Here is a 72,089-nt window from a genome sequence, read left to right on the forward strand (position 1 = left end):
TCTTAAAAGGCTAAATGATTCTAACTACATGACGTCATAGAAAAGGAAAACTCTGGAGACAGTAAAAATATCAGTTTGGGGCGACTGGGTGGCTCAGTCAGTTAAGTGTCTGCCTTCAGCTCAGGTCATGATCTCAGGGTCCTGGGATGGAGCCTCAGGTCAAGCTCCCTGCTCAGTGGGGAGCCTGCTTCTCCCTCTCCCCCTGCTTGCTCCTCTCCCTGCTCATGCTCATGCTCTTTTTGTCTCAAATAAATAAAATCTTAAAAAAAAAAAATAGGTATCAGTTTTGCCAGGGATTGGAGGGATGGAGGAAGAGTGCGGGATGAATAGGTGAAGCACAGGGTATTTTTAGGGCAGTGAAACTATTGTGTATGGTTTACAATTACTATTGTAATGGTGTATATGTGTTATTATACATTTGTCAAAACCCATAAAATGTACAACAGGAAGAGTGAACCTTAATGTAAACTATGGACCCTCAGTTAATAGTACTGTATCAGTGTCGGTTCATCAATTGTAAGAGATGTACCACACTAATATAAGATGTAAATAATTGGGGAAACTATGGTAGACTAGAGAGAGGCATGTGAGAACTCTGTATTTTCTGATCAATTTCTCTGTAAGCCTCCAACTGTTCCAAAAGAATAAAGATCTAATTGAAAAAAGCAGGTCACCATTGAAGGATTTTTATGAACTAATTATTTTGAAAACTGTTAGAGAAAGATTTGATGTCTTTCCAATACACACTGGACCCCTAGGGAATCAAATAATAGAGGGGGAAGTGTCTCATTATACAGATATTCCCGCTAATCAGGAAGGCATGATATGTTCATTTTGCAACACCTGATCAACATTCTATCTATAGGAAATGAACATCACAGACTGCTCTATAAATACAAAAGTAAACACAACTAGGTGATCTATACTATCTTGACCAAAAGAAGAGACAAACATGAGTCTAATAAAGCCTCTCTAGATTCATCTATCAATATACAGGAAATACAGAGGGCAGGAAAACATACTAAATGACATTATGAGGATACAGTCAGCAAAAACATAGGTGTAAAACTATAGGTCAAATGACCAATTTCTTTGATAAATAAGCTTCAAGGGGAGTGGGGAGAAGTGGAAGAAAACTCTTCAGATTAAAAGACTTACGAGTCAAATCAACCAATCTCAATGTGTGAACTTTATTTGGATCTTTGATTCATACAAACTCTAAATTTAAAAAAATTATTAGACAGTTGGAAATTTGAACAATGACTGGATATCTGATGATAAACTAAAGAATTTTAAAATTTGTATGTGTGGTGATATTGCGGTCATTTTTTAAAAAAAGAGTTAAAGAGCTTCACACTGTAATATTTACAAACGAAATGAAAAATTATCTGGGATTTAATTCAACATAAAATAGGAGAAAGGGGGAAGGATGAGGGTTTGGGTGAAACAAGACTGGTCATTAGTAGATCACTGTTGTACTGGACATTAGGTACATAGGTCTATTACATTAATCTGTTTACTTTTTCACATGCTTGAAATCTTCCATAGTAAAATTAATTTTATAAACAAGCAATACACACAGTTAAAAAAGAACAAAAAACAAGCAATAGGAAACAGAGTATTACTGTGAAACAAAACCTATATGGGCTTTTTAATGATATAGCTAAGTGTAGAGGAATTATTTTTGAACCCTGCTACTCTGTCTCCATGTCCATGCAATCACCAAACACTGCTGATTCTACTTCTAAATGAACACTTCTTTTTTTTAATTTTAATTTTAATTTTTTTATTCATGAAAGACAGAGAGGCAGAGACACAGGCAGAGGGAGAAGCAGGCTCCATGCAGGGAGTCCGATGTGGGACACAATCCCGGGACTCCAGGGCGGTAGGGCAGGCGCCAAACCACTGAGCCACCCAGGCGTCCCTAAATGAACACTTCTTTCAAACAAGTCCAAAGTAAATTTGCCCTTTACCTAGTGCACTTCTACTTCAATCTACCTCCAAAACCACTGCCAGAGTGGTTTTTTTAAAAACACAAATTTAATCATACCCATCCTTTGCTTAAAATCCACAAATGCTTCTCACTGATCGTAGGAGAATAGCCAGCATTGTCAATACGTATACAGTTTAAGTCCTGCAGAGTCTGTTCCAATCCCATGTACCTCACCAGCTCACCTTGAGGTGTTCTGTAGAAGGGCCTTACCTTTCTACACTCCAGCTACTTCTTAAACTTGCCATACTCATTCCCAACTCAGAGCATCACACTTGCTGCTCCCTCTGCCTGGAATGCTACTTCCCTGTGTACACACTCTTACCTTTCAGATCACACCTTAAATGCTACTTTCTCTTTTGGTCTAGGTGAGGTCAAATTTCTCACAGATTCATAACAACTTGTCACAACTGAGAATTTAAAATTATCGAAGTTATTTATTTAATGTCTTGTCTTTCCTCCTATAATACAATCTCCAAGAGAGAAGGAAATAGGTCTTACTATATCCCCAAAGCCTAGCATTTTGTTCTGCACATAGTATAAAGTCAATAAATCTCCACTGAACTATAAATGACTGGTTTGATGAAGGAATAAATAAATGAATTTAAATATAATGCTGGTCAAATCATGAAAGAGAAATTATATACGCCATAATCACAATATTACCCAGTTAACCTTAATCATGTTAGTCATACTCCTACAAAAGATTTGCAGTGCTTCACTGTATAGGTATCGAAAAAAACAACAGGAAATGAGTGAGAATGGCTACATTTCAAATCCAAGTTACAGTCATTCACTGATACTCCAAAGTACTTAATAAAGAAACAGGGATGTACCTTCATATATCATCCACCTTTCAAAGAAGACAGACAGATATACAAATAAAAGTGCTGATTCAAGTTCCAACTTTGCTATTCAAGCAGAAAACTCAGATTCTCTGGAAGAGTAATAAAGACCATATGTACTAAAATTTTATATTTATATTCAATTATTTAAAACAGTCTACATACAGATTGCACACACTCTTAACTCATAAAATGGGTGAATTTAACTAATCAAGTAAAATCAAAGCTTAAACATTTTAAATATTAGATCTTCACAACTTTTAATTAAATTAATGAGAAAAAAACCTACAAACTCCTGAACCAAAATTTTATTTTAAATTATTCAGCTTTAGGGCATATGAAAATTTTTGTAATATATGACATGTAAAGATGTTAGCACATTGAACAACGATAGAAAATATTTTCATCCAACTTGTGAATCACTAATATGTTTATTTCTCCAATGAAACAAATGCACAGTTCCCTTAAATCAACTTTGTCATGGAATATCAAGTAGGTTTAACATTTTTATATTATTGTTTAATAACTCCCTAATAAGGTTTTGAGTTTCTAGTCGATTTACACATAATATTTTTCTCAATGTATTGTATATTGTAGTTGCTTTTCCTCTCATCTCTGGTGGAACATATCTAATATCTAAATATTCAGGTAATTTAGATCTGGAATTGTACAGCATGTTAATAAAACTTTCAATGTCCTCAATTCCACTACTGCTTTGTCCTAGTGGTAATACCTGGGATCTGTACATTTTTTGTAGTTTATGTTCTGCTGCTTCTGCTAATGCAAGGCTTCGTTTTAGATGCTCTCTAGAGGCTCGAATGTCCTCTCTGTATTCTGGCTTGAGGCTTTCAGCAAGAGGTACCCGTTGTACCTGTGACCTAATATCTGAAATTTTTTTCAAAATGTCATCATTACTCAAAAGCTGTGGCTGTCTTACAAATGTTTGTAACTCAGGCTTGTCCACTTCATATTCACCTGAGAGCTGAGGAACGTCTTCTGGTTCTGTGATGGTACCCAAGTCAGTGTACCTATTTAAAGAGGTGACAGATGGATGGGTTGAGGTGGCAGCTGGACTTATGTAGTCTTTGGTAATAGTAGGCTTTGGTTCCTCAGTTGGTTTTGTTTCTGGCTCTGGCTCTGGCTCTTTTACAATATAAGGTTCATCTGTGCGTAAAACAACAGAAACATTATTTGGTTTAATTGACCAGAATGCTGTAACTTCAGTAGGTTTTCTCTTGCTTACTTCCAGTGTGAAGCCTCCAGTAGGGGAAGCTCTGGTTCCTTCACTGGCAGGATTGATTAAAACATCATTTTCAGTTGAAGAGTCTCCATGTGTGATTATCTCCTTTAATTTTGATACCTTCGGTCCTATAGAATAAACATTATTTGGAGACTTTGATTTTTTCTCATGACCTGGCTCCTTCGTAGGAACACTTAGTATTAGGTTCTGTAAAACTTCTACATAATGATTTAAGTTTTGTTCTTCGTCAGGCGTCACGGTTATGCCTTAAGGGAAAAAAAAATCAAACAGTAAATAACACTTAATATTATATATAACATATTGACAGAATTACTGACCTAAATTGACTTCATATGCTATCGCTTAAAAGTTAAGATTAAAAAAAGAAAGTACCTTGCCTTTGACTCAGTTGATTCCCACTTAAGTAAAAAAAATTTTTTTTCAGATTAACAGATGAACAAGATTAGCGCAAAAGTTGCATGTTAACACAATTCTCTGTATTTTTTTTGCTTTTACTCTTCCATATGATTCAGTAGGCAGATTATTAAAACAAAATTCTTTATTATATCCTTCCCACAGTGGTGTGCTAGAATTGGTTCATACTGGCTCACCAAAACCAGTCATTAAATTTTTAAGGAATTTTGTGAGCCAAATGTTAAACATAGACATTATTTAAAATAATTTTAATTTACAATTAAAATACACTGTATTCAAAATAAAGGTAACAAATATCCAAAATTCATCACTTCTTATTCTTTTGTCATTTTACTATTACCTATGGTCTTGAGGTTATTTATATCTAGTGAGGTTATTTACATCTCTATGGTAGAGATGCTATGTAATACTGTACCACTCTTTATCTCTTTCCATGTCCCGTTCAGTAACACCAAATACATACCCTGAAATCAACTATGGTGGGAGTATTTATGTCATGTGAACAGACAAATGCTATAAATCTGGGCTTACCAGTCCCTCCAAAAAGCCAGTTGTTGATCATTTACCAGTATACTACTGCCTTCAACCCAGCAAAGATCTAACTATGGGGGACGCCCGGGTGGATCAGTGGTTGAGCATGTGCCTTTGGCTCAAGGTATGATCCCAGGATCTGGGGATAAATCCCACATCAGGCTCCCTGCAAGGAGCTTGTTTCTCCCTTTGCCTGTGTCTCTGCCTCTGTGTGTCTCTCAGGAATAAATAAATAAAATCTTAAAAAAAAAAAAAACAAACAGATCTAACTATGGCCTGTGGGTCATATCTGATGTGGAAATGTTAGGGTTCAGAGCAAACAGTCAAGAAAGAATTCTTGAGACATATTTGGTGCAAAAAGGTGGTTTCATTAAAGCACAGGGACAGCACCCATGGGCACAAATTGCTGCACTGGGATTTTGAGGGGTGGTTGATTATATAGTTTCAAGTTGGGAGGGGGTTAGGGATAGTATAAGTCTTTAAGGAATTTGGAAGGAAGGTTTCCAGGACTTTGAAGGGGCTAGCTATTGTTAGGAAAAGGTCATTTATTACTATCTAGTAAAACCTTAGCCATGAGACCCTTCAGATGTATTATCAGTGGGCCATACACATGAAGGATGATGGCTAACATATATCTTGCGGAGGGCGGGGGGAGGGGAGAGAAAAAGTAAGTTTCCAAAGGAACTATTTTTATATGTTAAAGGAGACTTAGAGGAGGCAGGGATAATGTTAAGCTAAGATTGCCTTTTGCCCTAGCAAACTATCAACATCAAGGGAATTGAGTTCCTGGAGGGAAGTCACTCTGCCAGTCTCAAGGACTTGTGAATGGGCTGTAAATTGTAAGGAAATTTAATTTTTTTCTTTTTCCTTTATTTCCCACCTAGTTGTTTTGTAAATAAAGTTTTATTGGAACCCAGCCAGTCTTGCCCATTTGTTCATGTATTATTTATGACTGCTTTGGGTTGTAACAATAGAATTCAGTAGTTGCAACAGAGACCATAGGGTGTACAAGCTGAAAATACTATCTGGCCCTTTACAGAAAAAGTTTGCCAAATTCCTGGTCTAAACCATCAACATTTAACTCTTAAAAACAAAATGGCTGTTCTACTTATACTGGTATTTTGCTGCATCTGAGTGGTTGGTGAAGCCAACATGGAAAACAAAAAAGATTTTTGAATAATATATTCTGAAACTCTGCTTCAACTCCCCTCTCCTAAGATAGTTCTTAATTTAATTTTATTTTTTTAATTTTTTTTTTATTTATTTATGATAGGCACACAGTGAGAGAGAGAGAGAGAGGCAGAGACACAGGCAGAGGGAGAAGCAGGCTCCATGCACCGGGAGCCTGATGTGGGATTCGATCCCGGGTCTCCAGGATCGCGCCCTGGGCCAAAGGCAGGCGCCAAACCGCTGCGCCACCCAGGGATCCCCTATAGTTTTTAATTTTAATTGCTGTTCTTTTGTATTACATGTCATTTTTTAAATTTTATTTAATTTTATTTATTTATTTATTTATTTTTACATGTCATTTTGAAATAATTTTGCCACTATCAAGGATATAAATTGACTTAATTCAAGAAAATAAGTCCCATTTTACCAAACTCTAATGCATAACTCCTACCTAAATCCTCTCTCTCCATGCAAAATTGAAAGTATTTTTTTAATTTAAAAAATTTCTTAATGAGAACTAAACTGTGAGGCAAAGTGATAGTGGAAAGACACCAGACTTGTTTGGAGAGCTAGATTCTAAAAATAGATTCTGGAAAAAAAAAAAAATAGATTCTGCATTTTATGTTGTTATGCTTAGAAAAGCCTTGCATACGTCAAGATCCATACGATGATGATAGGCGAAAAAAGGAGGTAGATTTTGATATATTATTATTATTGTAATAATTTTCTTAAAATCACCTTCACATTATCATGCATTTTGTCTATGAATTGTGGAATTGTAAAAATGGACTAGAAGGCTAACATACCTAACCCTTGTAGGTTATTGCTTATTTTGTGCCAGTCTCTGCCTATCGCTTAGTAAGGCCGAAGGCTAGAAATGCCTGGTGGCACTCACCTGGGCCCTGGAGTGAGCTACCCACAGATATTCCCCCTTTTCAAATCAATGTTACAACTGGGCTGACCCATGTGGTTCTTATTATGATTGCAAGACACCCTTCAGCAACAACTCTCAGGAAACTGAAAAATAAAGGTTTATTACTTATAAGACCTGGAAATTACATAGCACACCTGTGGCCACACAGCGGGAGGTGGAGGGAGATGGAGGAAGAAAAACAGAGAGGAGAGAGAGAGAGGCAGAGAGAGAAGCAGGCTCCATGCAGGGAGCCCATGCAGGACTGGATCCTCAGTCTCTAGGATCACGCCCGGTGCTGAAGGCAGGTGCTAAACCGCTGAGCCACCCAGAGATCCCGTCCATATTGTTCTAATGTTGAATTTATTCTCTCCTCACACACTTCCCACCTCACCTCCTACTTATGTACCTCTACATACTTCATACTGACTTCTCAGTTCCACTAATCAGGACTGTTCTTGCCAATCAATTTGATCTTTATACAAATGTTTGAAGGTAAGGTAGTAAAAGATAGTGAAGCCTCAAATGTCCTGACAAATAGCCTTGGCCAGTATGAAAACCTGCTTTTCCCATTCTTTAGAAGTTACTAGAAAGATGAACAAAATTCAAATTCTTACAAAGACCAGACTACTCTGCTAGAAGTTGAGTTTCTATACTTTGGATATGCATAGTTTACATTGGTGTGCTTTATAATATCCCTATCTTTACCAGCTATTGATCCAACCAAACAGCCAATGTCTCAGAACGTGAGTAAGACAAGAACCCCTTCCGCCTTAAGAAACTGTAATGTTGCTTTTCAGTGCCTCTAGTAAGCCGGATGGCTCCCTCATAAGTAGGTTTAAGGTTTAACAAGAATCACAGATATGGATGTCATAGATGTGTTTGAGACTGTCTGCACTTCTCTTCTTGAAACAATACAGGGAGAATTAGTCACATGACAGGACTAATAAGAAAGTTAACAAATTTGTAAAACAAATGTAGGAAAAAAAAGTGGCATGAAATCTGAAGGGGAAAATTGGAAAGACAGTGATTGAAAAGACCGTAATAGCTCTGAGCAATTACTATGTGCCAGCCACTGCACTACGGGCTTTGAATGTGGAGGGTTTTTATAAAGAGGAAAATGAGGACACTTAGAAAGGATAAGTAATTTGCCTAAGATTATATTTGATTTGTAGGTGGTAATAATGGCATTCAAACAGAGGCTTATTTCAAAGCAGGTACACATAACAATTACACAATATGTCATAAAAAGATGACACAAGGATTGTGGCAAAGTAGAGCCACCACAAAAAAAAATGTCCTGAAGGAATACAACCCTCTTTTAAAATACATGTAAATATTAAAATACAATCAATCAACATGTAAATAAAATGTGAAATTTTGCTCTGCTGTCAACTGGATGAAAATCTCTTTCATATATTAAGATGTATTTAGAATTTTTTTAAAAACTGATCCAAAAACTTTTTTCACTTTTTAAAAATTTTTATTTAAATTCCAGTGTAATATTAGTTTCAGGTATACAATATAGTGATTCAACACTTCCATACAGTACCTGGTGCTCATCATGACAAGTGCACTCCTTAATCCCCAACACCTATATCACCAATCCCCCAACCACCTCCCCTCTGGTAACCATCAGTTTGTTCTCTATGGTCTGTTTCTTGGTTTGCATCTCTCTCTCTTTCCTTTGCTTGTTTATTCCTTAAATTCCACATATGAATGAAATCATATGGTATTTGTCTTTCTGACAAGTTTACTTCATTCAGCATAATGCTCTATAGCTCCATCCATGTCATTGCAAATGGCAAGATTTCATTTTTTTTATAGCTGAGTTATATTCCATTGTATATATAAATACCACCTTTACCCATTCATCTGTTGATGGGACACTTAGGCTGTTTACATAATTTGGCTATTGTAGATAATGCTGCTATAAACATCGGGGTGCATGTACCTCTTTAAATTTGTATTTTTGTATCCCTTGGGTATATACCTAGTAGTGCAATTGCTGGATTGTAGGGTAGTTCTATTTTTAACTTTTTGAGGAAACTCATACTATTTCCCACAGTGGCTACACCAGTTTGCAACCCCACCAACAGTGCAAGAGGATTGCCTTCCCCACATTCTTGCAAACACCTGTTGTTTCTTTGCTGATTTTAATTTTTTTTTAATTTTTTATTTATTTATGATAGTCACAGAGAGAGAGAGAGAGAGAGGCAGAGACACAGGCGGAGGGAGAAGCAGGCTCCATGCACCGGGAGCCTGATGTGGGATTCGATCCCGGGTCTCCAGGATCGCGCCCTGGGCCAAAGGCAGGCGCCAAACCGCTGCGCCACCCAGGGATCCCGTCTTTGCTGATTTTAGTCGTTCTGACAGTTGTGAAGTGGTATCTCATTGTAGTTTTGTTTTTTTTGTTCATTCATTCATTCATTTATGATAGTCACAGAGAGAGAGAGAGAGAGAGAGAGAGGCAGAGACACAGGCAGAGGGAGAAGCAGGTTCCATGCACCGGGAGCCCGATGTGGGATTCGATCCCGGGTCTCCAGGATCGCGCCCTGGGCCAAAGGCAGGCGCTAAACCACTGCGCCACCCAGGGATCCCCTCATTGTAGTTTTGAATTGCATTTTCTTGATGATCAGTGTTGATGAGCATCTTTTCATGTGTCTGTTGGCCATCTTATGTCTTCTTTGGAAAAATATCCAAAACTGATCCAAATCTGATACATTTTTGTTACTACAAAGTGTGGGCAGAAACTGACAGTCAATGATATATAATATATTCACTTCACACAGAAGCAAAAAGTAAGTTAGTTTTGAGTTTATTTTGAGGAAAATAATAAAATCTGATTTAAAATGAGCAATGCAATATAAAACTTCAATCAACAATGCAATACAAAACTTCTGTTCAAAATAAGTATTTCCGGAGGAGGGGCAAGACGGCGGAAGAGTAGGGTCTCCAAATCACCTGTCCCCACCAAATTACCTAGATAACCTTCAAATCATCCTGAAAATCTATGAATTCGTCCTGAGATTTAAAGAGAGAACAGCTGGAATGCTACAGTGAGAAGAGTTCGTGCTTCTATCAAGGTAGGAAGACGGGGAAAAAGAAATAAAGACACAAAAGGCCTCCAAGGTGGAGGGGCCCTGCGAGGAGCCGGGCTGAGGCCGGGGCGAGTGTCCCCAGGACAGGAGAGCCCCGTCCCGGAGGAGCATGAGCTGCACCCGGGCGGAAAGGCTCGCAGGGAGCTGGAGCAGGACCCCAGGAGGGCGGGGACGCCCTCAGGCTCCCTGGGACAGTAACAGAGGAGCTGCGCCCCGGGGAGAGTGCGCCGAGCTCCCTAAGGGCTGCAGCGCGCACGGCGGGGTCGGAGGGGCTCGGGCTCGGGCGGCGGCTCCGCGGAGGGGGGCTGCGCGGCCTAGGAGCAGCTCGGAGGGGCTCGGGCAGAGGAAGAGGCTCCGTGGAGGGGGCTGCGCGGCCGGGAGCAGCTCGGAGGGGCTCGGGCAGAGGAAGAGGCTCCGTGGAGGGGGCTGCGGGGCCCGGGAGCAGCTCGGAGGGGCTTGGGCGGCGGCTCCGCGGAGGGGGCTGCACTGCCGGGAGCGCGAATCCAACAGCACAGGCCCGGGAGCACTGGGCGCCGGGACACAGCCCAGGATCCGACCTCCCCCCGGGGACAGGCAGAGACCCGGAGGGCCCAGGACAGCAAGGACGCTCCTGCCCGGAGCTGAGCAGATCAGCGACCCGCCCCGGAGCCCCCAGGCCCTGCAGATGGAGAGCTCCGGAGTTCCTGCAGGGGCTGACTCCAGGGCTGCAGAGCTGGCCCAGCCACCACGGTTGTTCCTCGTGGGGCCTCACGGGGTGAACAACCCCCACTGAGCCCTGCACCAGGCAGGGGGCAGAGCAGCTCCCCCAAGTGCTAACACCTGAAAATCAGAACAGGCCCCTCCCCCAGAAGACCAGCTAGACGGACAAGTTCCAGGGGAAGTCAAGGGACTTAAAGTATACAGAATCAGAAGATACTCCCCCGTGTTTTTTCTGTTCTTGTTGTTGTTGTTTTTTTTATTTTTTATTGCTTTTTGATTTGTTTGCTTCCCCCACCCATTTTTTTCTTTCTTTTTCTTTCTTTTTTTCTTCTCTTTTTTTCCTTTTTTTCTTTTTCTCTTTTCTTTCCTTTTTTTTTTCTTTCTCTCCTTTTCCCAATACAACTTGTTTTTGGCCACTCTGCACTGAGCAAAATGACTAGAAGGAAAACCTCACCTCAAAAAAAAAAAAAAAGAATCAGAAACAGTCCTCTCTCCCACAGAGTTACAAAATCTGGATTACAATTCAATGTCAGAAAGCCAATTCAGAAGCACTATTATACAGCTACTGGTGGCTCTAGAAAAAAGCATAAAGGACTCAAGAGACTTCATGACTGCAGAATTTACATCCAATCAGGCAGAAATTAAAAATCAATTGAATGAGATGCAATCCAAACTAGAAGTCCTAACGACGAGGGTTAACGAGGTGGAAGAACGAGTGAGTGACATAGAAGACAAGTTGATGGCAAAGAGGGAAACTGAGGAAAAAAGAGACAAACAATTAAAAGACCATGAAGATAGATTAAGGGAAATAAACGACAGCCTGAGGAAGAAAAACCTACGTTTAATTGGGGTTCCCGAGGGCGCCGAAAGGGCCAGAGGGCCAGAATATGTATTTGAACAAATCCTAGCTGAAAACTTTCCTAATCTGGGAAGGGAAACAGCCATTCAGATCCAGGAAATAGAGAGACCCCCCCTAAAATCATTAAAAACCGTTCAACACCTCGACATGTAATAGTGAAGCTTGCAAATTCCAAAGATAAAGAGAAGATCCTTAAAGCAGCAAGAGACAAGAAATCCCTGACTTTTTTTTTTTTTAAAGATTTTATTTATTTATTCATAGAGACAGAGGCACAGGGAGAAGCAGGCATCATACAGAGAGCCTGATGTGGGACTCGATCCAGGGTCTCCAGGATCATGCCCTGGGCTGCAGGCGGCGCTAAACCGCTGTGCCACCGGGGCTGCCCGAAATCCCTGACTTTTATGGGGAGGAGTATTAAGGTAACAGCAGACCTCTCCACAGAGACCTGGCTGGCCAGAAAGGGCTGGCAGGATATATTCAGGGTCCTAAATGAGAAGAACATGCAACCAAGAATACTTTATCCAGCAAGGCTCTCATTCAAAATGGAAGGAGAGATAAAGAGCTTCCAAGACAGGCAGGAACTGAAAGAATATGTGACCTCCAAACCAGCTCTGCAAGAAATTTTAAGGGGGGCTCTTAAAATTCCCCTTTAAGAAGAAGTTCAGTGGAACAATCCACAAAAACAAGGACTGAATAGATATCATGAGGACACTAAACTCATATCTGTCAATAGTAACTCTGAATGTGAACGGGCTTAATGACTCCATCAAAAGGTGCAGGGTTTCAGACTGGATAAAAAAACAGGACCCATCTATTTGCTGTCTACAAGAGACTCATTTTAGACAGAAGGACAACTACATCCTGAAGATAAAAGGTTGGAGAACCATTTACCATTCAAATGGTCCTCAAAAGAAAGCAGGGGTAGCCATCCTTATATCAGATAAACTAAAATTTACCCCGAAGACTGTAGTGAGATGAAGAGGGACACTATATCATATTTAAAAGATCTATCCAACGAGAGGACTTAACAATCCTCAATATATATGCCCCGAATGTGGGAACTGCCAAATATTTAAATCAATTAATAACCAAAGTGAAGAAAGACTTAGATAATAATACACTTATACTTGGTGACTTCAATCTAGCTCTTTCTATACTCGATAGGTCCTCTAAGCACAACATCTCCAAAGAAATGAGAGCTTTAAATGATACACTGGACCAGATGGATTTCACAGATATCTACAGAACTTTACATCCAAACTCAATTGAATACACATTCTTCTCAAGTGCACATGGAACTTTATCCAGAATAGACCACATACTGGGTCACAAATCGGGTCTGAACCGATACCAAAAGATTGGGATCGTCCCCTGCATATTCTCAGACCATAATGCCTTGAAATTAGAACTAAATCACAACAAGAAGTTTGGAAGGACCTCAAACACGTGGAGGTTAAGGACCATCCTGCTAAAAGATGAAAGGGTCAACCAGGAAATTAAGGAAGAATTAAAAAGATTCATGGAAACTAATGAGAATGAAGATACAACCGTTCAAAATATTTGGGATGCAGCAAAAGCAGTCCTAAGGGGGGAATACATCGCAATACAAGCATCCATTCAAAAACTGGAAAGAACTCAAATACAGAAGCTAACCTTGCACATAAAGGAGCTAGAGAAAAAACAGCAAATAGATCCTACACCCAGCAGAAGAAGAGAGTTAATAAAGATTCAAGCAGAACTCAACGAAATCGAGACCAGAAGAACTGTGGAACAGATCAACAAAACCAGGAGTTGGTTCTTTGAAAGAATTAATAAGATAGATAAACCATTAGCCAGCCTTATTAAAAAGAAGAGAGAAGACTCAAATTAATAAAATCATGAATGAAAAAGGAGAGATCACTACCAACACCAAGGAAATACAAACAATTTTAAAAACATATTATGAACAACTATACGCCAATAAATTAGGCAATCTGGAAGAAATGGACGCATTCCTGGAAAGCCACAAACTACCAAAACTGGAACAGGAAGAAATAGAAAACTTGAACAGGCCAACATCCAGGGAGGAAATTCAAGCAGTCATCAAAAACCTCCCAAGACACAAAAGTCCAGGGCCAGATGGCTTCCCAGGGGAATTCTATCAAACGTTTAAAGAAGAAACCATACCTATTCTACTAAAACTGTTTGGAAAGATAGAAAGAGATGGAGTACTTCCAAATTCGTTCTATGAGGCCAGCATCACCTTAATTCCAAAACCAGACAAAGACCCCACCAAAAAGGAGAATTACAGACCAATATCCCTGATGAACATGGATGCAAAAATTCTCAACAAGATACTAGCCAATAGGATCCAACAACACATTAAGAAAATTATTCACCATGACTAAGTAGGATTTATCCCCGGGACACAAGGCTGGTTCAACACTCGTAAAACAATCAATGTGATTCATCCTATCAGCAAGAGAAAAACCAAGAACCATATGATCCTCTCATTAGATGCAGAGAAAGCATTTGACAAAATACAGCATCCATTTCTGATCAAAACTCTTCAGAGTGTAGTGATAGAGGGAACATTCCTCGACATCTTAAAAGCCATCTACGAAAAGCCCACAGCAAATATCATTCTCAATGGGGAAGCACTGGGAGCCTTTCCCCTGAGATCAGGAACAAGACAGGGATGTCCACTCTCACCACTGCTATTCAACATAGTACTGGAAGTCCTCGCCTCAGCAATCAGACAACAAAAAGACATTAAAGGCATTCAAATTGGCAAAGAAGTCGTCAAACTCTCCCTCTTCGCCGATGACATGATACTCTGCATAGAAAACCCAAAAGCCTCTACCCCAAGATTGCTAGAACTCATACAGCAATTTGGTAGCGTGGCAGGATACAAAATCAATACCCAGAAATCAGTGGCATTTCTATACACTAACAATGAGACTGAAGAAAGAGAAATTAAGGAGTCAATCCCATTTACAATTGCACCCAAAAGCATAAGATACCTAGGAATAAACCTAACCAAAGAGGTAAAGGATCTATACCCTAAAAACTATAGAACACTTCTGAAAGAAATTGAGGAAGACACAAAGAGATGGAAAAATATTCCATGCTCATGGATTGGCAGAATTAAACTTGTGAAAATGTCAATGTTACCCAGGGCAATTTACACGTTTAATGCAATCCCTATCAAAATACCATGGACTTTCTTCAGAGAGTTAGAACAAATTATTTTAAGATTTGTGTGGAATCAAATTCCCCGAATAGCCAGGGGAATTTTAAAAAAGAAAACCATAGCTGGGGGCATCACAATGCCAGATTTCAGGTTGTACTACAAAGCTGTGGTCATCAAGACAGTGTGGTACTGGCACAAAAACAGACACATAGATCAATGGAACAGAATAGAGAATCCAGAAGTGGACCCTCAACTTTATGGTCAACTAATATTCGATAAAGGAGGAAAGACTAGCCATTGGAAGAAAGACAGTCTCTTCAATAAATGGTGCTGGGAAAATTGGACATCCACATGCAGAAGAATGAAACTAGACCACTCTCTTTCACCATACACAAAGATAAACTCAAAATGGATGAAAGATCTAAATGTGAGACAAGATTCCATCAAAATCCTAGAGGAGAACACAGGCAACACCCTTTTTGAACTCAGCCACAGTAACTTCTTGAAAGATACATCCACCAAGGCAAAAGAAACAAAAGCAAAAATGAACTATTGGGACTTCATCAAGATAAGAAGCTTCTGCACAGCAAAGGATACAATCAACAAAACTAAAAGACAACCTACAGAATAGGAGAAGATATTTGCAAATGATGTATCAGATAAAGGGCTAGTTTCCAAGATCTATAAAGAATTTATTAAACTCTACACCAAAGAAACAAACAATCCAATCATGAAATGGGCAAAAGACATGAAGAGAAATCTCACAGAGGAAGACATAGACATGGCCAACATGCACATGAGAAAATGCTCTGCATCACTTGCCATCAGGGAAATACAAATCAAAACCACAATGAGATACCACCTCGCACCAGTGAGAATGGGGAAAATTAACAAGGCAGGAAACGACAAATGTTGGAGAGGATGCGGAGAAAAGGGAACCCTCTTACACTGTTGGTGGGAATGTGAACTGGTGCAGCCACTCTGGAAAACTGTGTGGAGGTTCCCCAAAGAGTTAAAAATAGACCTGCCCTACGACCCAGCAATTGCACTGTTGGGGATTTACCCCAAAGATACAGATGCAGTGAAACGCTGGGACACCTGCACCCCGATGTTTATAGCAGCAATGTCCACAATAGCCAAACTGTGGAAGGAGCCTCGGTGTCCATCGAAAGATGAATGGATAAAGAAGATGTGGTTTATGTATACAATGGAATATTACTCAGCCATTAGAAACGACAAATACCCACCATTTGCTTCAACGTGGATGGAACTGGAGGGTATTATGCTGAGTGAAGTAAGTCAATTGGATAAGGACAAACATTATATGTTCTCATTCATTTGGGGAATATAAATGATAGTGAAAGGGAATATATGGGAAGGGAGAAGAAATGTGTGAGAAATACCAGAAAGTGAGACAGAACATAAAGACTCCTAACTCTGGGAAACGAACTAGGGGTGGTGGAAGGGGAGGTGGGTGGGGGGTGGGGGTGAATGGGTGATGGGCACTGAGGGGGGCACTTGATGGGATGAGCACTGGGTGTTATTCTGTATGTTGGTAAATTGAACACCAATAAAAAATAAATTTATTAAAATAAATAAATAAATAAATCAGGCATTTGATGTGCAAAAAAAAAAAAAAAAAACCCCACAAAATAAGTATTTCCTTCTCATAGAATGGCCAATTAAAGACAGAAGAGAGTCTAAGAAATAAAAGCCAGTTAGCATGAAAAGTTGCTAAAGTTCATTGTTCATAAAAGAAATGCAAGTTAAAAACAAACTTTATTTTGTCAGTCAAGTAGGTAAAATTTTTTAAAAACAATAAAACCTAGGATTGGCATATGTATAGTTATTTTCTTAGTAAAAGAAGTAACTTCCTGGGGCACCTGGAAGTCAATTAAGCATCTGACTCTTGATCAAGCCCAGGTCTCAATCTGAGGGTCATGAGTTCAAGCCCCACACTGAGCTCTGGGTTGGGTGTGGAGCCTACTTTAAAAAAAAAAGTAACTTTACTTCTTTTATGATCCCCAGATCCTTCAGTAGTTTCTCACTAGCAAACTGATCTTTTCTTTACAGAATTTAAGATAATCTTAACTATATGTGCTTACTGTTTTTTAACTACTACATATTGTGAGCTCTTTGCAAGCTGTGACCATGTCTGCTTTGTTCTCTATATCCCCTGATCTACCCAGTGCCTACACTCATAGCAGACAGTCAAAAAGTACTGGTTAAATGAATGACTGAATGGATGAACCAAATGCTGGCAAGTATGTAAATTAATTGTACCTCCACTAATTTATCTTAAGGAAATAATCACAGGTAAAAGAAAAATTTCATAAAATTCTGTAAGAATGCTGTAGAAGGAAACTAAATGCCACGTTACGTTTAAAATAAATCTGCTGGTCTAAAGATGGTCTTTTGGGATCCCTGGGTGGCGCAGTGGTTTGGCGCCTGCCTTTGGCCCAGGGCGCGATCCTGGAGACCCGGGATCGAATCCCACGTCGGGCTCCCGGTGCATGGAGCCTGCTTCTCCCTCTGCCTGTGTCTCTGCCTCTCTCTCTCTCTCTCTGTGACTATCATAAATAAATAAAAATTAAAAAAAATAATAAAGATGGTCTTTTGGTTTGGAGTTTTGTTTGTTCGGTTTCGTTTTTTAGCTAATTGTCCAATAATTATTAGAGAGAAAATCTGGACTTAAAAAAAAAGTTCTTTTATTTTAGGCAAAGGTAGCAGTTTTTATATTTTTCTAAATTTCTAAGTCTGAGGTTTATCAACAACATTATAAATATTGTAGTTAAATAGCCCCAATTTTCAGAAAGTCCCTACACTTTTTTTTTTTTAAAGATTTTATTTATCAGAGACACAGAGAGAAATAGAGAGGCAGAGACACAGGCAGAGGGAGAAGCAGGTTCCATGCAGGGAGCCTGACATGGGACTCCATCAGGGGTCTCCAGGATCACACCCTTGGCTGCAGGCAGCACTAAACCACTGAGCCACTGAGCCACCGGGGCTGCCCCCCTACACTTCTTCTAACTGGCCTTTACTAAATGGCCTAATACAAATTTAGATTACATAAATTTAACTAAATTTAAGTTCTGTTAATTTTCTTTTATTAGATTTTTTTTAATATCTAGGGTAACACTTAACATAACTTTAAGTAAATTACAACCTTGGGGATTAAAAATCTCTAAGGGTTACTATGATTAAAATGTCTTCATAACTTATCTTTTATATATTCTAAAGTATACAGTTCAATGGTGTCTAGTATATTCACAGTTGTGCAACCATCACCACAATCTAAGTTTAAAACAGTTTCATCATCCCCCAAATAAACCCATTCCCCATTTCCCTCAGCCTTAGACAAACACTAATCTACTTTCTGTCTATGGATTTGCCTATTCTTGATGTTTCATAGAAATTAAACAATGAGTTCTTTTGTAACTGGCTTCTTTTACTTAGTATAATATTTTTATAACTCATCCATATTGTAGTAGATGTCAGTATTTCATTCCTTTTTATGGTCAAATAATATTCCATTGTATGGACATACCACATTTTGTTGATGAATTCATCAGTTGCTACACATTTGGCTTGTTTCTACTTTTTAGTGATAATGGGTAATGCTGTCATGTTCATGTACAAGTTTTTATGTGGATGTGTGTTTTTACTTCTCTTGAACACATGTCTGGGAGTGGAGTTACTGAATTATATGGTAATACTATGTTTAACCCTTGAGGAACTGCCAAAGCAGCTGCATTCCCACCTGTAACAATGCATGAGGGTTCCAATTTCTCCCTATCATCTCAATACTTATTATCTGTCCTTTTGACTAGCCACCCTTGGGGGGGGGGGGTTAAGTCGTAACACATTGAGTTTTTGACTTGTATTTCTCTAACAGCTATTACATTTGATCAACATTTAAATTTTTTACTAAGGGACACCTGGGTGGCTCAGCGATTGAGCCTTTGGCTCAGGTTGTAATCCCAGGGTCCTGGGATCAAGTTCTGCATTGGGCTCCCCACGGGGAGCCTGCTTCTGCCTCTGCCTATGTCTCTGCCTCTCTCTCTGTGTCTCTCATGAATAAATAAATGAAATCTTTAAAAAAAATTAAATAATTTTTTTATTGAAATACGCCTTAGGCATTTTTAAGTCATTAAGTGTTCTTGGCCTTGAAACCACAAAGTCAAGAATCTAAAAAATTAGGTATTTTTCATTGAAGAGTAAGCAACAAAAATTATTTCTCATTTTATCACCTAGGAACAAATGGTACAAATGAAATTCTCAGGGCAAGATTATTTTGGACCAGGAAAGCAGAAGGCCTAGCGTGTAAGTTCCTGGCTTCTAACATTGTGGAGATGTATTCATCTACTCCATTCTTTTTAAGAACCACAAAAGGCAAGAAGAAAAGTTAAAATAGCCATCAGCAACAACTAACAAACACATCAACAAGCAAACAAATGCAAATAAAAAGCATAATTTTGTATGTTTCAAGCACATTTAAGAGGTCACTTGGCTTTGGCATCAAGTTCTCTTCATCCTGTTGTGGTATAACTATCAGGACCAGTTGGGAGAGCACCTTAGTGTAAACAGACCATCTTGACACATTTCATTAATGTCTGAAATAATATGCAGCATATCTTCTAATATGTGAATCCTGTGTGTGTGGGGTAGCCTCTGGGTTAGGGGAGGTTGATAAAAGAATCATGGGCATGTCCATAAATATTTTACAGGGAGAAAGTAAGATCTTCTTGTAAGCACTGATTTGTATTAGTTTTTGTGTAAAGAAATACCATGCCTATTTGGGTCACATAAATAAAATTAAATGTAAACTATCTTTAAACATTTAAGTAAAATTTACCCAACTATTAAGTATTTGAAAAGTAGTTATTACACTTTTGAGTTTCATTATAACTCATATACTTTTTAACAGTTATTATAAATTTCTTTTTTTATGTTCAAATGGTCACAACTTAGCCAGTTGGAGCCACTGAAAGCTGTCTCCTGTATCCTTTTGAGAGAACCTCTGAATTTTTAAAGGATCCTTGCTTGTTCTCCAGTAGTTACTGCTGCTTGACTCCCTGCCATCCTGCTCCACTCTCATCCTTACCCCTTCAATCTGTACTTTATTTCCCAAAAGACAGAAATCAGCTATCTATTCAAGGAGTCTTAGTTTCTTTTTGTGGAAAATATTAAAGACAAAAATCTGAGGGCTTGAAGCACATATCAAAAACAGCATTACAGAGTGACATTGTTATTAGGCCATCTCAGTTAACAGAAGTAAAAAATATATATGTACAGACATTAATTTTAAGTCATCTTTTCCAATTGACTTTTAACATTAATTTAAAGCACATCTACCTGAATTTTAAACCCTCCTCTAAATTATAATTGCATTCCCTTTTATAATAAGCCATACAACTATTACTTTAGCTGGAAATCTTGATTAAAACTGACATAATTATTGGTTCTGTCAATAACAATTTATTAATATTAAAACTTACTACAAAAATACTGACTGAATAACAAGGTTGAACATTGAAACTGCTTTTGGATAATTTGACTACATTCTACTCCAACTAGTGAACAAATTATCTTGTTTGGGGTTGTATGTAATTTTTAAAACTGTTTTGTTGTTAAACACACTACAGTCTGATATATTCTCTATTCTAATTCCTTAATTTTCATTTGAGATTGTTAATGTTTTATTTTTTTATTTTTTTTAATTTATTTTTTTTTTAATTTTTATTTATTTATGATAGTCACAGAGAGAGAGAGAGAGGCAGAGACACAGGGAGAGGGAGAAGCAGGCTCCATGCACCGGGAGCCCGACGTGGGACTCGATCCCGGGTCTCCAGGATCGCGCCCTGGGCCAAAGGCAGGCGCCAAACCGCTGCGCCACCCAGGGATCCCAGATTGTTAATGTTTTAATTGACAATTTTTTCTTGGTAGCAGCATTACAGTACTAGAGTTTAAAAGAAGCCTTTTCTTTTTTTAGTACACTTCGAGATAGATGAAAAATACAAGTCATTTGATCTGTCATTCAAGAATCTTATTTGGTTAACCTAATGATTCATGTGGTTATATGAATAGTCTTTCTCTCTAAGTTCTTTCTGGAGAAACCTAGTTTTGCAAATGTAAGAAATTTAGGAAATTTCAGTTACTTAAATTTGTATGAAAGATTTTATTTTTATTTACTTACTTATTTTTTTAAAGAATTTATTTATTAGAGAGAGCAAGCATGCAAGTGAGAGCAAGTGAGTGGTGGGAGGCACAGAGGAAGAGAGAGAATCTTAAGCAGACTCTGGGCTCAGCCGGACAAGGGGCTCGATCTCACGACCCCAAGATCATGACCTGAGCCAAAATCAAGAGTCTATAGCTTAACCAACTGAGCCACCCAAACACCCCTCTATGCAAGATTTTAAATAGCTACATGCATTAAAATAAAATACTTGTAAACTAGTCTAGGCTAGTAATATTTTGCCACTTGGTTCAGGCATTGGTTATACAGGGACATTAACCATAAAAATTCATTAAGCCTGTGACTTGTGTACTTTATCGTACATATATACTTAAAATGTCATGCTTATGGGCAGCCCGGGTGGCTCAGCAGTTTAGCACCTGCCTTCAGCCCAGGGCGTGATCCTGGAGACCTGGGATCGAGTCCCACATCAGGCTCCCTGCATGGAGCCTGCTTCTCCCTCTGCCTGTGTCTCTGCCTCTCTGTCTCATTCTCTGTCTCTCATGAATAAATAAATGAAATTTAAAATATGTCATGCTTATCACTCTTTTTTGAATTAGAGTTATTGGATATTAACAGAAAGATAAAACAAAAAAATCATTTTTAAAGAACTAGTTTATAAAAATTTGATTTTATCAAAAAATTGATTTTATCAATAGATGTTATTTTCATTTCAGTTAGTAGAACTAATTGAAGATATTCTATAAACTGAGCTATATTTCCAAGTTTCATTATGCCATAAATTTTATTATTTTGAACTATGACAAAATTAATATAAAATATCTTAAATTTAAGATTATGGATATGACAGTAGAGCTCATAAGATATTTTTCTTCTACCAAAGAGTTAGGAGTGGTTTGATTTCCCCATCTCAGCTGAGGAATTATGATTTCTGTGGCTAGAGATATTACAAATTTTTAAAATAAAAAGTATGATTTTTAGCTCTAGTCACTCATTTTAAACAATAAATATTGGTTTTTAACACATGTAAATTATGTGGCTTTTCTTTTTTAGTGAAACTACATCATAAACCACCCCAAGAAAACCTAATGCTCTATTATCTATGCAAATATATTACAAACCAATTGAGCTTTAAAAATGATGTTTGGAAGTCTCATGTTCTTAAAAACATATTATCAAGCATAAATTAAAATATCCAATTGCATACTTAAAACTTCAATTGGTAACAGGTGTAAAAAAGCTAATAATTTCTTCTACAATGTCTATTTAAAAGAATGGATATATACAGATGTGTTTTTTTTGTAAAAATCCAAAAGGCTATACACCCTTATTTGTTTCTGGAGGGATTTCCTAATTGGTAAAACTAAAATGTATTATGCATTACCTGTTTTAACAATTTTTTTTCCCAGAAAAACTTTACTCAAAAATTAAAAAAAATTAAAAGACTCTATGCTCCTAAAAAGTGACAGCATGCCAAAAATTACAATAAAATATGATAGTAATAAAATGCTAATATTATAAATCTTATACAATAATATACCTAGTTTCTCTGAGACTAAAGTTTTTAAGAAAGGAAAAATATGTCACCTTAAATCTTGGGCAAAGATTCAATAGTTTCTAAGCTGAATTAAAAAGAACTAAACCACTCCCACCTCTTCTTTGGTTAAAAAAAGGAGGGGGCATATAATTTTTATTTTATTTTAATTTTTAAAAAAAGATTATTCATTCATTCATTCATTCATTCATTCATTCATTTGAGACACAGACACAGTGAGACAGAGAAAGAGGCAACAACACAGGCAGAGGGAGAAGCAGTTTCCATGCAGGGAGTCTGACATGGAACTCAATCCCAGGTCTCCAGGATCACACCCTGGGCTGAAAGCGGCTCTGAACTGCTGAGCCACCCCGGCTGCCCTAGTTTTTAAAAAATATATATGTAATTCAAATTTGGGAACTTCTATAGGAAAGATTTTTACTTTAAAGGATAATAAGATACAGGTCTACAATAAAACTAGGTTATTTCAATATTTCTTTGGGGAGTTTCTTACTTAATGCTACCATTTAAAATTCCAGAAGAACATTGGTAAAATTTAGGTAGGTCTTATATAAAAAATTTTACTTTTTAAAAAAGCATTTTTTATGTTTCATTTGTGTGGTGATAATGTTGTTATCACAGAATACAAAAATGGAAAGTAATTAGGGTATATTCAAATCTACACAGAATTTGGATTTTTGCACTGAAGCTAAAATATCTAAGCTTTGGGCAGCCCGGGTGGCTCAGCGGTTTAGGGCTGCTTTCAGCCCAGGGCCTGATCCTGGAGACCCGGGATCGAGTCCCACGTCGGGCTCCCTGCATGGAGCCTGCTTCTCCCTCTGCCCGTGTCTCTGCCTCTCTCTCTGTGTCTTTCATGAATAAATAAATAAAATCTTAAAAAAAAAAATCTAAGCTTTTTGAGAAGTATATTGAAAAACATATAATTATAATGTGAATATGCAATTTCACTTGAAATGTGCTATAAACCAAGTATCTAATGTCTTAAAAATTAGTTACTATGAAACCTACACAATATTTTAAGATCATAATGACCATTAGCATTTTTCCATTAAAATGTTTTAGGTATAGTGTAAAGTGTTGTAATTCTCTGATAATATTTAATATGAATTGTATTTTATTTTGATATTAACTTGGTTATATTTTGGACCATTTTAAATTATGGACCTATAAGCTAATATTTAAACTAATAACATGTATTTGGCTAAAGACTTGAGAGAAAGCATTAAGATTTGGCATCAAACTCCTTGTAAATTAAAATGAATGCTGCTAGTAATGTACACTGGTTGATTGGCTATAAAACTGAAAACTTAGATTTTTAGATAGACTCTCAAAATATTGAATTTATTTACATTATCTGTACATTATTTAGGTGGAATACTATGAATCACTAGTCAGATAAAATTCTACTTAACAATTTAGACGTCTGATGTACACTTAAGACTTCTCTCTCCTTTCTAATATCTACTGTGTTATATACAAACTGGAAAGTAATACAAACAAAAGCACTGCAAGCCTAATTCCAATATATTTGGGCCAAAATTAAAAATAAAAACAGGTCATCACATAATTCCAATGTATCCTCTACTTAGGTATTCTTGTTTATTTGCAAAGTATATTGTCTCTTCCATAGGTCCCAAATAAAATGTTTTAAAACCATGTATCTGATTTTCACTTCCAAAAAGATAGAGAACACGTACTTTCCCCCTAGTCTTCCTACTAAGCACAGTTAAAAACCCTGGACATAATATAAATGCACATTCTGAAAGGTAGAGAGAAGACAGACCGACTTGGAACTTTAAGATCTGAGGAATAATACACCAATGAGTTCCCTGGGTTTTCTTTTTGCCATACATACTCTAGACGAGGGACTGGAGAAGCCAGCAACCCAGAAACATCAATGGACACAGACAAAAAAGTCTCCAAGACTGCGCTCTCTAGCCAAAGGACAAGTAAAAGAGTAGCCTAGCAAGACAAAACTTTTAGGCAATAACCACTCTATTCCAGTCAAACACCACAGAAAACTTTGTAGCCCTACAGCCACTAGCAAACGTTGAGTGGAAAACTCAGACTTTTACCCTCATCAGGCTTCAGCCATGTGATCCAACCCCTCTACCCTTAACCCCTAGAAGTGTTGCTACCAAGTATGAACTGATACCTTCTCTTCCAGTAGAGAAGGCTGTGTGAGGAGCTGGGACCTTCATCTCCACCTTGTGGTGTCAGAGGCCTATTTAAATCTGTAACAAAAGATTTATTCTTTAAAAAGATTTTTTTTTAAAATTTTTTTTTTAAATTTATTTATGATAGTCACAGAGAGAGAGAGAGAGAGAGGCAGAGACACAGGCGGAGGGAGAAGCAGGCTCCATGCACCGGGAGCCCAACGTGGGATTCGATCCCGGGTCTCCAGGATCGCGCCCTGAGCCAAAGGCAGGCGCCAAACCGCTGTGCCACCCAGGGATCCCTCTTTAAAAAGATTTTATTTGTGTATTCATAAATAGAGACACAGAGACACAGGCAGAGGGAGAAGCAGGCTCCACACAGGGAGCCTGACCTGGGACTTGATCCTGGGTCTCCAGGATCACGCCCTGGACTGAAGGCGGCGCTAAATGCTGAGCCACCCAGGCTGCCCTGTAACAGAATATTTAAATAAGATCCAGAGTCTTACAATATAAAACCCAAATTGTCCAGGTTTTAATCAAAAGCCAATGGTCACAATAAGAACTAATAAAATCTCTATTTGAATGAGAAAAAGCAGTCAACAGATACCAACACAAAGATGACACAAATGTTAGAATCATCTGACAGGCATTTAAAAGCAGTCATCGTAAAAATGCTTGAACAAGTAATTATAGACATGCTTGACACAACTGAAAAATAGAAAGTCTTGGGGCACCTGGGTGGCTCAGTAGATTGGACATCCAACTCTTGATTTCAGCCCGGATCATGATCTCAGGGTCCTGGGATCAAGCCTTGCATCAGGGTCTATGCTAAGTGAGGAGTATGCTTCTCTCCCTCTCCCTCTACCCACCCACCCCTTGCTTGCACCCTCTCTCTCTCTAAAATAAATACATTTTTAAAAAAGAAAGAAAAATAGAAACTCTCAGCAAATAACTAGAAAATCTCAGCAAAAGAAATAGTATAAAGAAGAACCAAACTGAAATTATAAACTGAAAAACACAAAGATTGAAATGAAAAAAACTTGATAGGCTCAACAACAGAATGTAGGGGACAGAGGAAAGAATCTATGAACTGGAAGACAGAACAATGGCAAATACTTGACATGAAAAACAGAAAATGGACTGAAAAAGAAATGGAAGAGCCTCAGAGACGTGTGGGGGTATAACAAAAGGACCTAACATTCATGTCATCCATATCTTGGAAGTAAAGAAGAAAGATGGTGAGTCTGAAAAAGTACTCAAAGACATAAAACGGCTGAAAATAATCCCATGTTTGGCAAAACAAAACAAAACAAAACCACATGAGCTTACAGATTCAAAAAGCTAAGTGAACCTCAAACAGAACAAACCAAAAGAAATCCATGCCAAGACATATGGCCAAACTTCTGAATACTAAAGACAAAGAAAAAAATCTTGAATGAAGAAAGAAATAACACCTTCTCTGTAGTGGGAAAAAAAATCTGAATGGCAGTTTGAATTCTCAGGAGAAACCATGGAGATCAAAGAATGGTCACAAAGGGAAACATTACATTATTCATCTAGGAGTTTTCCTATAATTTGTTGATTTAAATTTTTGCTGACAGACAAAACAAGTAATTTTGTTCACATTAATTAAGTGTTCCAGTTAAAGAAATACACCTTCAGGTTTGGGGGTAGAAGAAATAGTCTAGTAAAAGGGTACAAACTTTCAGTTATAAGATGAGTAAGGCCTGAGGATCTAATGTACAACATTGTGAATATGATTGATGATACACACAAAGGTAATTATAATTAAGTGAGGTGACATACTAATTAACTCAGTGGTGGGAATCCTTTCACAATGTAAACATATATCAAATTATTACATTGTATACTTTCAATATAGTTGAATTTTGTCAATTATACCTCAATAAAGCTTGGTGGGGGGGAAGGAATTTAACCTTATGGCTTTGCACTTCTTGGTATTTATGTTCTTGGTTAGTGTATTCCCATAGTGTATATGGTCCTGCCCAAGGTGACTGTCTTGGCCTATGGAGACATCAGCAAGTCTGACACAGCATAGGCCTGATAAGAGCTTGCATACTGGCGGTTTATACAGCTCCCTCTTAGAAGCAAGCTGCCATGGTAGAATGACATTTGGGTGAGACTACTAAAAGATAAGTCATGTAGGGAAAGACCTTGGAAGATAAGAGGCCATTTTGGATATTCGCATTCTAGTTGAGCTTCCAGCTGAATAAGTGACCTTAAATCCACCATTTGAGGCAGAACTGCCTTACTGAATCAATCATCCCATAGAATCATGTGAAATAATAAATCTGGGAGGTGATCTGTACCCTGCAACACATAACCAAAACAGCTTCATTAAACTGTATTTTTATTTATTTATTTAAAGATTTTATTTGATTTTATTTTAAAGATTTTTATTTATTTATGTATGAGACACACACACACACACACACACACAGACGCAGAGACACAGGTAGAGAGAAGCAGGGAGCCCAATGTGGGACTCAATCCTGGGACTCCAGGATCATGCCCTGGGCCGAAGGCAGGCACTGCACTGCTGAGCCACCCAGGTGTCCCTGAGATTTTATTTTTAAGTAATCTCTATACCCCCAATATGGGGCTTGAATTCACAACCCCCAGATCAAGTCACATGCTCCACCAACTGAGCCAGCCACACACTCCAAATTTTCTTTACAAAAACGGATACAAATTTTGTTCCAGTAAAAAGTTAAAAAACAAATTATTCCAGGAGTAATGTTAAAATTTAATTAGAATCAAACTCATGACTTTGAAATAGATCTCTTTTAGTTCTGTTCAATAAAATGACCTAAATAACAATATCTGGTATGTATCCCAGATATTTTGGTCTCTAATACTACGTTCTAACTACTGTCTCCTTGGAAGGATGGTCAAACCCATTCAGAATAGGGAAGATACAAAGTGGTGTTGGGATAACCAGCTAATATCAGAAAAAAAGAAGTCTTTAAAAAAACACATGAAAGCCTATCAAAGGAACAGAAAGACAGTACTTTTTTCCGATAAAACATTTGAAGGACAGACTAGTGCAACTACTACTATGCCCCCCAAAAGCAACCCTCTGGACATTCACCTATTAGGTAACATGCTCCTCATTATCTAAAACATTAATGAAGTGTGTTATGGCCTTCCATCTACAGATCTGAGAGACCCTCCCAGTGCTATAGCCTTGGGCCTTGAAACAGTGTAAAGGGAAATTGCAACCTTAGTAGTGAATTTTATTTTTGAACTGGAGACAAAAGGTATCTGCTTTTCTTTTGAATGTATTTACCAACACATTTCAACAATTATTGCTGTTTGCTGTGTTACTACTCCCTTGCCTTTTGTGGTCTATTAGGACAAAGGCCTTCCTAAGGACAAATATATGCCAATAAACACACATAATTGAGTCTTCTTTAAACACTAATCTGGAGAAGCAAGTTAAGAGGTCTTCTTAAATGAGCTTAAAACAATCCTGTATCATTAACTCTACTTTTGCTGACTGATTCAAAGAGATAATCAGGAAAAAACAATTTATTCATGAAATATTAAAAAAGAGCCCAAAAGCTAATATTTCACATTCTTGTGTTTGTAGCTTCAGGCTCATGAATATTTGGTGAATTAAAATTATAAAAGGCAAATTACATAATAGTATCCGAATATATAATTATTATGTAAATGATACTTTAGTTTTTTTTTTTTTTTTTTTTTTTTTAAAGCAACAAGAATTCTCATTAAGAAGTAAAGCAGAGGCACCTGGGTGGCATCTGCCTTCAGCTCGGGTCATGATCTCAGGGTCCTGGGATGGAGCTTGAATTGGGCTCCCTGCTCAGTGGGGAGTCTGCTTCTCCCTCTTCCTCTGCCCCTATCCCCACTTGTATTTGCTCTCTCTCTCAAATAAATAAATAAAATCTTAAAAAAAAAAAAAAAAAGAAGTAAAGCAAGTCATACACTGCATATACATTAAAGAGCTATCATTTTTAAATTTGGAAAATATTTAAAACCAAAACTATGGAAAAATCAGATATAAGAAAATTAACTGAATGTATATAAATTTAAGTATATAGTAAAAAGTGTTTATCCACCACCATCAGGCTGTGTTTGCATGTACAGGAATGTAGACTGCTGTATACCCAAGCCTTATTCATATCAAACTGAATTTAGATTAAGCCAGTACTAGCTAAACTTGGGTTGAGCTTATTAGAAAGGTATGGACAGTTAAAAGAAGTACTGAGGTTTTCAACAAATATAATTACTTAATACCCATGATCTCTGTATAAGATAACCTTAAAGCTTAGCATGCTAGAAAAAAAAGTCAAAGCTGCAATTTTCATTATAAAAAGCTATGTGGAGCATTTTTTATATGATTCTTTTGCCAACAAATGTTGGAATAGTGGCCATGTAACATAGGGAAAATCTTTTTTTTTTTTTTTAAAGATTCTATTTATTTATTCATGAGAGACACAAAGAGAGACAGAGACACAGGCAGAGGGACAAGCAGGCTCCATGCAGGGAGCCCTACCTGGGACTCGATCTTAGGTCTCTGGGATCACACCCTGGGCTAAAGGCAGACGCTCAACTGCTGAGCCACCCAGGCGTCCCAAGAAAAATCTCATTTAAATCAAACACAAGGATAAGCCTGGTTTCTCCTGGTGTACTTATTCCAATAAATAAATAAAATTACTTAGAGAAAAAGAATTAGAGAAAGTAGCCATACTAACATTGCCCTACATATCTCTTAATCCACTTCTGTGGAAAAGAAGTAAATTACATTTTCAAGATGTCTTCTATGATCTGTATATATTTTCCTCTGTCTTGGGCCATCTACATATTTAACACAAAACTGCCCTTTTTTCTGAGAAGTATCTTTTCATTTCCTGCAAGCCTTAAGAAAGCTTAAGGAAGAGGGCATAAAGAAAAGAATTGGCCATGAAATGATGCACTTAGGCAGGAGACTGCAGACTTAAGTGAGGATCCAGCAATCCCAGAGTGTACTACTATGTGACAGTAATTTTTTAAAAAAAGATTTATTTATTCATGAGAGATGCAGAGAGAAAGGCAGAGAACAGGCAGACAGAAAAGCAGGCTCCATGCAGGGAGCCCGATGCGGGACCATGCGGGACTCGATCCCAGGACCCCAGGACCCACCACCTGAGCCAAAGGCAGACGCTCAACGGCCGAGCCACCCAGGTGCCCCTTGTGACCGTATCAATGTCACTTCAACTAAAGTCTCCATACATGTCAGTCAGTTGTGACTCACTGATCTACAGCTACCAAAAATGCAATAACTGAGGTTAGTAATAACGACCATCAGACATCAAGAAAGGTGTCATCTTCGGGGTGTCTGTTTCTTTACGGTAAAGAAGAAACATTTTACAAAGCCGTCTCTAAAACAATCTAACAGTCGTTAAGTGCTGGTGTTTAAAGGGCTAACTTTGGTTCTCTAGGACACTTTATCCAGAATTTTTCTCACTACCAGGAATGATGCAGGTTGTATTTTCATTTTTTATAAAAGATTTTATTTATTTATTCATGAGAGACACAGAGAGAGAGAGAGAGGCAGAGACACAGGCAGAGGGAGAAGCAGGCTCCATGCAAGGAGCCCGACGTGGGACTCGATCCCGGGTCCCCCATATTTTCATTTTTTTTTTTAAATTTTTTTAAATTTTATTTATTTATGATAGGCACACAGTGAGAGAGAGAGAAGCAGAGACACAGGCAGAGGGAGAAGCAGGCTCCATGCACCGGGAGCCCGATGTGGGATTCGATCCCGGGTCTCCAGGATCGCGCCCCGGGCCAAAGGCAGGCGCCAAACCGCTGCGCCACCCAGGGATCCCCATATTTTCATTTTTTAAATCTAAGTTTTAACCAAGACCTTTTCTCAACTCTGAAACGCAGCGCTTCCTAACCGGCATGCTCCTTGGTAGTTTTTTCACACCTATCTGTCATACCTTTTTTCCGGTTAAACCAACCCCAACGTCACTAAATTGTCACCGTGGACTAGACGGACGAGCCTCTGGGCTCAGGGTCAGTCCTACGTGAAACAGGTACCGGACACTCCACGTAAAACACCGCCTCACGTCCGCACGTTAACAGCGTAGCCGCGGCCGGCTTTGATTTCTGACCTTTACTGGTTTTCAGGAACAAGTCCTCTTATTAAAGTTTCACTTCCGCTTAAATGAATGAGGCTGTGAATGCCGCGTGCACTGGAGGAGGAGCCGCAGGAGCGCCTAATGGGGTAACGGGGTCGGTGGGTGCCCTCGACAGGCACCACGATACACACGCCCTCCAGGGGTTTGCCACAGCGGGTAAGGACAGACCGTTTTGTTTTTGTTTTTTCCTGTAAAAGGTCAGACAGGGTCAAGTTCTTGAGGCTTTGCAGGCCACCCCGTCTGTCTCTGGGCCAGCGACCTAATTCTGCGGCTGTTCACGCGGGAAAGCAGCCGTGGGCAAGTCCTGAAGGGAACGAGCGTGGCTGCGTCCCAATAAAACTGTATCTGTCACCTGGAAATGTCATAGTTTCCCACGTGTCTGGAGGGATTACATTTTTGTGTGCACCTTTAAAAATGTAAAAAAAACCAAACAAACCACCACTCTGGGTCAGCCAGCCATGCAGGACAGGCCGCAGGGGCCCACCGGCTCGCAGCGTGCAGAGCCCCCCGCCCCCTCGTCTTGTCCCACGTGCAGAGACTCTGGCCAAAGGGGGCGAGAGGTCAACCGCAGGGGTCACGGGGGGTCAGAGGCTCCAGGTACCCCGCGGGTCAGGCCCGGGCCCCGCCCCTTGTAGGGCCCCGGGGGGCGGCGGGGCTTCCCTCAGAGGCGTCCCCTGTGCCGCCGCCGGGCGCTCACTCACTCGGATAGGCCGGCACGGACGAAGGCCAGAGCAACAGCGCTGCTACGAGGACCAAGGACGTCATGGGCATCGTCCGCAGCACTCCGCCATGCGACAGGAACGTCCTGGGCCGCCCGGCCGGGTACCTCAGCGCCGAAACGAGGGGGCGTCTGCGGCGACCGTCGCCGCCTCGGGGCCGTCGGCGCCCTGCAACGGTTGCCCCCAGCGCGCAGGCGCAGCCAGGGTGGGGGAGGGGAGCGCGAGCGGCGCGCAGGGGGCGGGGCCACGCCGCTCCGCCCACGCCGCGGTGCGCATGCGCGCTCGACCTCGGCGGCGCGCGCGGCTGCGAACGTCAAGCTGCGGGGGCGAGTCCTGCAGCTGCGGGGTCCGGGATGCGCTGGGGAGCACGGAGGAGGCACCCCCGCCCCAAAGACGGCGGGGAGCAGGGTCCCCGCACCGGGGAGAGCTGGACGCTCCCCGCAGCAACCGGAAATAGTCCCGCCTAATTGCAGCCAAAGGCTGGGGAGGTGGTGGTGGTGGTGGTGGTGCAGGTGTTGGAGGGGAGGGAGGAGAGCTGCGTAGGCTTTAAAGCCGTGTTCAGGGGCTTGGGTTTGTTTTGCTTTTTCCAAAGTTCTCCCCCCTCCTCCCTCCCCCCCCCCCTCCTTTTTTAAAAGACAAAGTCTGGAGACAAGCTATGGTGAATAGGCCTGCGGTTGTCTGGGCTTAGGGATGGGGGAGAACGTGGCTATAAAAGGATAGGATGAGGGTGTGGTTTGGAGTGGCGGAGAGTTGTGGCCTCAGACTCTCCGCAGGTGTTAAAGTGCACAGAACGACACCACCGAGAATAAATTTCACGAGAGGAGAATATCCGAAAGTTCATGCGCACCCGTATCTCTGCTTCAGGAGCAAAAGGGCATAGGTTCTATGCTGCGGCAAGGTCTAACGCTGGGGGAAAGGTGTGATGAGATTTGCATTTCAGAAGGGTCTCCTTGATGGGTCGGAGGGAAGGAGGCGGGAGGAAGAGGCGGGGAGCCAGGGGAGAAGATTGTTCCAGGATTCCAGGCAGGAATTGACGACGGAGACTGGGCACATGGGGCCAGCGGAAAAGAGATTGAGAGACTGGGAAATTGTCTGAATGTGAGCCCCGAGGGAGAAGGAGATCATGCTCATTTTTCTGGCTTGAGCGCCTTGCATGTGGTGTGAGACGGGGAATACAGAAGTTGTGGGTGATGGAGGAAGAGTTTAGGTTTTTTTGTTTTTTTTTTTTTTTTAGATTTTATTTATTCATGAGAGACACAGAGAGAGAGGGAGCCTGATGTGGGACTCGATCCCGGGTCTCCAGGATCAGGCCCTGGGCTGAAGGCAGGTGCTAAACCGCTGAGCCCCCCATGCTGCCCGAGAAGTTTATTTTTTAACATAGTTCTGTTGAGACGGGCTTGGGGCCTCCTACTGAGGGAGCCTATCCAGTGAGCCCATAAATGTGGGGCTCTAGAGACAGCTGAGATGAAGAGGAAGATGTAGGAGGCATCAGCATCTAGAAGGGGGGATGTGTGGGATTGCCTGGGCAGAGCTTTTGAGAGGTGAAGGCCCTTAGGCCTAGTCAGATGCCTGGAAAACATGGCAGGCCAGAAGGAGGAGGATGGACTTGCAAAGGAGATGTAAAGTGGGGAGAGGAAAAGCAGGAGAGAATGGAAGCTTTGTGGGAGAGGAGTCTAAGGCTGTCCCATGCCTCTGAGAAGTCAAACAAGAGAACTTCCATTAGCAACAGGATCCTTGACAGAAGCAGTTTCAGTGGACTGGTTTGGGCAGAAGCCAGACCACATGAGTCAAGGAATGATTAAGAGCTGAGGATATGGTGTCAGCTAGTACAGACAGTTTTTTCAAGGTTGATGCAGGAGTCTTGATGCAGGTGTGCCCTCTCGGTGCACTAGCAGCCATCTAGAATAAATACTTACAACTATTTGAAAAGCAATTTGGAATATGTGCCAAAAGCCTTAACTATACTATGATGTAAATGATATAACATAAATGTAGTGGGGTATATGTCCGAAAATAGCCGTAATGGATCATCGTCTATAATTTAAAAAAAAATAAGAGAATGGTATAAAGTTTTTTCTAAATAAATGTTCCAAAATATTGTCAGAATATTGGGCAACTAGAGGCACCTGGGTGGTTTGGTTAAGCATCTGCCTTCAGCTCAGGTCATTATCCTGGAGTCCTGGGATCAAGCCCCAGATCAGGCTTCCTGCTCAGCAGGGAGTCTGCTTCTCCCTCTGCTGTTCCCCCTGCTTGTGCTCTCTCTCAAATAAAAAAGTAAAATTTAAAAAAAAATTAAAAAAGAAAAAATACTGGGCAAGTATTAAAATGGTGTTCATGAGGTTTATTCAGTTTGTGTGGAGGTCTTTCCACCGTAGTGGGTTATATTTGAGGTATTACCTGAGGTCTTACCCTCCCTGGGCTTCCTTGTCCCACTACCTTTTATTCCATCACTGAGGTATCAGTGGTCACCTTAAGGAAAGAAATGAGATTGGGTGGAAAAGGGGAGATTTTGAAGGAAGAATTTTTCTTTTTTACTCTTAATTTTTTTCTTATCCCTTGAATTTTTTCAAACAAAATTGTATTATGTATTATGCATTTTTCATGTAATGAAAAATAAAAACTTTTTACAAAATCTAGAAGCTTGGAGAAGTAATGGTAAAAGTAATATGCATCTTATGCCTCATGCTTTCTCCTGCTGATTTCATTGAAAAAAATTTTTTTAGAGAGGGTGAAGGAGGGAGAGATGGAAAGAGAGAGAGAGAATCTTGAGCAGGTTCCATGCCCAGTGTGGAGCTCAATGCCAGGCTCAATCTCACAGCTCTGAGATCATGACCTGAGCTGAAGTCCAAGAGTCAGATATTTAACCAACTAAGCCACCAGGAGCCCTTCACTGAAATATTTTTAAAGCGAGTAATTTCTACCCCAAAAATTGTATTTGGCCCTTATCTGTGCTTCACTTCTGGACTCTGTAACTGTTCTGATACTTGATCACACAGTATCATTTAACATTATATGATTTTTTTCCTCAGGGATATATTGTATCATCCTTTAATGGTGGTTCTTATGCTTCTTCATTTCACACAGCACCTTGTTGGTGCTCAATAAAGCCTAACATAACAGTTCATGCTCTTCAACCTAAAGGAAGAGACACCAACCCGTCCTTCCTCTGACCCTCCCAGACCTATTAAAATTCACTTGTGTTTCAAGGCCCAAATGCCACATCTGCTAGAAACCTACCCCTTCCTCATCCCTCCAATTAGAATATATTTTATTTTCCCTATCCCATATTTCCACAAAGCTATATTATAGCCTTTTCCCCCCATTTAATTACTGTGTTTTATTTTTACAAGTCAGTCCTCTCTAGACCAAAATCTTTGAGGTCAGAAAAGCAGGCCTAAGTTATCTCTGGGCACCCTCCCCAGCCCAGCCAAAGTCTTGCATTCACAAGGTGTTCAATAAATGCATGTTTGAGTTCAGAGGAAATTAAAAGGTTGGGATTTTTTATGTAGGCTTTTACAGAATCCTAAAAGGAGCTAAGTCACTCAACTGCAGAGACAACTCCCAGCACAAATTTCAATTTCAAGAAACTCAGCTCTCAAGTGTCTCTGATGCCATTATTTAAGCCCAGATGAAGGAATGGCACTGGTCTCATCTACTCTTTTCTCTATATACCACTACAAGTAATCTTGGACAATAAATTTCTAATTGTAGATTGCTGTCAAATGGAATGCATCAATTTCCATACTCATCAATAATATAATGACTTAAGGGGCGCCTGCATGGCTCAGTGGGTTGAGCACCCAATTCCATTTTGGTTCAAGCCATGATCTCAGGGTCATGAGATCAAGCCTTATATCAGGCTCCTTGCTGGATGTGGAGCCTGCTTAAGATCCTCTCCCTCTGCCCCTCTCAGACCCACCTGCTCGTGCATGCTTTCCCTCTCTCTCTCTCTAAAATAAAAAGTTACATAATTATAAAGACTTATTAATACTGGGTGTCATCATATTTAAGGACCAACCATGTTAAATATGGTATCTTGTCCTCTTACCTGTTTCACTTTGTTTTTCAGTGAGGCAAAGAGCTCTTATTACTTTCCCTCTCTGTCCCCACCTAGAACTTTCCCTATACCCCTTGTGTGTACCTAAAGCCCACATTTACCTGTTCTGTATTCTTTCTCTTGTTAACCCAATGGATTTGAATTAGTAGGCTAAGGTTAGCTAGCCTATTTCTCTCTGAAGAATGAAGCATATTTGTGAAGTTCTGTCCCCATCACCACAGATCATTTCCTCAATCCTTGTCACTGTTCTCCTGGAACCAATGCACAGAGCAGCTCTGACCATAGTCCTTGCTTTACTTAATGCCAGTGCAATTTTCAGATCTCAGATCTCAAATGTCACTTCCTAACAGCTTTTGGCACAGTGCCTGGGAAAATAGTTGAAATTCAATATTTTCTAAGTGAATGAATCTACCCTTCTCTCTACCTATCCAGCCATTCCACCATTCTAAAAATCATCATAGCACTTCCTAACACAAGAGCACCAGTGGCTTTGTCCAAGAATAACTTCAGCCACCTGAGGGCAGCAGAGTCCCGCCAATGGCTGAGATGGTACGCAAAATTCTGAGCATCACTCCAGCTGGGAGTCTGGGAACTGGGTTCTGATTTTGTTGTGCTGTAGCATGTTTTGCTATTGTATATTTTGTTTTATTATTATCCCTTGCACTCTAAACACACCAAGTAGCATTTAATAATACTAAAAATGATTCCATAATAATAGCCATTATTCTCCAAGAGATTTTCTTCAGTGCAGGCTGTCTAGAGGAATGTGTATATCCAGACTTCCTCTAACTGTTAAAGCCACTTCATACGCATTTGCATTACAGATAGACCTGGGCTGAAATCAATTTCTAAAATGAGACCTGGAAGCACACAGAAGAAATAGGCTGACCCTTAGGATTGCCCTCTTTCTACAGGTTCTGCACCACTTGAGGTAGGCAACTGCATTTTTTTATCCACAATATAGGACTCTGAATGGAATGTTTTTGTTTTGTTTTAGTAAATGAATGGTGAAAAAATTTTGCAATGGGGATGAGAAGAGCGTGGAAGGGGTTGCAAGCACGTGAACCTAGGAATGTTTTTAGTTCTTTCCAGGGAATCCCTCCCTTTTTCCTTTTGGCTCTACAAAGCCAGCATGCAAAATCCCATGAAAGTCTAAGAATAGGGACTCCTGGATGGCTCAGCGGTTGGGCTCTGCTTTTGGCTCAGGGTATGATCCTAGAGTTCAGGAATCAAGTCCCACATGGGCCTCCCTGCATGGAGCCTGCTTCTGCCTGTGTCTCTGCCTCTCTGTGTCTCTCATGAATAAATAAATAAAATCTTAAAAAAAAAAAAAGAAAGTCTGAGGCTATGGCTGGTGACTTACAGAGATGTCATGACAATGATTTATTGATTTATGGATTCATCTACCTAGAAGAGTCCTGAAATTCTAAAGGAGTTCTCAATACAAATTTAATTTTAATTCACTTAACTTTTGAAAACTGATATATGTCCCCTAAATAGGACATATAGGAAGATTCGTAAGGACAAGAACTGTGTCTTTTTGTTTGTGTCCCAGGGACTTTTCACAGTGCTTGGCAGAATGAGCTCTGTAGGTATTTGTTGAATAACTTGAATTTTCCTAGCTAATGCCACCAAATCAAGTAGAAGGTGACCTTGGGTAAGAAAGACCTTAGTCTCTCTGGATCTCCTTTTCCTCCCCTACCCCCCAAATAATAGCCCTTTGTATTTGATCGCTGGCTTTAGTCTAAACCTGACAGACTCTATATTTCCTTTTGTATTCACAGGCATACCAGAAGGGTAGACTAAATATGCATTAGCATCCCAGTTTCATAGATGAGAAAATTGAGACTCAGGCTAAAAGATTTGGTTAGATCACTTAGACACACCCTCATGCACTAAGAATACAAAACACAGGTCTTTGACTTCTAAGCATGCTTTTTACTGTATTTCTCTGGATTATAAGAGATAATCATAGTAGTCAGGCTCTTCAAACCATTTTTCTGGCTCCAGCAGTGGTTCTCAGTTCTCATAGCACATTAGAGTTAGTACAGAGCTTTGAAAAAATAACCAGTAATCAAGACTATGTAGTATTGGCAGCAGAGGGATAGACATGTAGATCAATGCAAAATAATAGAAAGTCAAGAAAAAGACTCAGACATACATACCCAACTGATTTTTTTTTTTTTTTTTTTTTTTTTTTTACAAAATGCAAAAGCAGTTCAGCAGGAAAAGGGTAACTTTTTTAAGAAATGGAGCTGGAGCAATTGGACATCCAGAGGTTAAAAAAATATTAACCTAAACCTCACACCTTTCACAAAAAATGAATTCAAAATGAATCACTGTAAAACTTTAGGGGAAAAAACAGGAAAAAAAAATCTTTAGGACCTAGGCCTGGGCAAAATATTCTTACACCTGACACCAAGGGCGTGATTATATAAGAAAAAATTGGTAAATTGGACTTCATCAAATTAATAATATTTTTCCCAAAAAAGACCCTGTTAAGAGGATGAAAAGACATGCAACAGGCTTAGAGAAAGTATCTGTGAACCACAAATCTGACAAAGGACTAGTAAGAGTTCTTAAAACTCAGCAGAAAAGAAAAAATTGAATTAGAGATGGGCAAGACATACTTCACTGAAGAGAATCTATTGGTGGCAAATAATGCACATGAACATATGTTTAATATCATTAGCCATTAGAGAATTGCAAATTAAAATTGCCAGGAGATACTAAAACACACATATTAGAATGACTAAAATAAAAATAGTGACAACACCAAATGCTGCCAAGAATGTAGGGAAAGGGGCACCTGGCTGGCTCAGTCAGAAAAGCCTGTGACTCTTGATCTGGGGATTGTGAATTCAAACCCCTTCTTGGATATAGAGACTATTTAAGTAAACTTTTAAGGAAAAGAATGCAGGGAAACAGGGTTACTCATAAATTGCTGATGGATGTAAAATGGTCTATTATGAATGATAGTTTGGCATTTTCTTATAAAACTCAATAAGGGCTGTCTGGGTGGCTTAGTCAGTTAAGTGTTTGACTTCAGCTCAGGTCATGATCCTGAGGTTGGGATGAAGCCCCACATCAAGCTTCCTGCTCAACGGGGAACCTGCTTCTCCTTCGCCCTCTGTCCCTTCCCCACTGTTCATGATCTCTCTCTCTCTCTCAAAAAAAAAAAAAATCTTAAATAAAACCCAATGAAACAACTATATGACTCAGCAGTTGCAACCCTGGGGCTTATCCAAGAGAATTGAAAACTTGTGTTTATACAAAAATGTGGACATGAATCTTCATAGCAGCTTTATTCATAATAACCAAAGAAGTTGGAAACAACTTAGTTGTTATTCAGTAAGTAAATGATTAAACAAACTGGTAAGATTTTTCTATTGCCTCATGTGTGGTCTCTCTAGGAGAATGTTCCATGTGCACTTTAGTAGATTGTATATTCTGCTATTATTGGGTGTAATGTCCTATTACCCTGTTAGGGTATGGTTGGTTTACAGTGTTGTTCTATTTCCTTTTTGGTCTTTTGTTTAGATGTTCTATTCATTATTGAAAGTGAGATATTGCAGTCTCCAACTATCATTATAGATCTATTTTCCACTTCTATCACTGTTTGCTTTATATATTTAGGGGGTTATTGCCTTGTGTATATAATTATTATAACATTTTAATGAATTGACCCCTCTACCAATATATTATGTCCTTGTTTGTCTCATAATAGTTTTGGAATTAAGGGTTTTTTTCTAATTTTAATATTGTCATATAGTATTGTTTGGCTTACCATTTGCATGGGAATATCTTTTTACAAACTTTCCCTTTCAACCTACATATGTCTTTACATCTAAAGTGACTCTCTTGTAGTTTCCCAGACAAGTAAAAACTAAAGGAGTCTGTGAGCAATAACCCAGCCCTGTAAGAAATATTAATGGAGATTTTTTGAAGGGAAGAAAAGACCAAAAGTGAGAAAGGCTAGAAAGGAATTGAGAAAATCTGCGGAAACAATGACAAAACAAGGAACTAAATGTATATCAATAATTACTCTGAATGTAAATGAACTAAACACTCCAAAAGATGCAGGTATTAGAAAGGATTAAAAAAAAAAAAAACAAGATCCATCTATATACTATCTAAAGAGACTAATTTTAGACCTACAGATACCTGCAGGTTGAAAGTGAGGGGATGGAGAAACATTAGTCATGAAAATGGACATCAAAAGAAAGCCATGGTAGCAATACTTCTATCAGACAAAGTAGATTTTAAACCAAAGATTGTAATAAAAGATGAAGAAGGGCACCATATCATAATAAAAGGAACTATCCAACAAGATCTAACAATTCTGTATATTTATGACCTTAACTTGGGGGCACCCATTTGTATAAAACAATTAATAAGAAATATAAAGGAACTATTTGCTAATAATACAATAATAGCAGGGGACTTTAGCACCCCACATCCCCACTTAAATCCATGGACAGATCATCTAAACAGAAAATCAACAGGGAAACAATGGCTTTGAATGACACTCTGGACCATGTGGACTTAACAGATATATTCAGAACATTCCATCCTAAAGAAGCAGAATACACATTCTTTTGAGGGGCACATGGAACATTCTCCAGAAAAGATCACATACTAGATCACAGATCAGCCCTCAACAAGTACAAAAAGATTGAGATCATATCATGCATACTTTCTGACCACAACATTATGAGACTTGAAATCAACCACAAGAAAAAATTTGAAAAGACCACAAATAAATCAAAGTTAAAGGATATGCAACTAAAGAGTGAATGAGTCAACCAGGAAATTAAAGAAGAAATAAATAAGTACATGGAAACAAATGAAAATGACAACACGATGATCCAAAAGCTTTGCAATGTAGCAAAAATAGTCATAAGAAGGAAGCATATAGCAATACATGCCTACCTCAAGAAGCAAGAAAAATCTCAAATAAACAACCTAACCTTACACATAAAGGAGCTAGAAAAAGAATAACAAAAGAAACTTAAAGCCAGCAGAAGAAGGAAAATAATACAAAGTGGAACGGAAATAAATGATATAGAAACAAACAAAAACACAGAAGAGATCAAGGAAACCAAGAGATTGGAGCTGGTTTTTTGAAAATATTCATTAAATTGATAAACTCCTAGCTAGATTTATCAAAAAAAAAAAGGACTCAAATAAATAAAATCACAAATGAGGGAGGAGAAATAACAACCAACAACACAAATAAATATAATTATAAGAGAATATTATGAAAAATTATATGCCACCAAATAGGACAACCTTGAAGAAATGGACAAATTCCTAGAAACATATAAACTACCAAAGCTGAAACAGGAAGAAATAGAAAACTTGAACAGACTGATAACCAGTAAAGATATTGAATCAGTAATAAAAAAATCTCCCAGCAAACAAAAGTGCAGGGCCAGATGGCTTCACAGGGAAAGTCTACCCAATGTTTAAAGAAGAGTTATCACCTGTGCTTGCTTCAGCAGCACATACACTAAAGAAGAGTTAATACCTATTCTTCTCAAACTATTCCAAAAAAAAAAAAGAAATGGAAGGAGAACTCCCAAACTCATTCTATGAGGCCAACATTACCCTGATTCCAAAACCAGACAAAGGCTCCACTAAAAAGGAGGATTACGGGCCCATATTCCTGATGAACATGAATGCAAAAATTCTTGACAAAATACTAGCAAATCAAATCCAACAGTACATTAAAAGAACCATTCACCATGATCAAGTGGATTTATTCCTGGGCTACAAGGTGTTTCAATATTTGTAAACCAACAACATGGTACACCACATTAATAAAAGAAAGGGTAAGAACCATATGATCTTCTCAATAAATGCAGGAAAAGCATTTGACAAAGTACAATATCCATGCCTGATTAAAACCCTCAACAAAGTAGGGTAGAGGGAACATATCTCAACATAATAAAGGCCATGTATGAAAAATCCACAGCTAATACTAACATCTTCCTCAATGGGGAAAAACAGAACTTTTTCTCTATGGTAAGGAACAGACATTTCCACTCTCACTACTATTATTTAACATAGTACTGGAAGTCCTAGCCTCAGAAATCAAATGACAAAATTAAACAAAAGACATCTGGGGGCACCAGAGTGGCTCAGTGGTTGAGTGTCTGCCTTTGGCTCAAGTCATAATCCCAGGGTTCTGGGATCAAGTTCTTTTTTTTTTAAATTTTTTTAAATTTTATTTATGATAGTCATCACACACAGAGAGAGAGGCAGAGACACAGGTAGAGGGAGAAGCAGGCTCCATGCACCGGGAGCCCGACATGGGATTCAATCCCGGGTCTCCAGGATCGCGCCCTGGGTCAAAGGCAGGCGCCAAACCGCTGCGCCACCCAGGGATCCCTGGGATCAAGTTCTGCTTTGGGCTCCCTGCAGGGAGCCTGGCTCTCCCTCTGCCTATGTCTCTACCTTTCTATGTCTCTCATGAATAAATAAATAAAATCTTTAAAAAGAAATAAAAGACATCCAAATCGGCAAGAATAAAGTCAAACTTTCACTATTTGCAGTTGACATGATACTATATAGAAAACCCAAAATACTCCACCAAAAATTGCTATAACGGATACATGAGTTCAGTGAAGTTGCAGGATACAAAATCAACCCACAGAAATCTGTTGCATTTCTATATCTCCAATAATGAAGTGGCAGAAAGAGAAATCAAGGAATTGGTCTCATTTACAATTTCATCAAAACCCATAAGATACCTAGGAATAAACCTAACCAATAAAGTAAAGGATCTGTGCTCTGATAACTGTAAAACACTTATGAAAGAAAGTAATGATACAAAGAAATGGAAAAACATTCCCTATCCAGGGATTGGAAGAACAAATATTGTTAAAAGGTCTATACTACCCAAAGCAACTTCCAGATTTAATGCAATCCTTATCAAAATATCAATAGTATTTTTCACAGAACTAGAACAAATAATTCTTTTTTAAGATTTTATTTATTTGAGAGAGAGAAAGACTGAGAGAGAGAGAAAGAGGGAAGGAGAGAGAGAGAACGTGCGCACAAACGGAGCAGAGGAAGAGGGACAGATCCCGGCTGAGCAGGAAGCCCAATGTGGGGCTCAGTCTCAGGGCTCTAGGACCATGACCTGAGCTGAAGGCAGCTGCTTAACTTACTGAGCCACCTAGGCATGCCCAGAATAAACAATCCTAAAATTTGTATGGAACCACAAAAGACTCCAAATAGCCAAAGCAATCTTGGAAAAGAAAAGTAAAGCTGGAGGCATCACAATTCTGGACTTAAAGTTATATTACAAAGCTGTAGTGATTAAGACAGTATAGTACTGGCACAGAAACAGGCACACAGATCCATGGAACAGAACAGAAAACCCAGAAATGGACCCACAACTGTATGGTCTACTAACCTTCAACAAAACAGGAAAGAATATCCAGTGGGAAAGAGACAGTCTCTTCAACAAATGGTGTTGGGAAAACTGGATACCTATATGCAGAAGTATGAAATGGGACCACTTTCTTACACCATACACAAAAATAAATTCAAAATGGATGAAAGCCCTCAGTGTGAGGCAGGAAACCAACAAGATCCTAGAGTAGAACAGAGGCACAGCATCTTTGACCTCGGCCATAGCAACTTCTTACTAGACATGTCACCAGAGACAAGGGAAACAAAAGCAAAAAAGAATTATTGGGACTTCATCAAGATAAAAATCTTCTGCAAAGTGAAGGAAACAGCAAAACTAAAAGGCAGACTATAGAATGGGAGAAGAAAATTGCAAATGACATATCTGATAAAGGGTTAGTATCCCAAATTGATAAAGAACTCATCCAACTCAACACCCAAAAAACAAGTAATCCAGTTAAGAAATGAGCAGAAGACAGACATTTTTCCGAAAAACACATCCAGGTGGTTAACAGACACATGAAAAGATGTTCAGCATCACTCATCAACAGGCAAATACAAATCAAAACCATGATGAGATACCACCTCACACCTTCAGAATGGCTAAAATTAACAACACAGGAAACAACAGGTGTTGGTGAGGATGTGGAGAGAGGGGAGCCCTCATGCACTGTTGGGGGAATGCAAACTGATAAAATCACTCTGGAAAGAGTATGGAGGTTCCTCAAAAAGTTAAAAATAGAACTAACCTACAATCCAGCAATTGCACTAGTAGATATTTACCCAAAGGATAAAAAAATATAGATATGAAGGTGTACATGCACCCTGATGTTTATGGCAGCATTATCAACAATAGCCAAATTATGGAAAGAGTTAGTGTCCATCAATTGACGAATAAAGAAGAAAAATAATGTGTGTGTGTGTGTGTGTGTGTGTGTGTGTGTGTATCTTCTGTTATGGATGTATAGAGATTATAGATATTTATACAAATATATATATATATATATATATATATATCTATAATGATTACTCAAAAAGGAATGAAATCTTGCCATTTGCAACAGCCTGAATGAAGTAGAGAGTATATGCTAAGTGAAATAAGTCAGAGAAAGACGAATACTGTATGATTTCATTCACATGTGGAATTTGAGACAAAACAGATGAACATAGGGAGAAAAAAGAAAAAAGAGGGGCAAACCAGAAAACAGACTATAGAGAACAAACTGAGGGTTATTGGAGGGGAGATAGCTGGGAGGATGGGTAAAATGGGTGATGGGTATTAAGAAAGGCATGTGTTGTGATGAGCACTGGGTGTTGTGATGAATCACTAAATTCTATACCTGAAACTAAAAATAATAATAATTATTTAAAAAAATAAAGTGAGTCTCATAATCAACATATATTGGATCATTGTTTTTGAAATTCATCCTGCCAATCTCTGCCTTTTGTTGGAGAGTTTAATTCATTTACATTTAAAGTGACTATTAATAAAAGACTTAGTTTTTCATTTGCTATTTGTTTTCTGTATATCTTATACCTTTTTTGTTCCTTTGTTTTCTTCATTACTGCCTATTTTGGTGCTCATTAATTTTTTTTGTAGCGTACCATTTTGATTTGTGTCTCATTTCCTTTTGTGTAGAATTTTTAGATATTTTCCTAGTGGTTACCATGGAGATTACAATTAACATCCTAAATGGCAATCTAGTTTGAATTGATTCCAACTTAACTTTAATAGTATGCAAAATTCTGCTCCCATACAACTCCATTTCCTTCTTAGGTTTTTTCCTCTCACAAATTACATCTTTATATGTTGTGCATCCATGACATAGACTTGGTGATTGTTTTGTCCATTTGTCTTTTCATCATATAGGATATAAAAAGTAGAGTTAGAAACCAAAAATACAGCAATGCGGGCTTTTATATTTACCTGTGTACTTACTTCCACTGGAGAGCTATATTTTTCATATGGCTTTGAGTTACTGCTTAGTGTCTATTCATTTCAACCCAAAGATCACCTTTAAACATTTCTTGTATGATAGTTTTACTGGCAACAAATTCCTTTACTTTTTGCCTATTCAGAAATGTCTTAATTTCTCCTTCATTAATTTTGCAATATACACAATTCTCAGCTGCCAATTTTTTTTTTCTTTCAGAACATTAAAAAATGTCATCTCACTCCCTTCTGGCCTCCATGTGTCTGATGAGAAATCTGCTGTTAATCTTATGGAGGAACCTTTTTATATACTTAGTCAACTTATCTGTTGCTACTTTCAAGGTTCTCTTTGTCTTTGGATGTTTACAATTTGATTATGTGTCTCAGTGTGGCTCTGTTTGTGTTTATCCTTCTTGGAATTCATTGAGCTTCTTGAGTGTATAGATTCATGTGTTTTATTAAATTTGGGGAGTGTGGGGCCATTATTTCTTCAAATATTCTTTTGTGCACCTTTCTCTCTGTCCTTTCCTTCTGGACCTCCCCATTGTCCATATGTTAGTTTGATAATGTCCTACACATCTCTCAGGCTCTATTGAGTTTTCTTCATTTTTTTTTTTTCTTTTCATTTTGCAAACTGGGTATTTTCACCTGATCTTTCTGCAAGTTTGCCACTTTTTTCTTCTTCTGTTCAGATCTCCTATTGAAACCTTCCAGGGAGTTTTTCATTCAGTAATAGTATTCTCAGCTTCAGAATTTCAGTTTGGCTCTTTTTCTATCATTTTTATTTCTAATTTAATATTAGAAATATTTCTTCATATTGTTCTCTGGTTTTCATTGACCTATTTGTTAATGGTTTCCTTTCGTTCTTTGAAAATATTAAAGAGAATTGATTTAAAGGTCTTTTTTAGTAAGATCATGACTTCCCTAGGGACATTCATATCTTCTGTGAAAGGGCCATACTTTCTTGGTTCTTTTTATACTTCGTAATTTTTTTGAAAATGGAACATTTTGAATATTATAATGTAGCAACTCCAGAAATCAGATTGTTTGCTCCTTTGGTGTTTGTTATTGTTGCTTGTTATAAGCCTCAGTTATTTGTTTGCCTAATTACTTTTTAAAACTATTTTGTAGTCTTCAATCTTTGTTATAAGTGATATCTGAAGTCTCTTTTTCTTTCGCTTATATACAGGTAGTATTTTAATAGATTTCCTTGAATTCCAGGAGCGGAATGGGAGGAAGACAGAGAAAGACCTCTCCCACCCTTTGCGTATTGGCTTAGTTCTAGGACACTCCTTTAATGCTTCTTCAACTCATTTCAACTCCTAATTGCTCTGGCTGGAACTTCCAGTATGATGTTGAATAGCAGTATGAGGGCTTCTCCTCTTGATTCTAATCTTAAGGGGAAATATTTAACTATTGAATACGGTGTTATTTGTGGGTTTTTCATAAATACTCTTCCTGGTTTTTTTCTGTTGTAGTTTCTAATCCTAAGGGGAAAGATTTTAGTCTTTCACTATTGAATATAGTGTTATTTGTGGGTTTTTAATAAATGACAATTTAAAAACTGTTTTTTTTCTCTTGTTTTGTTTTTGTCAAGTCTGCACAGAACCACTGATATGGTTACAAATGAGAATTGCTGAATGTTGGAAGTGGAAAGGACCTCAAATTTCATAGTCCAAATCTCCCATTGTACAAATAGAGAAGCTGAGACTACATGTCTTTTCCAAGTTCATTAGGATTGTTGAAGGCAGAGCTTGGAGCAATAGTAATAATAATAATAACTATGATTTATTACCTACCTGCTGAATGCCTGTTACTATAGGAAATAACACTATCTCATTTATTCTTCATATTAACACTATGAGGTAAATACCATTATTTACATCTTATAAATGAGGATGCTGAAGCTTGGAAAGTTTAAGAAAATTCTTCAAGATTGATGTAAATTGTAAATGTAAATTGATGAGCTGGTGAGTATGGATGATCTGGTTATGTCAGAAAATAAAGAAACTTTCAAATCCTTATAAAAGCTTATTAAGAGAAGTAAACCACCTTGAAGGGGTTCTACTGGCCAAACGTGAAACAATGTGAGTATAAAAAAATATTTAATGTAGGAGCACCTGGGTGGCTCAGTGGTTGAGCATCTGCCTTTGGCTCAAGTCGTGATCCCAGGGTCCTGGAATTGAGTACCATATCAGGCTCCCCATAGGGAGCCTGCTTCTCCCTCTGCCTATATCTCTGCCTCTGTCTGTGTCTCTCATGAATAAATACATAAAATCTTTTAAAAATATATTTAATGTACTTGAAGTACTTAGAATTCATAAGGATATTATTTTATAAATTCACATGCTATTTTAATAAGAGTAAAACAACAAACTTATTTGCTACCAGTGCTGGTGGCTATAGCAGTAACTGAAAATTAGTAATTACTTTCTTACTTTGAAAAAGGTTATTTAAGGAAAGTAATTAAGCATTTATCCCACCTTTTCATTAGGATCTGTTATCAGGATAATCAGATTAACCTTGTTGATGAGGGAGAGTCTGATTTATAGAGGCATTCTGGATAATAAATGTCGAAGGAATAATAGAATTAGAAAATCAATTTACAACCCCTAATGAAATAGTTGATTCATGCAAGGATCAACAAAAGATGTTAAAAGCATTAGGTGAAAGACTGATGGGGAACCGATGTTTTACATATTCACAAAATTTCACCTCATAGGTTACTGGCTAAGTACAAACAGAAAAATGTAATTTTGTAATTCTGGTACCAATCTATCATCATCTAAACCCAAGGATCACTCTTAGCATTGCAAATATCAGGAGAACTAGATTCATGTGCCTTCTAATGTGATAATATATGAAATATACAGCACCACCTATGAAATATTTTTGCCAAAAAATATCTAACTTCTGGTTGAAAGAAAGGAGGAGGAATAGAAAAAACAACTCATACAGCTGAATGAGGAAGTAAGCAGACAAATCCAGAAAGTGTGGCTTCAACAAGTGAATAGTAAGATATTTCAAGACTGAAGAGACATACAATAACATAATAAATTAATAAACCAGCTACAAAGATATTTGGGGGACAGCTGGAAGATCTTGACTAACTTCTGGATATTAGATTATATGAAGGAATGTTATTAGAGATAATAAGGTTATTGGGGTCATGTAGAGAAATGACCTTACTTTTTAGAGGTGCCTACTGAAATACTTAGGGTAAAAAATAATGATGTCTATATTCACTTTATAACATCGCAACAATAAGACCAAACATGGCAAATATTAACAGTTCTTAACTGTTGTAAACTGATGAGCTCATGAGTGTGGATGACCTGGTTATGTCAGAAAGCAAGGAAACTTCCAAAACCTTATAAAAGCTTGTCAAAAGAAGGAAATCTGTATGGCAAACATGGCAACTATTAACAGCTGTTAAGTCTAGTTGATTGGTATGTAGATATAAACTATTTCATTTGTCCTAGTTTTCTGTATGTTGAGAACTTTATAGTGGAAATTGGTGGGAAGCATTCCATGTTAAGAAGTATCCCTGTTTTCCTTAAGACACACCAGCATGAAGAGCAAATTTCAAGGACAGTCCCAGGATAGAAGGTCAAGTCAACAAGGAACAGCTAGCAGCACCCCTCCAAAGTGACCAGCAGGGATAGGGTTTAGACAAACAACTCTGCACCTAAGATGGAAGGCCACCAAAAGTGCTGGGTCATACTAAAAATATTGGCAGAGGACCTGGAGAAAGCAGCACAAAATGACAGAGGATATCTGTGGAGAGGGGAAGACCTCAAGCACCTATAGTGATTTGGATGAAGATATGGGGTGGTGTCTAGAATCGAAGGCTCCAGGTGGCAACTTTACTTACTCCATGAAGCCAAAAAGCATATTCACATTCTTTCTAAACCATAAGGAGAGGTGGGACATATGTTTCATTGAGGGACTCTTAGAAACTCCAGAGAAATTAATGAACTCAGCCAATGTTTCCCTGATTTTCCTGCCTTTCCCGGGGAGGCTGTTGAATCATAAAGCTTCCCTTTGTAAGAGATAGATGTTCAAAGTTGGAGAATTCAGTATTATGATGATGTCAGTCCCTCTCAAGAGAGCCCAGAAACAGGCCCACACTGTCCTTGACATTAAAAAAAAACCTACAATGGGGGGGGGGGATCATGGGGTACTATTAATGTACTCTTTCTTAATCTGGATGCTGGCTACAAGAGTGTGTGGGGTTTGTGAAAATTTAATAAGCTGTATATTTATTGCATGATCACTTTTGTGTTTGTATATTACACTTCAATATTAAAAGTTTATTTTCAGTCCCCTTATAAGAGTTCAAATGATGTTTTCCAATTTTAAACTACTGTTGTTCAAAGCAATTCTCCTTAATTTCCTGCTTTTCTAATACTTTCCATTAGTTCTTTGGTTGCTTTTACAGAGTACTAAGTTGATTGATGGGCATTATTAATGGGTGAGGAGAGAATTCTCTGTGGTCTCTGAGTAGTTGCTCTTCAGTCTTTTCATAATTATTGGATCTCACAAGTATCCTGACCTACTCCATTCCTCTAGTCCATTTGGAACCTTCCAGAAATAACCCTTCTTTTAGAGCCACTCACAGATAGCTTCTGCTTCCTGTTTTAAAATATCTTAAAATTTACTCTAATTGTGAGGGGTGCCAAGATGGCAGAGTAAGAGGACCCTGAGCTCACCTTGTCCCGTGGATACAACTAGATAACACTCACATCAGTGTAAATAACCCAGAAAATGACCTGAGGACTGACAAAACAAACTCGACAACTAAAGGTAGAGAAGAGGCCAGAGGCCATATCAAAGAGGGCAGGAAGGGCAGAGACATGGTGGGGAGCTAAATAAACTGTGGCTGTCCATGGGGGAGGGAGCTGCAGGCATAGAGAAGAGAAACAGATTATCACACCAGGGATCCTGTACAAGAAAGATGAATCCTGAAAACATTTGGCTTTGACAACTAGAGGGCCCAAATTTTGTGACTTCTTACAACTAGTGAGACTTAAAGCCTGGAATTTTAAAAATCAGAGGGCTCAGGTCTGGGAGAGCCCATAGGGCAATAGGAAGCTGAGTCCCCACCCTTAAAGAGATAGCATGACAAATGGCCTGTGAGTTAAAGCACAGAAACAGCAGTTTGAAAAATGCCTGAAGCATACAGAAGGGAGAGATTTATATATTCATCTCAGAGCCTGTCCCAGAGGGGCAGGATTGGAGGAAGTGCCTCTCCAGGAACAAAGGAGGTGGTAGGTGCCATCTCCCTCCCCCACCCCCCAGCATGAATACTTGCCCACCTGCAGGACTACAGGAACCAGCTCAGAGCTGGCATTCACTACCTAAGTTGCTTGCGTCAAGCCCCACCCTCCATGCTTCAGTGGATCCACTCTTCCCAATTACTTTACCTTAGTCCAGGCACTGTAACTTCCCTTTCCCAGAAGACTGATGCAAATCTTCCCAACAACGTGTCTTCCCACCAGCACTTTTTGTGGGGCCTTGGTCACAGTGGTGGCAGTGGTGGCAGCTGCATGCTCTGTACAAGCCCAAGGCACACCTGTTAATATTGAGCACCTTGCCCAGGCAGCCCCAATTCCAGCAGCGGCAGCAGGTCTCATTTTGTGAGCCTACTGGTGTGTACCTTGTTAAATCTATATGCCCCACCTTGGTCAGGGACAAAACACTGTCCACAACAGGCAAAGAGAGCATCTGCAGACAACTGGACTGAAAGAAAAAGTGGCCAGGACACAAGAGCAACACACATAGGAGACACCCTCAAAGCACTGCTTCTGATAATCAGAGGATACTGCACTGCAGGGCATTAAAGGACCTCTTCTTCATAAGGCAATTACTTTCAAGAACAGAAGACATAGCTGACTTTCCTACCACACAGAAAAAAGACAGAGAGTTAGACAAAATGAAGAGACAGAGGAATATGTCCCAAATAAAAGAACAAGACAAAACTGCAATAAGAGACCAAAGCAAAACCAATATAAGTAATATACCTGATAGAGAATTTAAAGTAATGATCAAACAGATACTCACTAGACTTGTGAAAAGAGTGAAGCGTATCAATGAGACCCTTAACAAAGATAGAAAGCCTGAAGAACCAACCAGAAATGAAGAACACAATAAATGAAATTAAAAATAATAGGTGGCATGAATAGCAGGCTAAAAGAAGCAGAGGAACAAATTGGTGACCTGGAGGAGAGAGTAATGGAAAGTTATCAAGCTGCACAGTGAGAGAAAAAAATATGCAAAGTGAAAATAGACTTAGGAAACTCAGTGACTCCATCAAGCATAGTAACATTTGCATTATAGGGATTCTAGAGGAATAAGAGAGAGAAAAAGGGGCAGAAATTTTACTTGAAGAAATAATAGCTGAAAACTTCTTTGGGGAAGAAAACAGAAATCCAGATCTAGGGGGCACAGAGATCCCACAACAAAATCAACCCAAGGATGTCCACACCAAGACACATAGTAATTAAAATAACCAAAAGTGATGATAAAGAGAGAATCTTAAAAGCAGCAAAAGAAAAAAGAGAGAGAGAGAGAGATAGTTACATAAAAATGAAACCCTGTAGGGCTATCAGTGGATTTTTCAGGAGTACCTTTGTGAGCCAGAAAGAGGTGGCATGATATATTCAAAGTGCTAAAATGAAAAAAAAAAATCTGCAGCCAAGAATACTCTATCCAGTAAAGCTATCATTCATATGGAAGAAGAGATAAAGAGTTTCCCACACAAACAAAAGCTGAAAGGGTTCATGACCAATAAACCAGCCCTACAAGAAATGTTAAAGGGGACTCTCTGAGTGGAAAGGAAAGACCATAAGTAAGAGTTGAAAAGGTAGGAAGCATAAAAGCATTAAAAATAAGCATATCTGTGCGAATCAGTGAAGGTACTCAAAAAGATGTAAAGTATGGCACTATATACCAATTGTTGGAGAGGAGGAGTAAAGAATGGGCTCAAGCTTAATGTAGATAGCTATATGCAGAAGATGTTATATACAGACCTAATGGTTTATAATGTATATAATATGGTTTATAATGTATATCATGTATATAACAAAACCCAGTAATAGATATGCAAAAAATAAAGGAATCCAAGTTTAGCACTAAAGAAAGGCAACAAAGGCAACAAAGTGTAAAGGGGCAAGAGAAGAAAGAATCAGAGAACTACAGAAACAACCACAAGACAAGTATCAAAATGGCAATACATACTTATCAATAATACTTTGACTGTAAATGGACTAAACATTCCAATAAAAAGACATAGGGTGGCCGAATGGATAAAAAAACAAGACCCATCTATATGCTGCCTATAAGACACATTTCAGACTTAGACACATGCAGACTAAAAGTGAGAGGATGAAGAAACATTCACCATGAAAATGGATGTCAAAAGAAAGTATGGCAGCAATACTTATATTGGACAAAATAGACTTTAAAACAAAGACTATAACAAGTGATTAAAAAAGGACACCATATAATCATAAAGGGGACAATCCAACAAGAGGATGTAACAATTGTAAATATTTATGCACCCAACATGGGAGCACCCAAATTCTTTTTTTTTAAAGATTTTATTTCTTTATTCATGGGGGAGAGAGAGAGAGAGAGGCAGAGGGAGAAGCAGGCTCCATGCAGGGAGCCTGAGGCGCGACTCGATCCCGGGACTCCAGGATCACGCCCTGAGCCAAAGGCAGGCGTTGAACTGCTGAGCCACCCAGGGATCCCCAGAACCCAAATTCTTGAAACAGTTAATAGCAAACATAAAGGAACTAACTGACAGTAATACAATAGTAGTAGAGGACTTTAACACCCCCACTTACATCAATAAACAGATCAGCCAAACAGAAAATCAACAAGTAAACAATGGATCTGAATGACACACTAGACCAGGTGGATTTAACAGATATATTCAGAACATTCCATCCTCAAATAACAGAATACACATTCTTTGCAAGTGCATATGGAACACTCTCCACAATAGATCATACATCTTTTCTGACCACAATGTATGAAACTAGAAATCAACCACAAGAAAAAATCTGGAAGGACCACAAATACATGGAGGTAAAATAACATGCTACTAAATAATGAATAGGTCAACTAAGAATTTAAAAAGAAATGAAAAATTACATGAAGGAAAATGAAAACATAATAGTTCAAAATCTCTGGGATGCAGCAAAAGTAGTTCTAAGAGGGAAGTTTGTAGCAAAACAGGCCAGCCACAAGAAGTAAGAAAAATCTCAAGTAAACAATATAATCTTACACCTAAAAGAGCTAGAAAAAGAAGAATTGAACCTAAAACCAGTAGAAGGAAGGAAATAATAAAGATTAGAACAGAAGTGATACAGAAACTAAAAACAAAAAAAATAACATAACAAAAAAAATAAACAAACAATAGAACAGAACAATGAAACCAGGAGCTGGTTGTTTTAAAGATTAATAAAAGTGATAAACTTCTAGCCAAATTCATCAAAAAAATAAGACAGAGGGGGAGAATTTTTTAAAAAGCACAAATGAAAGAGGAGAAATAACAACTGACACCACAGAAATACAAAGGATTGTTAGAGAATATTATAAAAATTATATGCCAAAAAATTGAACAACCTATAAGAAACAGATAAATTCTTAGAAACATAACCTACTGAAACTGAAGCATGAAGAAATAGAAAATTTGAACAGGCCCATTATCAGAAATAGAATTTAATCAATAATAATCATTTTTAAAATCCCAACAACAAAAGTTCAGGACAAGATGGCTTAACAGGTGAATTCTACCAAAAATTTAAAGAAGAGTTAATACTAATTTTTCTCAAGCTATTCCAAAAAATAGAAGAGGAAATAAAACTTCCAAATTCATTGTGTGAGGCCAGTATTACCTTAATATCAAAACCAGATAAAGACACCACAGAAACAGAGAACTACAGGGGTGACTGGCTGACTCAGTCAGTAGAGCATGTGACTCCATCTTAGGGTTGTAAGTTCAAGCCCCACATTGGGTGTAGAGATTACTTTAAAAAGAGAGAGAGAACTATAGGCCAATATCTCTGATGAAATATTGCAAAAATCCTCAACAAAATATTGTCAAGCTGAATCCAACAATATGTTAAAAAAAGTCATGCACCACAATCAAGTAGGATTTATTCCTGGGATGCAAGGTAGTTCAATATTTGCAAATCAATCAGTGTGGTACATCACATCAATAAAAGAAAGGATAAAAACCATATGGTCATTTTAATAGACTAAAAAAAAACCATTTGACAAAGTACAATATCCATTTATGATATAAAAAAAAAACCCTCGGGATCCCTGGGTGGCGCAGTGGTTTGGCGCCTGCCTTTGGCCCAGGGCGCGATCCTGGAGACCCGGGATCGAATCCCACATCAGGCTCCCGGTGCATGGAGCCTGCTTCTCCCTCCGCCTGTGTCTCTGCCTCTCTCTCTCTCTCTCTCTGTGACTATCATAAATAAATAAAAAAAAAATTAAAAAAAAAAAACCCTCAACAAAGTAGGTTTAGAAGGAACATAACTCAATATAACATTTAATATGAAAAATCCACAGCTAACATCATACTCAATGGGAATGATAAAGGCTGTCCCTCCAAGATCAGGAACAGGACAAGGATGTCCACTCTCACCACTTCTATTCAAAATAGTACTGGAAGCCCAAGCCACAGCAATCAGGCAACAAAAAGAAATAAAGGCATCTAGATTGGTAAGGAATAAGTAAAGCTTTCACTCTTTGCAAATGATATGATATTATATATAGAAAACCTTAAAGACTCTGCAAAAAAAAAAAAAAACGACTAGAACTGATAAATGATTTCAGTAAAGTGACAGATACAAAATCAATGTACAGAAATCCATAGTATTTCTATACACTAAAAATGAAGCAGCAGAAAGAGAAATTAAGAAAACAATCTCATTTACAATTGCACCAAAAAAATAAAATATCTAGGAATAAACCTAACCACAGAGGTGAAAGACCTATACTCTGAAAACTATAAAATATTGAGGAAAGAAATGGAAGATGACACAAAGAAATGGAAAATCATCTCATAATCACGGATTAGAAGAACAAATATTATCAAAATGACTATACTACCCAAAGCAATCTACACATTTAATGCATTCCCTATCAAAATACCAACAGCATTTTTCACAGAGCTAGAACAAACAATCCTAAAATTTGCATAGGACCACAGAAGATCCTGAATAGTCAAAACAATCTTGAAAAAAACTAAACAAAACAAAACTGGAGGCATCACAATTCTGGACTCCAAGTTATATTACAAAGCTATAGTAATCAAAACAGTATGGTACTGGCACAAAAATAGATACACAGATCAATAAAACAGAATTGAAAACCCAAAAATGAGCCCACAATTACACGGTCAATTAATTATCAATAAAGGAGGCAAGAACATGCAATGGGAAAAAGACCATTCTTCAACAAATGGTGTTGGGAAAACTGGACCACTTTCTTACATCAAACACAAAAACAAATTCAAAATGGGTTAAAGACCTAAATGTGAGACCTGAAACCACAAAAATCCTAGATAAGAGGACTTACAGTAATTTCTGTGACATTGGTTATACTTTCTAGATATGTCTCCTGAGGCAAGGAAAACAAAAGCAAAACTAAACTCTTTGGATTACATCAAAATAAAAAGCTTCTGCACAGCAAAAAAAAAAAAAAAAAAAAAAAAAAAAAACAACTAATCGAACTAAAAACAACTTATGGAATGGGAGAAGACATCTGCAAATGACATCTCCCATAAAGGATTAGTATCCAAAATAGATAAAAAACTTATACAACTCAACACCAACAAAACCAAATAATCCAATTTAAAAATAGGCAGAAGACATGAACAGACATTTCTCCAAAGTAGACATCCAGATAGCCAACAGACACACGAAAAGATGCTCAACATCTCTGATTATTGGGGAAATGCAAATCAAAACCACAATGAGATATCACCTCACACCTGAGAGAATGACCAAAATAAAAAACTCAAGAAACAAGTGTTGGTGAGGAGGTGGAGAAAACGGAATTCTTGTGTACTGTTGGTAGGAGCCCAAATGAGTGTACCCACTGGGGAAAACAGTATGGAGTTTCCTCAAAAAACTAAAAATAGCACTACCCTATGATCTAGCGATCACACTACTGGCTATTTCCACAAAGAATACAAAAACACTAATTCAGAGGGATATATGCACCCCTATATTTATCGCAGCATTATTTACAATAACTGAGCTGGAAGCAGCCCAAAGTGTCCATCAATAGATGAATGGATAAAGAAGATACAGTATACATATAGAATGGAATAGTATTCAGCCATAAAAAGAATGAAATCTTGCTATTTTCAACAACATAGATGGAGCTACAGAGTATAATGTGGAGCAAGGTAAGCTGATCAGAGAAGGAACAGATACCACATGATTTTGCTCATATGTGGAATTTAAGAAAAAAAAACAGTAGACAAGGGGAATAAAAGAGAAACCAAAAAAACAGACTCTTAACTCTTGGTTAAGAGTTACCAGAGGGGAGGTATGTGGGGGGACGGGTGATACAGGTGATGGGGATTAAGAGTACAATTATCATGATGAGCACTGGGTAATATATGGGAGTGTCGAATCGCATATCGTACACCTGAAACTAACATAACACTGGAATTACTTTTTTTTAAAGTGCATAAAAATTTTTTACTTTAAAGGAATGGTTTGTAGAGAGAGACAGATATAGGCTTGGGAAAACCAGGGAGATGAGAAATAAGGAAGAAGGAAAGGGATTCTTTATCCATCAAATTTAAAATAGAGCAATATGAATTAGGTACAATATATATAACTTTGCTTAAATTTTGTTATCTTCATTTGTTAAATGGCTTAATATGTTACCTAATTGAAAACTTGCCAAAAATACAGGATAGAATAGCTTTTATTTTTCCATCCCTGTACCTGGGATGATGTGAAGGGGCCTGATTTTACTTGCAGGATCCTTGTGTTTTGTTGTTGTTGTTGTTGTTGTTGTTGTTGTTTTTTACAATCACCGCTATCTTTTGTCTCTGATGTGGTTATTGCAAGGGTACAATGACTTTCAGAGTCAGGACCTAATTGACAACATGTTTCCAAGTTTTAAAAAAAGAAAAAGGAAATTCTGCCTTAAAAATACAAAAGTAATATAAGTACATCCTAAAAAATTTAAATGAAACATTCCCACTCTCAACCACTAATCAGTCTTAAGTTTGCTATGAGTATAGTGTTTCTTGAATTATTTATGAGCATACATATGAATGTGTATTCATATTGTTTTTTTTTTCTTTTACAAAATAAAAATGGTGCTCTGCAACTTGCTATCTTCTCCCCAGTATATCCCTGAGTTGTTTCCAAGTCATGCGTATAGATCCATATTCTTCTTTTGGATGGCTACATAGTATTCTTCAGTATAGATCTACAATAAAGATTGATTGATTGATTGATTGATTGACTGATTGATTTGAGAGAGAGAGTGAGCACACATGCAAGTGGGGAGTGGAGGAGCAAAGGGGGAGGGCAGGGAAAGGGGAAAGAATCTCAAGCAGACCACAGAGCCCAATGTGGGGCTGGATCTCATGATCCTGAGATCATGACTTGAGCTGACTTCAAGAGTGAGATGCTTAACCAACTGAACCACTCGGGCAGCCCTGGATCTACAATAAAGTTTTTTTCACACTATTGTTAAACGTCTAGGAGGTCAACTATTTCACAATCACAAATGTTACAACTATTCAGCAATAAGCTTTCCTTATGTATATTTTTGTAAAGCAGGTCAATATTTCTGTGAACAAAATTCTTAGACATGGCCTTGCTCAATCAGACACGTTGTATTTAAAATTTTGTATTTAGGTGGGCACCTGGGTGGCGCATTTAAGCATATGACTCTTAGTTTTGGCTGGGGTCCTGATCTCAAGGTCATGAGGTCAAGCCCCAGGCAGGGCTCCATGCTTATTGCAGAGTCTGCTTGGGATTCTTTCTCCCTCTTCCCCTATCCTTCCCCCCATCCTCTCTCTTTTGCTCTCTCTCTCTTGTTCCTGCTTTCTCTCTCAAATCTTTTTTAAAAAAGAAATGTAAAATTTTATATTTAGGGCTAAATTGCCCTCTAAAGCTTTGTACCACTTTGCCTTTCTGCAATCACAGATGAGCATGTGCAAACCACACCCTTGCTTGTGGTAGTTTTTGGCTCTCCGCTTGGCAAAGCTGATCTATTTCCAGTCATTCATAAACTACAATTGGCTTTGTTTTGACTGACCTTGCAGTTTAAATCTTAGTGGTGCTGCAAAAGGCCAAGTTTTAAGTGGTTGGTTGATGAAGTTTCTATAACCCATTTATTCTCTTAACATGGGTGATTATCTTTCAGGTCTAGAAGTCTTTTACTGTCTTTTAAATAACAACAGGCAAAGATGTTGATCAAATGTGATCAATGACTTTACTTCAAGGCTTGAGTTGTGGCATAAATCATTAGTTATGGATTCCCCAAATCATGCCATTGGTTGGAAGACAACACATGATGCATGAAAAAACACCATCATTCTCTTTTACTACTATCTGTTTCAGCACAAAACCTCCACAATACAACATCTTGGTTGTCAGTAACAGCGTATTGATTTTTTAGTTATTTAACTTACACCAGGCACAGTATTCGCAGGACCATATGCTCTCCAAACCTTTTATTTATTACATATTCAAAAGTCTGTATCCTTCAACTGTCTTAGATACTTCAAATTTCAGCCTCGGAACCCCAAATCTAGGGTTTTCTAAATTTCTATCACAGAGGTATGGAAGCGGCCTCCAGGTGATTTTGAGAATGCTAAATCTTTGCTGGGTCCTTAAAAAATGTAAAATTTCTACGTTCATCTTGTTCTTAGTTTGTAAAACACTCTACTATGATTTATATAAGAGATATGTAATCGCATTTGTTGTTGTCATCAGATAAATGCTCAGTTTGAAATAGAGACAAGTCAGTTTGAGGAGGAATGAGCAGTGGTGTATGGAGGCGTCATGCTTGAGGCTGAATGCTCCTAGTATGAGTGCCTGTTTCAGCAGAAAGGGGGAAGGGGTAGCTTCTGTTCCTCTTCAGAAAAGATTTCCAGACTCAGCCGGTGAGAAACCAGCCATCCTATAAGATCAGAGTGTGCTCTCCTCTGAAGGGCTTAGGTAGGGTAGCCAGCAGTTCTGGTTTGCCTGGCAGGGACTGTCCCACTTTGAGCACTGTAAGTCCCATACTGGAACACCCATAGGATTGGTTTCCTATGGGAAACTCCAGCAATGCAAACAGGCTCATTTGTAAAAATGGCAAAACAGTTGTAAAAATTGTGGCACATGTTAACGTTTATGTGTAAAAAAATAAGGAACTTAAAACACCCCAAATATACAATTCATTATACTTGTTCTATTTACAAAATAACTTCAGAATTTTTAATAATATTAATTTACATATAGAAGTCCAGTTAACGGCGCAAGTTAAAAATTGTAAGATGAATATCTTCTTCCTTTTTTATTTTATTTATTTATTTAAGATTTTATTTATTTATTCATGAGAGACACAGAGAGAGAGAAAGAGAGAGAGAGAGGCAGAGACACAGGCAGAGGGAGAAGCAGGCTCCCCACAGGGAGCCCGACAAGGGATTCAATCCGGGACTCCAGGATCATGCCCTAGGCCAAAGGCAGGCGCTAAACCGCTGAGCCACCCAGGGATCCCTTACTATTTATTTCTAAATGTCAAACTTCTCAGACTTGAAAACACATTAAAACAAGTCCTTGGCAATCTCTAATTGTTCTTGGTGACCTTGCTCTCCATAGCCATAATCTTGGGACCAGAAGGGCATACAAAAAAAAATCATTTCTTCATTCTTCCTTCATTCTTGTTGGTTTATCTTTGTGACTATAAGAATAGCCTCATTTCAATGATACATCTAAATTCTAAATATAAGGCCCTCTGTGGATGCCAGGCCTGGGCCATGTCAGGTTCTGGGGAGGTGAAGGTGAGATAGTAAGTGCTTATCTCACCATTAAAGCGATAAAATGCAAGAGAGTGGGGAGGGTGGATTATCAAGGGCAAGGAAAGACTGTCCCTGGTACAAGCAATAGAGGATAATTAAAGAGTTTAAAAATAATATGGGGCACCTGGGTGGCTCAGTTGGCTAAGTGTCTGCCTTCAGCTCAGGTCATGATCTCAGAGATCCTGGGATAGAGCAAAGAGCCTGCTTCTCCCTCTCCCTCTGCCTGCTGCTCCACCTGCTTGTGCTCTCTCTCTATCTAATGAATGAATGAATGAATGAGTGAGTGAATGAATGAATGAATGAATGAATAAATAAATAAATGAATGAATAAATAAATAAATAAATAAAATCTTTAAAAAAATAAACTGGCTGAAAGTTGATCTGCTTTTTTTTTTTTATTTTTTATTTATGTAGTCATACAGAGAGAGAGAGAGAGAGAGAGGCAGAGACATAGGCACAGGGAGAAGCAGGCTCCATGCACCAGGAGCCTGACGTGGGATTCGATCCCAGGTCTCCAGGATCGCGCCCTGGGCCAAAGGCAGGCGCCAAACCGCTGCGCCACCCAGGGATCCCTGATCTGCTTTTTATTATCACTACTCTCTGACAATTCTGATCTTAAAAATAATTTTTAAAAAACCTCTCCTCCCTGAAAAATATATTTTGTTGATCTACATTCTAGAGTAGCAGTGAATACTGTTGAATTTTAAGAATATACATGTAAACTTTGAATTAGCACTTTTGTTTAGCATTTATACTTTGGTAAGCATCATGCTCTATGTGGAGGCTAATTTGGAGAACTCTCAGTTTTACCATTGACCCCCAACACACTCAGCTATGACTTTCATTTTGAGATTAAATTCAGATTGTTCAGAATTGTTCAAGCTCTCTTTGGCATAGCGTCAGCCCCTAGCACTGGTGATATGACATATCCCCGCATTTAGATAGCAGATTTGACATAAGTGGTGATGGCACACAGGTATCAAGATGAGAAAGCAGAGCCTGAGTTACTTCAGGTCTGTCATTCTTTGTGAATTGGAATTTTTACTTGTATCTAAAATTGAAAATGGTGAAATAGTGTGCCAGTCCTGAGATAGAATTTTTTTTTGTCAGTAAGTGCAAATTTTAGTTCATACCTGAAATATTAAAATTTGTATCAGTTCTTTTTTAAGTAGCTGCAAAACTAAAAACAAATGGAGAAAATGATTATTACTGATTACTAAGAAAATTATTTCATCATATAGAGGATAAGGGGTTATCGAATATGTTAGCATGTACATGCTGCTTTTTTTTGCACGTGTCTGCTTTAACATTAACTTTCTTTTTATCTTCTGTTTATAAGTCAAGTGATTTGCCCAAGAACACACAGTTAGAAACTAACTCACAGAAGCTGGGAAACTCTGTTTTCAGTCCTTTCCACAGCTGCACGATTATCTTTCACCATCTGTTCTTGCTCATTTTTAAAGTGTAATTCAAAACCTTAAGGATTTGAGTCTAGAAGAATCTATTGTTTAAAAAGGACATTTTGGGGGCACCCAGGTGGCTCAGTGGTTGAGCATCTGCCTTTGGCTCAGGGCGTGATCCTGGGATCTGGGATCGAGTCCCACATCGGGCTCCCGGCATGGAGCCTGCTTCTCCCTCTGCCTATGTACCTGCCCCTCTCTCTGTGTCTCTCATGAAGAAATAAAAAGAAAATCTTTAAAAAAATAAAAAGGACATTTTTGTCCTTCATATGCAGAAAATTTATTTTGCACAAAAGTAGCTGTGGTTCTCCTACCTGTTTTCTTTTTTCCCCAAGTATAAATAAACGTGTATGAGACCTTCCAGACAGCTCCTCCATAAACTGTGGGCCCCTCTGAAATGCTCTTCGGTGAGTACATAGGAGAGCTTGTGGGAGGCTGGACCAGAAGCAGGAATATTCAGGGGCTAGTGTTCCATCAGTGCAAGCTCACATGCAATGAGCGACCCACACAGGCAATAATCCCGAGAGTTAAGTGCAGTGGCTGGGGAGAGACCCACAGTAGACGTTTGAAGATTTTGTACTGATATTGTACATCCTAGGCATTGTCACAGAATGATCCATCATACTGCTAATAACAAAAATCTGTGGAGATGTTTTACATGTCCAGGGAAAGCATAGGTTGTTCCAGATCTTTCTATTTTCTTCACAGGCTAGCTCTACCCTTAAGCAATGAATCATACCAATATCATGAAGCACATGTTATACTCTCTGCTTTCAAGGTCACACGTTTGGGGTGTCTGACTGGCTCAGTCAGTGGAGCATGTGACTCTTGATCTTGGGAAGGTTGTGAATTCAAGCCCCACATTGGGTGTGGAGCCCACTAAATAAATAAATAAATTTATTATACATATGTTATTAATAGATTATACATACATACATGTATCATGCATTTATGGGTCTTTTTCTTCCCCATGGGGAGAAAACATAAGATATAATGTCAGCACAAACACTTTATATTTATTACAATCATGGTAGACTTGAGTTCAGGTTTACATGTAGCTTTAATTTAACACGTTCTGGTCTAGCTGGCAGTGGGCCCTCAACAACTTTCTGAATGCTTTCTGCTCTTACCTTTGAAAAGGTTGTTCAATTTAGCTTGAACAACTTGGCTTACTTGTTTACTAACTCACAGAAGAATGAATTCAAAATGGCAGATGTACAAAAAGTGAAATATTTTAATAATGTACTAATAATTCAATTGATAGCACAAACTCTGACACCATCATAGATTCGTTTCCTACTCAATCCTAGCACCTGTTGCCTCCCGGCTACTTGCTCACTGCTCAATCCTAACGTGCAGGAATGTCTGTTTAGGACTCAGGTGGCCCCACTGTTTGCAAGTTTGTGTTATGGCACTTTGCTTTTGTGAGAGACCTACATTAGTACCTGTTTTCCTTAACTGAACGGAAAATCCTGAGAGGATTTTTGCTTTAGTGAATAAAGCAAAAAGTGAATACAGTGCGTTCAAGGTTTTTGCAGTGAGAGGCAGTAGGAACCCAGCGGGGAGAGTGGCTCTCCCAAGCTCTTTCCCTGGGAACTACACTTGGTATCAGCATCAAGCCATCACAGCTTGGAACTATATCTTTTTAGTATTTGTGCTTTATCTCCATTTATTTTGTGCTTCTGTTAACAAGATGTGTCCTAAGGTATCAGAGAAGCCTAAGAGAGGTTATTTTGGGGGGCACAGAAAACTAAAAAAATTTTCAGTATAAATGAATGGCAATTGCTTCTCTTTAGCCATTTGCATTTATGAAAGGTATCAGGAATACTCTACGTTTGGATAAATGGGGGCAACCTGTATTCCTTCTTTGGCATCAGTTAATATATTTAAACCCAGTGATGTATCTAGGAGTAGACAATGCTTTTGTTTGGGTTTTAAATATATTAAAAGACATATTCCAGCTGCACATGAGAATCCAGCCTTGCTGGGCTCTCATTAGATGCCATGGCTTCTCTGTGAAATGTCTGGTGAACCCAACTCTGATGCTCTCCCTCCAGTGAGTGGTCTTCTTCTCCCCTTCCACCCATGACAAAATTTACCTTGTCTTTATTTCTCCATCGTTCATTAGTTCTACAGACATGTGAGTGTCATTTACTTTTTCTGTTTGTGAATTGATTTTTTAAAATATTTTTGAACTTTAGAAGTACATTTTAAAAGTAAAAATAAATAAATAAATAAATAAAAATAAAAGTAAAATCAGTCAGGACTTCACTTTTAGTAATTTAAGAAATTGGCTTTCCTAGTTTTAGAATAGTGCATGTAACAGAAATCAAAATATACTATTAGTGAAAATTAAGTGATATTAGCATGCAAAATATGAGATAGGCAACATATTCACTAAATAAAATGCAAATGAGTCCATCTCTTATTTGTTAATCAGGAACATAAGGGAAGAAAAACTAACATCTATTTTTACCTCAAAGAAAACAGCAAAATTGAGCAAACATATATCAAGACCAAAGGAATTCAAGTTTTGGCAAAATTGCTCTTTCTAGATCGGCAATAAAGAAGGAACTTCAGGTCTTGATAACATTATAACTTTACATACTAATAATTGTGTAATATAAGAATTATTCAATATAGTGTTCAAGCCACAGAGTTGTTATTTGGGGAAAAATAATTTAGATCTTATTTTTATACCTTATGCCAAAAAATGTCTAGGTAGAATGAAGAGTTGAATATATAAACATCAAACCGTAAATAGAAAAGAGAGTTGCATGTCTATCAGCTTCCATTTGTCAGGAGAATATCTCTCTAAATGGGGAATAATTTTCTAAGTTTAAGAGGAGTATTAGAAACTCAAAGGAAAGTGGCAGCAGGTTGGGCAACATTAAAATTACACGAGACTATAAACATAATTAGAAAACTAACTAGAAGCTGGAAAAAAATTGCAACAAATATGATAAAGGGTAATATCTTTACCAAATAAAGATTCTACCCCAGGTGTAGAAACAAGAAAACCATCAAGGATCAAACAGAACAATGGCAAAAAGTATGAATACACAATTCTAAAAGAAGAAACAAAAATAGCTAATCAATAAGCAAAAAGTACTCTTAACCTCAATCGTATTTAAATTAATGCAATAACAAATACTATCCTGCCTAATTCAAATAGTGTACATGATTTAAAATGAATTATTACAAGCAATTCTGGTCGAAGTGCAGTAAGGCAAATTCTTGCTCACTATGGTGAGTGTACAAATACTGAGCTTTCTGGAACTAGTTCAATCATGTATATAAATAATCTAAAAAGGGATAATATTCTTTGGCATAAAGATAACTTTAGGCTAATTGCATTCTTGATGGTGTTTAACATGTTGTTGGATCCAGTGGTTGATTAGATTCAGGATCAGTTGTTTTTTCTTTACTAGACAGGGGCACTGCATATATGGTTCACTCTGCATTCACCCAGAGGACATATCATAACTGCTTGACCCATCTTTAGTAATGATAAGTAACACAGAGTAAGCAACTCGGGCTTTATATCCAGGATGTAAGTCTATTTCTTTTTTATGAATGTAAAATTATCAAACTCAGATAAAAATTATCTTAGAAAGAAGCTTTTTTTTTTTTTTTTTTTTTTTTTTTTTTTAAGAAAGAAGCTTTAAGTATAAGCTCCGTTAATAAAGTAAGGAGGGGAGGGGAATGTTTTTTTCTAAGGTATGTTGTAAAAAAAATGTTTTTACTGCTAGGCATGTAGTTAGTTATATATACTTTTTGAATACTGCAACTTGCAATGTAGTTGATTCAGATTTGGTACTATTAGAGTGCCATCCAGAGAAGCCTTCTTTCAACTTTCTATGCCACATGCAAGAACCATCATTAAAATGAGTGAACTCAAGATGCTTCTAAAAACAGAACTGTAATACATTGGACTTTGGTCTGATTATTAGTCCAGGAATCTTCCAACACCAAACTCTGCCACTCAGTCTAAGGAAGAACTCCATCCATGTGTTCGGTTTATTCTCATTTACTGTCAGTAATAGGAGTAAATTTTTTGGCTCCTAGGTCACCCTCTCCAGTCTTTGTGCTACATGAAATGAGCTGTTTGCCTATGGTTAGGAATGCTGAATGAGAGATACCCATACAAAAGTTGGTAGGATTTTAATGCATCCTCTTCTGGGACCCACATCATATAAGCTGCATGGTCTTAGATGTAATTTTTAAAGTGTACTTGAAGATGTGTATTTACCATCAAAGAGAGTACAAGTATGAGACAATACCTCTAGGGTTACTGTGTTCCACAGATTCCACACACCATATTAAATTATGGCATTTGTGAGGGTCAACAAATCTCACCCTGTGGCTAGGCGACAAACAATGGATGGAATTTGGGGATAGTTAAATAATTTTAGGGCATAAGATGGCTAAAACGTTGCTAGAAATGCTTGGTTGTCTGATACAAACCTATTTTGAACTATTGACGTTGTAACTTCAGCCTTTAAAGTCCACTCCTTCCCCTTCCCCTACTAATGCCATATATTGAAGGAGCAGAAAGTCCCATGAGCATATTCATTAATATTTCACACAGGAGGGGTGCCTGGGTGGTTCAGTGGGTTGAGCATCTGACTTGATTTCCACTCAGGTCCTGATCTCAGGGTTGTGAGATCAAGCCCTAGTCGAGCTCCATGCTCAGCAGGGAGTCTGCTTGAGATCTTCTCCCTTTGCCTCTCTCCCTCTCTTAAGATAAATAAATGAAATCTTTAAAAAATATTTCACACAAGGAGTATTAGCCTTCTGCGTGGGTATAATGAAAACATCCTGAGTTTTTAAACAATTAAAATTTTTTTCTTACCTGAATAAAATTAACTTGAGTATGGTACTATTTATTGAAAATTTAAAAATTCTCCATTTGAAGTCATTAAAGTCTCATGACTTTTTAATAATAAGCTTAACTTGTTTTAATAAATTATATTTTTTGAAGCTTAAATTGTCACACCTTAACAATGGTGGTTCAGTGCAATATCAAAGATCTTATCTGAGTTTATTTATGAAAGTTGGTAAGCTGACTCAAAAATGCAACAGGAGGGACGCCTGGGTGGCTCAGCAGTTGAGTACTTGCCCCTGGCTCAGGGCGTGATCTGCGGTCTAAGGATCGAGTCCCACATCGGGCTCCCTGCCTGGAGCCTGCTTCTCCCTCTGCCTACGTCTCTGCCTTTCTCTCTCTGTGTCTTTCATGAATAAATAAATAAATAATCTTTTTAAAAAATGCAACAGGAATATCAAACGTACAAAAGTGTCCAGGAAATCTTTTTAAAGAGCACTGAGGAGAGATTTGGCTTCCTAGAGAGCAGAGATACTATAAAAATAACAAAATTAAAATCACGGGGTACTTTAAGAGCAGTCAGAAAATAGAATGCTGGTTTTCATGGGCTGGGTGGAGGAAGAAATGCTGAATTATCCTTTAATGGATATAGAGTTTCAGTTTTGCAAGATGAAAAAAGTTCTGAGATGGTTGTGATGATTGCACAATATGAATGTATTAAATGGAACTGAACTGTATACTTAAAATGGTAAATTTTATGTTATCTATATTTTACACAATTAAAAAAATCTTTGTTTTTTTTTTTTTAGTAAACTCTACCATCATTAGGGTGCTTGAACTCATGACCCCAAGATCCATAGTCCCATGTTCTACCAACTGAGCCAACAGGCAACTCCTACACAATTAAAATTAAAAAATATATATATTAACAACAACAAAAATCATGCAGTACTATCAAAAGGAAATTACAGTAATGGAAACATGTATATTAGGCCATGTATATAGTAGCCTTCATACTACTTTTAATGTTGAGGCTTGCCTTAAGCTCCACACAGCCTGATTTGTCACACACACTTTGAACACCACTGAATGTTCTGGGTTAGAAAGGCTAGGGGCAGATTACCTGCACTGCAGCCTAGCATAGCTTGAGAAGTGTTCTGCTTCTCTGGGCCTCACTCAAACCTGGCAAGCTTTTGCTTCTCCAAAGATGTCCTATAAAGTACCTTGTGTCTGTCAGGATTATGGGGGGCCCAAGATAAAGAGACTTCTCCTTCATTCTGGAGCAAATATCCAACATAACTCAGATGACCAGACACCAAAAACTATACTGATGTGGTCATTCCCTGATTTTTCTTGGGATTTATCTTCCATCTTCAGCACACAAGTGTCTTACCAAGTCAGTCAGGGTGCTTGCTCTTTCCTGCTTATCAGGCCATCTTAGCATAATGACATCCTTGTAGAGACCAGGACTGTGTCCTATGGGTTGGTGAGATGATCGAGGTTTCTAAGTACATGACTGAAGAATGAAGCCATGGAGTTGATACTGAGAATGAGGCAAGATGTTGAGAACATTCTACAGTCCCCGCCATGTGAAAGCAAACTGCATCATTGTTTATTGGGATAGAGAAAGAGGCACTGGCCAAATTGATAATGACTTATCAGGGGTTACAAAAGAGACAACATCTGTAAAAGCAGATGCAATGAAAGTCACTGTCATTCCATTCTCCAAGTTCTTCTAAACTATGCATCAGCCCACGTTGTCAGGTAAATTGTAGATGTGATAAAAAAATCATCACTCCTGAATCTCAAGTTTTTGATGTTGGCACTAATTGCTGCATTTCTTCCAGGGATGCAGGATTACTTTTTGGCTTGGTAAAAAGGGGGAAGTCTGGGTTTTCCCACCATAATAGCTTTCATTCTGGGGATTAGGGGTCCAGAGTGAAGATTCTGTCGATTTCTAAGAGTATCATTTTCAAATGTACACTCAGGAACTTGGGAAGTAATTACTAGATAGGTTCAAAATACCTGATTCCAGAGGTTGATTCCATAATTTTAAGTAAAACAGAAGTTGACCAGCTTCTCTCACTCTCTGCTTTCTCTCTACATACATGTGAGAACAATTCTATGGGATGATTTCTAAAAGTAAGTTTGCTGGTCAAAGGGCAAATACTGATTTCCATCCCATAAACATAGTAATAATTTACCACTCAGCTTGGTAAAATGGGTATCTTGTTTTGATCCTTATTTCTTTCATTTGTAGTGATGCAAAGAACTCTATGTAGTCTTCTCTTCCCCACCCCAGACATCTTCAGAGTTCATGTCCCAGTGAGCCTCTATGAGATTGATTCATATCTAAGCTTGATTCATTCCCCTGACCACTAGGCTTCCCACCCTCACTGATGGACCACGGTGCTGGCAAGCTCTTTGTATTTCTCTTTTCTCAGTGTATAATTACTTAGCCAAAGACCACTCTCTTTGGGGAAGTCTTGGAATAAGATTCTCAGTTCACCTCGTAGTGCCGTTACTGAGTTTTTCTTCAAGGGTCCCAGCTTCCTTTCCATTCTGGATCTGTGCATTGATTCAGATCTTGGAATCAGCAGTGGGATTATGACCCTCTATAGTGATGGTTCAAGGCAGGACCCCATTTACTAAACCCAGACTGAGGTTTGTTGTTGTTGTTGTACAAATTAGGTAGAACCTTAATGCCCATTTCATGGTTCACGGCACCAGATGGGAATAGTTAAGTAACTAAGATGCACCAACCATACTATGAAATACTAGCTAAAAATAATGAGGTGTATCTAAATAGACTGACATGTAAAGTTCCATATTGGAGTGAAGAATAAGAGTTGAAGGAATGTTCAGAATCATTTATATAAAACACAGAGACCAAAAAAAAAAAACCCACTATATATTTGTGTATGTACCTATCTGTACATAAATGCATAGATAAGGTTCTGGGAAGACCCACACCAAACTGGAAATAGTAGCTCTATCTGGGGAAAGAGATGGGATTGGAAGGGAGTTGGAAGTGGTAAAGGGAGGCTTTGATTTTCTTTTGCTCTTTATGCCTGATTTTTTGCCAAAGTGTTTTCAGGTATGGTTCATATAGCATTAAGAAATAATAATACTTTTTAATCTAGAAAACTGAGGAAAGGGGCCCTCTCCCTTGGCCCCCAGTATGCTTCATTCCACGGTGCTGCAAATATTTTGGGCAGTGATTCTGTCCCAGAGCCTGGATCCTGCTGATAAAATTGATACCTAATTACACAGTAATTTAACATCATATATATATATATATATGTTTTGTTCTTGTGATGTGTTTTGTCTTGTTTTCATGGTGGAAAGTTCTCATACTTCTGTCTCCTACCCAGCACCTAGCAACATGATCAATACGTGCTCAGTAAAGGCATCAAATAAATAAAGCCTTGTGTAATTCTTTTCTGAAGGAGAAGGACCTCCCTTCCCCACCCCTATGCCAAATCTAAGAAAATCTAATTAATTCTTTAAAATTTGTTCAAATGGCATGTCTTCGGGGAATCTTCTTCACACAGTTCTCCAATTGCAATTTATTGTGCTCTTCCTTTCTTTTCATAACACTTTTAAACACATATTCTTATACCTATAATAAAATATTTAGTTCATTATAATCACTGTATTTGAATTTGTAACATGTCAGCCTGCCCTTCTAGACTGCACTCCCGGGGGCAGGGAGGCAGGTGTTACCATTCTCATTATAATGAAGTTCTTCATCCGTACCAAAGCCTTGGATCAGCAGGTACTCAGTAAGAATGTTGAATTCAACTGAATTAAAAGGATGGGAGAGGTTGTGATATTGAAATTTTTCTACACGCAAACCTGCTTTTACATAATCCCACCTGGAGTGATCAATGGTAACTCAGCCACTGACAACCTCCCACACAATACTTACTCTTCCTGCCTCAAAAAGAAACCTCTCCTCCAGAGGGGCTAGGATCCTATTGTTTAAGGGCAGCCATGCTTACTTTCTTTGCTGGACTTTCCACATTATCTATGCCCACAGTTCTCCAGGGTAACTTCTTCAGAGTGAATTTGCTGGATCAGAGAGAAGAATTTCCATTCTCGCCAGCACTGTGTATTATCTACCTTTGCCAATCAGCTTGATAAAATATGGCCCCCTTTTTAAAAAGTGTCATTCCTTTGATTTTTCCATGTTCCCTCTTGTCTTCCTCCTGTACCTTCCTCACTCACTCTCCTTTGTCCCTAAGGTCAACACTTTGCTACGTTAATGTTTTCTCGATGAAATGAATAAGTAATCATCTTTGGTCATCCAAGGATATGCTTGTCCACTACTTAGAGAGGAGACCAGAGTCAGATCTAGGAAAGCCTACGTGCAACGTCATGGGCCGTTTGCAATTAATTGGGCAGTTCAGTCCATCACCCTGACCTAGTTAACTCCAACTAACTCTTCAGATCTCATTTCAAACGTCCATTCCTCAAGTAATCCTTTGCTAACCCCCAGATGAGCTCAGGTTGCCCTGTTCTTAGCTGTTATAACTATCAGAGAACTGTGTACTTATTTTATTAATATCTGTCACATACATGAGGAATGAGGACAAGAGACTGACCTTTTTTCTGTCATCATCTCCTATCACGTGCTTAGCATCTAAGAGGAGCTCAGTAGAATTTTGTGAAGTGAATCAATCAAAAAAAAGCCCATCAATCAATAATTCTACATGAAATCTCCTTTGCACAATGGTTCTCAGCTGTGCTTAAAAGTAACCAGTGAAAATTTGTGGGTTTTTAAAAAAAATTTTAGGGTCCATCACTACCACAGACTTTTTTATTTTTTATTTTTTTTATTATTTTCTTTTCCACAGACTTTTTTTAAAATGGACTTTCTTTCGGCTGAGGGAAGCAGTTTTAGGTTCACAGCAAAATTTAGAGGATAGTACAGAGAGTCTCCATATACCATTTCACTTATATAAGTGAATATACACGAGCATTCATAGTCAAATGCATTATTACTATTACTATCTTGAACAAACTGTTATCTGTTAGATCAATTAAGAATAAGAACCAAGGTGTTTTGTCTTTACATAATACTTTGATGCACTTCTTTTCTTAATGTCGATCCAACTTTCTGACATATATTATTTTCATTCTCTCCAAATAACTTTTTAAACATTTCTTAGGGGCCCCTGGGTGGCTCAGTCAGTTAAGCGTCTGACTCTTGATTTTGCCTCAGATAATGACCTCAGGGTTGTGAGATAGAGCGGGCATGGAGCTCCATGCTCAGTGGGGAGTCGGCTTTTCATCTGTTGCCTCTCCCCCAACTCTCTCTCTCTCTCTCTCAAATAAATAAATAAATATTTTAAAAATTTATTTTAAAAAAGTAAAAAATAAACATTTCTTGCCAGGTAAGTCTACTGGCAACAGATTCCCTCAATTTTTGTTTATCTGAGAAAGCCTTTATTTCTCCTTCTCTTCTGAAGCATGATTTCACAGGGAATAGGATTCTAGGTTGATGGTTTTCTTCTCTCAACACTTTAAATGTTTCTCTTGTTGCTTGTAAGCTTTCTGAATAGAAGTTGGATGTGATTT

General features: G+C 38.3%; 1 protein-coding gene across 2 annotated transcripts; it reads right to left on the bottom strand.

Moving 5' to 3' along the window:
* Nucleotides 1–2,407: 2,407 nt before the first annotated feature.
* SPESP1 (sperm equatorial segment protein 1) lies at nucleotides 2,408–31,929 on the bottom strand. 2 transcript variants are annotated; one of them, XM_041745128.1, is made up of 2 exons: nucleotides 31,731–31,929; nucleotides 2,408–4,341 (listed from the first exon to the last, which is right to left on the bottom strand). In XM_041745128.1, exons 1-2 carry the CDS (start codon nucleotides 31,798–31,800, stop codon nucleotides 3,314–3,316), a joined length of 1,098 nt encoding a protein of 365 aa, XP_041601062.1. In that variant the 5' UTR covers nucleotides 31,801–31,929; the 3' UTR covers nucleotides 2,408–3,313. The 2 variants fall into 2 exon arrangements, with proteins under 2 accessions (XP_041601062.1, XP_041601063.1); XM_041745129.1 differs by lacking the exon at nucleotides 31,731–31,929 and adding an exon at nucleotides 30,820–31,714.
* Nucleotides 31,930–72,089: the final 40,160 nt, after the last annotated feature.

Source organism: Vulpes lagopus, chromosome 2 (genome assembly GCF_018345385.1).
Source record: "Vulpes lagopus strain Blue_001 chromosome 2, ASM1834538v1, whole genome shotgun sequence".
Classification (NCBI taxonomy): Eukaryota; Metazoa; Chordata; class Mammalia; order Carnivora; family Canidae; genus Vulpes; species Vulpes lagopus.

Coding starts and splice junctions, on each gene's coding strand:
- SPESP1 (XM_041745128.1), bottom strand. CDS start 31,800: ATGCCCATGACGTCCTTGGTCCTCGTAGCAGCGCTGTTGCTCTGGCCT. Junction 4,342..31,730: donor GTCCGTGCCGGCCTATCCGA/GTGAGTGAGCGC, acceptor TTTTCCCTTAAG/GCATAACCGTGACGCCTGAC.